General features: G+C 40.8%; 1 protein-coding gene across 1 annotated transcript; it reads right to left on the bottom strand.

The window, feature by feature from the left end:
- Positions 1-43,156: 43,156 nt before the first annotated feature.
- Positions 43,157-62,920, bottom strand: Gemin8 (gem nuclear organelle associated protein 8). The gene is made up of 4 exons (XM_055613349.1): positions 62,796-62,920; positions 54,698-54,737; positions 52,458-52,911; positions 43,157-43,648 (listed from the first exon to the last, which is right to left on the bottom strand). The coding sequence occupies exons 2-4, from the start codon at positions 54,698-54,700 to the stop codon at positions 43,392-43,394; spliced, it is 714 nt and encodes a 237-aa protein (XP_055469324.1). The 5' UTR covers positions 54,701-54,737; positions 62,796-62,920; the 3' UTR covers positions 43,157-43,391.
- Positions 62,921-72,089: the final 9,169 nt, after the last annotated feature.

The following is a 72,089-nucleotide window of genomic DNA, read 5'->3' as shown; positions in this document are numbered from 1 at the left end:
CAGGGGTCCATCCTGGGATGGGTATCTGGCTGGGTTGTGACTTAGAGAATGGGGTAAAGGGTTACATCCTGTGGCTAGCTCTTACAGAGTCTGTCCAAGGTTAGAAGTGAGAAGGACTAAGGCCCATAGAAATGAACAGCAGCCTGGGGGCTCTGGATTTCAGAGTGGACTAAAAACAGATCCTGCCTTTAAAACATAGGCCATTTCATGATGCTTCCGTGAGTCATAGCAATTGGCAAGCACTTTTTAATGTGGTTTGTATTGAACATCTCAGTCTGGCAGTTTGGGCTATCGCTGTCTTCATGGCTAGGGTCTTTCATGGGATAGTCCATATTTTTGCACCACAGCCAAGTGAATTTATATCACAGTTCAGAGCAATACATCAGGAACTGACAGCAAATGCCCAAGACCCTGGCTAACCCGACAGAGACTGTAGCTAATCTGACAGTGTCTGCTTGCATTTGCAGACACAATTTTAAAAGGAACCATTCATACAGTTAGAAAGGTATTTAACTAACCTGTTCTAGTTTCATTTCTGTCGCTTTGATAAAATACAATGACAAAAAGCAACTTAGGAAAGAAAAAAAAGGTATTTGGTTTACAGTTACATACCATCACTGCAGAGAAGTCAAAGCAGGAACTTAAAGCATCTCATCTACAGGCAAGAGCCGAGAAGGAATAAATGTATAAGTTTTTACTTGCTCACTCTTAGCTGGCTTGCTTCTCTTTTATACTGCTCAGGATTCCCTTAAGGAATGGGGCCACTCAGAGTGGGCTAAATCTTCACACATTGTTTACCAATCAAGACAATTCTCCACAGACATTCCCACAGGACAATCGGATCTAGATAATTCCCCATTCTTTTCCTAGTATTCTAAGCTGTGTCAAGTAAACAGTTAAAGTTAACCAGAACACAGAAAAGTAATCTCTCTTACTCTTTCTATATCTTTCTATGGCCTAAAATTTGGTATATTGATGCAAAACAAAAACAAAACACAGCTGTCACCTCAAAGGACATAAAACAGTTTATTCTAGAACAAAGTATGTGTGATCTTGGTCAGCGAACAGATTCAGGTTACCTCAAATACCATAGTTGTATGAAGTTTTTAGAGTAAAAAAAAAAGTCTTAGGACACTTTTCAAAAAGATACTTAATTTTTATTACATTTAGTTTGTGTGTGCACCCGTACTATGATGTGGCTTATGCCAGTCAGAGAACAATTCGCAGAAATTGTTCTCTCCTTCTGCCATGTACACCCTGGAGAATAAACCCAGGTGGTCTGGGTTGGTAGCAAGTGCCTTTCCGTCACCTCACTGGCATCAAGATCCTTATAAAATACATTAATGTGAACTTTAGGTAGTCAGTTTACTACAGCAAAGTGGGAGAAAGCTCTGCTACAGGCCTCAGATGTCATCTGGTGACATTCTTGGCTGTAGGGTCAATGGGAGCTAGGGATCTGTTTGTACATTCCAAGAGGATTTTACCTTAAGAGGCACGAGGATGTTAGATCAGGAACGTGGATAGGCTATTAAGGAGCCTAAAGAGATCCCAAGAGAACTTAGCTCTGCATTTGCAGTATTGCAAGTGCTTCAGAATCTTTTTTTTTTCTTTTTAGTTACATTTTGTTAACTCTGTGTCCCAGCTGTATCCCGCTCCCTCATTCCCTCCCCAACCCCACACTCCCTCCCTGGTCTCCTCCCTGCCCATTTCCAAGTCCCCTGATAGGGGAGGACCTCCTCCCCTTTCATCTGACCCTGTTTTATCAGGTATCTTTAGGGCTGGCTGCTTTTAAGTTCTACTCAGTCGATCAGCCTTTGTTGAAGGTTCAGAGTAGGGTTCATCTTGTTTAAGGAAGCTTTAGTTCACAATGTAGATTAACATTCTTGGAAAAAAAAATGTTTCAAGGAAGTAGAAGCTTCCTTGACTATTATAAAGTCAAAGTTATCTTTTGCAAAATTTCAGGAATGTTTTAAAAATATCTCTGGATCTTGGGTTGTCCTATGGCAAGCATTTTCTGATTGTCCAAATTTGGTCTTCAGATAAAGGGCTCTGAATAGTATATCCATACCTTCTTGGTTAAGATAGAATTCTCTCTTGTCTCAGGCTGGAAACATTTTAGAAGTATGCTTTTCTGGTTCCTTTTTGTCGTTTCTCAAGGTAAAAACTCATATATAACATATATAACATATATAACATATATAACATAGTATTAGACTGCCTTCCCAAGGGTCTTTCTACATAGCCCTGGCTGTCCTGCAACTTATGTAGATCAGACTGGCCTCAAAATTACAGAGATCTGCCTGTGTCTGTCACACAAGTGTTGGGATTAAAGTTATGTGCTACACCTGGCCAGAATTAAATGTTTTAAAGTGGACCCCAGGGATGCATAGCATATTCACACTATGGTAGAAACATCAACACTAGCTCTGGTGAATTTTCACCATTCTAACGGCCAACCACAGACTAGTTAAGCTGTTGTCCCCCCATTTTCTTTCCTCCCTCATGCCATAACCACTACGAACCTACTTTCTATTCCTATAGATTGTCCTGTTATAGATGTTTTATATCAATGGTCTCTGTATTTGGCTTCTTTTGCTTAATATCACACTGTAGCATGTGCCAGTACTCTATTCTACTTCTATTTATACAATATTTTCCATTGTATAAATGTCACACATTTTCCTGACCCATTCATCTTTCAGACATCTGTCTTTTGGCTACTGTGAATAACACTCCTCGCAAACATCAGTCTGCAAAGATCTGTTAAAGTCTCCGATTTCAATTCTTTTCAGCCTGTTGGAATAGCTGGGTCATTTGGCAAGTTCACAATGCCTGAGAAAACAGCAGCGCCATTTGACATTCTCATGGTCAGTGCAGAGGTTCTAATGTCCTCATCTCCTCACCAATACATGTTATATTTTCTGTCATTTTCATCACAGCCATCATGGTGGGGATGCAGTCATATTCCTAGTACTCTGCATTTTTTAGTTCTCCTTGCCATGCCCAGACCAACCCTAATCTCCTACTGCCTGTCCCATTTTTTCCTGCCCCAGCCTTATAGCTCTACAGTTACCTTTCAGTGCAGGACCTCTGTGCATGTTACTGCTACCTCCTCTGTGTCTGGCTAGGTCTTCCTCAGCGTCTAGCTCTGAGCTTGGGCACATCACACCTGCCTCCTAAATCCTGTCTGACCTGTCAACTGGCACAGTTGCATTTCATTGTCCCAAATACCTCTCCTTCCAAACCCTGCCAGGGTTCCAATTTTACTTGGGATTAGGTGACTAATGTATGTTGTTCTCCATCAGACTGTAACTGTGGTGGGAACACACTGGACCTCTCTCTCTCAGTTCAGGCACAGGTGGGGCTCAGTTGATAGAGTACTTGATTAGCATGTATGAAGCTCTGGGTTTGATCTCTTATGGCATTGACCAGGCACAGTGGCATATCCTGGTAATTCAAGCACTAGGGAGTTGGGGAACAGGAGAAACAGAATTTCAAATCAGTCTTGGGTATATAGTAAGGTGGAGGCCAGCCTGGGCTGTATGAAACCTCTCACAAAAGAAAAATAAGTTCTCTAAATTCAACCCTGATTTCCTTCTTCTCTAGGACTCTGCTCCTGTGATAACAAGCACTTTGTTTGTTTGCTTGTTTTTGTTTAACAGGTCATTTGAGCTGATCCCCTTAGGTTGTAGTCACTATCATTGTCTTAGCAAAACCTCAGAAAAGTCACCCACACTTGGATACACTTTTCTCACCTTCCTATCTCAGGAACCCTGGCCAGTAAGCCTAGTGCCCACACCCTGACACTGAAATGTGTCAAGGACACAAATAACTGCCAGGAGAAAGAGAGGATGTTTGCACTGCATCCCTTTCTGGAAGCAACTTCTTATCGGAGTCTCTGAGAACGGGGGCATCTCTGTTTACTTCGGTTTCACTGGATACAATTTCTGCTTTTCTTCTTCTTTTTTTCTTTTTTTAGCTGCTGCCTAAACTTTGATTCTCTGTCTTCCTTCCCCCACTTTCTTTCATCTTTCTGTGCTGTGGACAGAACCCTGGTGTCTCTAGAATTAAATCAAAAGCTCTAGCACTGAATTATACCCCCTTTAATAACTAGTCATTTAGTTCATGTAGTGTGTGTGTGTGTGTGTGTGTGTGTGTGTGTGTGTGTATGTGTGTCTGTGTGTGTTTGCACACATGTGTGGAGGTCAGAGGACAACATTTTGGTTTTTTGAGGCAAGGCCTCACTGTGTAGCTTTAGCTATCTTGGAACTCACTATGTAGAGCAGGCTGGCCTTGAACTCAAGAGATCTGCCTCCTGATGCTGGGATTAAAGGAATGTACCACCTCCCCTGTTTTAGATGTCAGATTTTGAGAATTGGTTCTCTCTTACCCTACGAATAAGTAGCTTTATCCAATTGAGTGTTTCACTGATCCTTACCTGTTGTTGTTGTTGGTCTTGTGTTGTTTGTGGAAGGTGGTGTGTGTGTGTGTGTGTGTGTGTGTGTGTGTGTGTGTGTGTATCTGCCAGCCTGTAGAGCAGATTTTTGGATGAAAGGGATCAAACTTGAATCATCTTCCCAGCCCCTCATTTTCTTACTTTCCTGTCAATTTTACTCAGTAGACAATATACTTCCTTGCTAGTTTTGAGCATACCACCGAGTCTTTGTTCACTGAACAAGTAATCTTCATTTGAATTGATGCAATTTTGAACATGTTTTGTTTTGTTTTGTTGCAAGGGATTGAACTTGGGGCCTCACGAATGCTAGGCACATGCTCTACCAATGAGCTACACCTCCAGCCTAAAAGAAAGTTGTTAAAAATTCTTGTTTGTGTAAAAAAATATCTTAATGTCTTGTTTACATAGTTCTTTGTTGTCTTGATTCTCTGATAGCACATATCCACTGTTCCTTCTATTGTTCATGGTTGTCTTTCTTTTGGGTTGACCTCAAGTCATTGACTAGCCTTCTTTGGGCCCTGTTGTTTGCAGGCACCTGGATAGTCCTTAATTGTGTAACACACATCTCTCTATGTTGTCCACAGAAAAAGAACAACTTTTGTTGTGGAAAAAGGCCAATCTAGTCTCTGTTTAGCACACACAGAGTAGTTCGAGGCTTCTGCAGCTGTTCAGCTGGGAAAGGCACCTGTTGGCAGGGTGATTTTCAAAATGCAAGTGAGCAAGGTCCATTTAAAACCCCAGAAAGAGGAACAGATATAACAATGCCACAGTTTATGGCGTAATCCCATGTCTGGCAGTAGTCCCCTGGTGAAGGAGCTGGTTCTCACACCATGCTGTGACCAAGGTCAAAGAGCTGATCTAGCAAGGCTATCTGATATGGTTTCTCCTCTCTGACATTGCTCATTGCTCTACTTCTCCACCTCCTGAAGGCCAGACAGAAAGTCAAGTAGCATCCTTACTCATTCTGGAAGCTTGATCCAGGAAAGCAATATTGAGGGTGGGCAAAAAGATGCTATGAATACTTCATAACCCTGCATTGGGTGGAACCATGTCGTTCTCTTAAAATATGCTCATCTCTACCAAATATTTGTATGTATATGCATTCTACTCATTGACCAAGAGTGCCCCATGGGGCTCAGCAAATGTGAAGCATATTAAGAGAACTTAGTAGAAGAGTATGTTTAGTTTCAGCATGGAGCAGTGCTTTAACCATGGAATGAACTCTCATAGATGACTGCTTGACTGGAGTCACAAGAACTTCTCTACACTTTCCTTTCCCACATACCAGTATCAGCATATCAGTGGTAGGGCGCTTGCCTAGCATGCATAAGGCCTTGGGTTCAATGCCTAGCCCCTTCCCTCACTGAAAGCAGGCAACACTGAGTAGGCCACTTTCAGTTTTCTTTCCAAAATCTTACCTGTAATCCCTTTGAACCTATTTCATTCTCTTTTTTTAAAATTATATATTGCTGGAGGTAAGCAGCATATGCTTTTAACCCCAGCACCCAGGAGGAAGAGGCAGGTGGAGTTCTGTCATTTTCAGGCTAGCCTAATCTACAACATAGAAGTCCAGGTCAGTTGGGGCTATGTAGTGAGACACTGTGCCAAAAATAAATTTTAGTTAGTGCATGCATGCATGTGTGTATGTGTGTTAACATGATGGAGTCAGTTCTCTCTTCTGATCTTTATGTAGATTCCATGATGGAACTCAAATTGCCAGTCTTATGCAGCAAGCACCATAACCAGCTGAGTCATCTCACTTGCCCTGCATCCTCATTCTTGATTGTCAAAGAATACCATTGGCACATGCTTTCTCGCTCACTAAGTGTTTGAAGATGCAGAGTCAGATGAAGGCTTGCATCAAAACTTATTTTTGCTGTTGCCAGTATGGTATTTTCAGTTAATGTGTTTCCTTTATTGGAAATGTAGACTTTTGCTTCAATCCATATCTTGGTGACTATTTTGTTCCTGGTTGATGATACTTTATAGTGGTATCTCATGGCATCTTTGGGGCATTCCAGATTTTTTGCTAGAAGAAAGAATCAGACAGAAATACATGGAGAGTAGCAATCAAGGTGGAAGAACTATCAAGAAAGAGTATACCATTCTGGGGCTGGAGTCAGGTTTTTGGTTAAGAGCAGTTGCTGTTCTTACAGCAGAGAACCTGGGTTCAGTTCTCAGCATTCACTCTGGTCATCTTCCAACTACCTGTAACTCCAGTTCCAGGGGATCCAATGCCTTCTTTTTGGTATCTGCAGACAAGTAAAGTACACACAGATTAAGAAGTGAGTGCTTGTATATTAGAATGTAAGTAGCCTGACTCTAGATTGCTTAGCAACCTGAGGTGTCATCATGTGCTGCCTGGGGATAAAAAGTCCCCATCTCTCTCCTCCTCTTCCCTCTGACTTGGTTTCTCTTCCCTTTCCTGCTCTCTTTGACTTTCTCTCTGTTAGTCCCCACAATCCTCCTCTTTCTCTCTTCTCCTACACACACACTCTCTCTCTCTCTGTCTGTCTCTCCACCTCTGTACAGTAAATCTCTTCATACCATATCTGTTGAGTGCATGGTATTTTAACATATATTATTATAATGTGAGTGCACAGACATACACACACACAAATAGAAGTAAATACAGTCTGAGAGCTGGAGAGATGGCTCAAAAAAGGTTCAGAGTGTGTATTTCTCTTCTAGAGGCCCCAAGTTTGGTGCTCAGAACCCATGTTAGGCATCTCACAACTGCTTGAAACTCCAGTTCCAGGGAATCTGACCCCATAGGCAGCCACAGGCACATATATCCAAAATTAAAATAACATTCTGGAAGCCAAAGAGATAGTTTAGCAGTTAAGTGTACATGGTGGCTCTGTAACTCCCATTCTAGGAGATCCAGTGGGAACAAGGCATGCACAAACTGCATATACATATGTAAAGGCAAAAAATCATACACATAAAAATACGTATTTTTATTTCATTTTTTTTTGAGATTACTGTGTATGTAATAAAAATTAAATACTTCTTTTTAAAGAAAAGAAAGTACATTATGCCAAGGAGGAAGTTTTGAATATCAATGGAAAATGCTGTATGAAAACTTTCCTCACATAGTGTGGGCTTTTTAAGGTCACTTGCTTAGCACCGTGTGCTCCCATAAGTGTTCTTCTACATATAACGTCACGTGTCATTACGTCTCATTAGCAACTGAAACCTCCATCCAAGGGGCTTATTTTAAGATAATAAGCCATAGGTCAGCTTCAGACAGACCCTTCGGGGTGCCTTGATTTCTGTGCCAGTGACTTTAACCACCTTTTTCTGCTGGGGTGGGTGTGTTCCATCTTTTCTTTTTGCCAATAGATTTTTGTCCTATGCCACTTTTCCAGCTTTGTGTAAAGCCTTCCAGATTCCAGTTTCCAATCTGCTCTCCTGTTAAACTGTTGCTCAAAGGGTTGGTAGTGATGGTGACTGCAAAGTCTACCAGAGATGTGGTAATGACTGACAAGCTTGTAATCTGAACTCAGATGAAAGGAATAAGAAGTTGTCCTGATCAGTTTGAGCTGCTTTAACAAACACCATAGTTTGGGGGTGGGGAAGGCTTACAGACAACTGAAATTTAGTTCTTACAGTCCTGGGGTCCAGGAAGTTCACAATAAAGGCAGCAGGAGTTGCTTGGTGGGGGCTGCTTTCTGGTTCTCAGACAGCCATCTCCGAATTCCTGTCTTCATGTGGTAGAAGAGACTAAATGGTCACTATGGAACTCTTGTTATAAGGGTACTTTTTAGCTTCCAGGACTATTGGCCTGGGGATCTCAGCATACGGATTTGGGGACACAAATGTTCAAGTTATAGCAGACCTGCTCATTTTTAACTGACCCTAAAGATGGTTGAGTTCTTCATGTCCTCCTCTTTGTTGTTGTGAGGCTCTAATTGAATGGTTATTTAGTGAAAGAAAGAATGAATGTATAAGAAGACATACCCAGCATCAGGCCCAATTATCAGAGCCTGAGTCTCTCCACCTTGGTATCTTGAAGGGTTGGGCTGACCATATAAAGAATTACTACTGTGCATTTTTTTCTTTCTTTCTAACATTCAGTTTAACTCAGTCCCCCTTTTCAGAATGGTAGCTACCTTCATTTTGTTCTTTCTTTCCATATAGTTATTTATTTTTATTATTTGCTCCTTGTCAAAGGGAAAGGAAAGTAATCTTTCTGTCATCAAATCTGCTCCCAATCATATTTCTAGTCATGTTTTGTCTCTCTGCCTCATCATAGGTTTCAAAATACCCTTTGTGTTTTGTGGGTCACAAATAAAAGTATAGCACACACAAAGACAAAACATTAGTGTGCCAGTCAGCCAACATAGTGTCCTATAAAAAAAAAAGGTAATTGCAATTCATAATCCTAACAACCCTCGTACTTGTTTTGATTCCTTAAAATGGAATTGAATTTGAGATAAAGAATCAAAATCCTTTATTCAAATTGTATTGAAGTAGCTTTCTGTCACCAAACAGGTCACATTTGGGGAGCGATTTCCCAATATGTAAAATGAGTAATAATTGCTTTAGAATAATCATAATTACACCCCCAAAAGGGAATTTTATCTCAGTTAATTTTTCCCCCTTTGTACTGTTGAATGTCTGATTCTGAAGCAATTATGAAGCACAGTGTTCTTTTTTTGCCACTGAATGGCACGTCTATTATCCTGCCTGTGTCCTGTGTTTCCCTGCAGCCTCACTTGCATTTGAAAACAGTGGTTTTGTGATTTAAGCTTATCGTACAAAATGCCAATGCTCATCGACCTTTGAGCGTGTACATCTCTGTGCCATTGCAAAGGGCCATGAAAAAAAATATGTAGGCATAGCAGCTATGAGGCATTTTGTTTGCACTGTGCTAGGGGGCTCTGCGTGGGTGGCATGAGCAGACTGAGTTCTTATAAAACCCTGCTCTTCTCTGGAAAAGTGGCCCCCTGACAGGGGCTTCTGAGGGCAGGCTTTCTGAGCCTCTTTGCAGGTGGGGAACTGGGGGCTGCCTTCCTGAAATGTGTGTCCCTTACCTTGCTGCTGGGGCAACTGTTTATGTATCAAATCACATCAAGAAGGAAGGGTGATGAGGTGATGGTACTCTGTTGGCCCCTGCACAATCCACTCAGCAAGGAAGGTGCTCATGCATTCAGCAAAGAAGCATGATTTGTGGGTATGTACAGTGAAGTTCAAAGCCTGACTTGGCCCATGGCTTACAAGATGCTGAAATAGGCCTGTCCAGGTATGGACATGGAGGATACTGAGGTGGGGCTAGGCGATCCCACCATTTTGCTTTGAAAAAGAAGTCACCAGCTAGCTGCTCAGAACCCATTCTGGCGCTACCCTCTTTGCGGTACTTTGCATGACCTGAACCTATCTCAGCAAGTGTTGTCTTTCATAGAATGGAAGAGGAACCATACTTCTCCTAAAAGGATGGTAAGAACATGAGTATATAATATACTTAGATATATATTTGTGCTGCAGGTCACATCTCTTAACACCGTATGTCCCCATTTTGAGTAGTTAAGGTCATCCCGAGAAGGCCCGATGAGATAGAGTACTACATACCTCATCTTCCTCCTTAGCCACAGCTTCTTCCAAAGGCAGTGTGTGTGTGTGTGTGTGTGTGTGTGTGTGTGTGTGTGTGTGTGTGTTTAGGCTAGAGGACACCTTCCGGAAGTCAGTTGACTTCTTCCACCATGGAGATTCCAGGGAACCAACTTAGGGTGTCAGGCTTGGCGGCAACCTCCCCTACCTACTGAGCCTTTTCTCTGCCCTCTTTTGTTTCCATGTTAATGGGTAGAAGAGTAGGATAAATTTCAAGTACATGTATAGATACAAATATCAATACCTCTTCCTTTTGGTAGCATTGAACTGTGCTTTTCTTGGGTTTCTCATTTATGAAGCTTTTTATCACAAGACAAAGCATTTGACCTCTAGAATGTGTTCTAAGCCTAGTATTCATATCTTGTCTCCAGAGCTTTGTCTCTGTACGTTTTCAGACCCTCTCTAGCACTTCACCACTCACCAGGTGACACATGTGGATACAGGGGATGCCAGGGTGGGGGATGAGGGTCATGGCATAGCCAACTCATTTTGGCAGGAGCCACCAGCTGCTGTGAAGCCATTCTCCCACTCCCACAGTGTCCTTGGCTGGGACTCCCAGCAGTTGTTCCCCTTGCTGTTCTCATGCCTTACTCATCATCACTGACTGTTCTCAATCTGTCTTTTGCTGATTTCCTTTTTCTTACTCCTCTTCTCCTTAGTTTTTAGCTTCCTTGTCTAATTCCCACCAGTCAACTGGTAGCGCGCACACACACACACACACACACACACACACACACACACACACACACACAATCTCAGTCTCTCTCTGTTTGTGTGTGTGTGTGTCTATTTACTGATATATTTAGAGACAGGATCTCATGTAGCCCAGGCTGACCTCTAACTTACTATATACATAAATGACCCTGAACTTCTGATCCTCTTTCTTCTGCCTCCCAAGTCCTGGATTCTAGGCATGCACCACTATACCCAGTTCATGTGGTGCTTGGGATACAACCCAGGACCTTGTGCATGCTAGGCAGGCACTTTGTCAACACCAGGGCTTCTGGTATTGAGAGAAGTAAAACTACACCAGTCTCTTGGCCAAATAGTGTCTTGTACCACATCCTAGGAGGAACTTGCATACCCTAGACTCCACTGGCAGTATTTCTCATCCAGCTGGGGGTGTCAAGGGTACTAGAGAAACACAGAGTGTCCTTTCTTCCTTAAGGACTGACTCTCAACCAAAGCCAGATCTTTGATTAGGCTCCAGACAAAGACTTATATCATGAACAGGAAGAAGCATATTTAGTTAGTTTATTAAGATGAGGGAGAGGTGTAGCTCATTTGGTAGAGTGGCTGGTTACTATGCTTGAAGACCTACATTTGATCCCAGAATTGTTTAAAGTGAGCATGTTGGCACATGCCAATTATCACAACACCGTGGAAGTAGAGTCAGAAGAATCAATACTTCAAGGTTATTCTCAGATACATCAAGAATTCAAGACAAGACATCACTGACACATTGTTTATGAAGGTATAGGTGTAAATCAGGAACTTGTTTTTCTCCAAGCATAAAATCCTGACGTTTTTCATCTCAAGTTCATGACACAATAATAATGTGTTTCCCTTGCCTCCTGGACTACTCAACCCAGTTCCATACTAAAAAAAACCAAAAACCAAAAAACAAAACAAAACAAAAAACCACTAACTCCAAGGTAGGCTTTGTGTTATTGCTGGAAGTGATGCCTGTCTTCTAGCACTGTGTGCTCTGATATCAGCATGGCCTCCTGAAAAAGCAGACTATGGAATGTTCCCCATGACCATTTGTACCAGCAAGAATGCTTCACGGGGCCAGGCATGGTTCCTTACATCTGTAATCCTAGCACTTGGGGGCTGGAGGTGAGGTTCAGCAATTCAAGATCATCCTTAGCTATATAGAGAGTTTGAGATAGACCTGGGCTACATAAGACTGAAAGTAGAAAGAGAAAAGAGTGATTTCTAAATCAGTTATACTAATTATCATTATTTTGATGCATTGCATAAGGAAGAAACAAAGGTGATTTCTGAACCTTTGTTTTACATACACATCCAAAATGATACAAATATTTAAGATCTTTGTTTTTTCCTTTTGTTTAACTGGTTTCTGGTACCAAGTAGCTCTGCAATAAATTTTCAAGTGCTTTCAAAATTAGCTCTGAAAGAACTGGTCTAGAGCAATTAGTGGTTACTTCCAATTGTTCTCTAGCACAAATGAATGTAGAGAGGTTCTGCCAGGGAGAGCAGGACATGGGATCTGGCTGGACAACTTTCTGGTCACTTTAGAACCCCTTCCTGCCAAGTACTTCCCTGGTACTTTAAAAGGAATCTGGCCACACTCTCACAGAATGAGGTGATCCTTTAGAAGATATGGTTACATCCACCTTTTCCTTGTTGTCTGGGACTTCACCCAAGTGAGACATTGAGGTTAGAATATTCTTTGGGACTCATTCAAAGTTCTGGAGTTCCAGGTAAAAAGCAGCTAGCTTTTTAACACTGTCAGGGAGGCAGAACCCCCAAACAGGAGCCTCAGTTTCATCTAAGCTGAGTTCTAAGATTGATGGTCACCCATCACGCTAGACTCAGGGCCAGTGTAATTGGAGTGAGAGCCAGAGGCTGGGGATTATGGCTTCATTGAAATTGTTTCTCCAGTTTGTGGGTGTCCTCAAAGCCAGTGATTCCTACCAGGTACCCACAATACCTAGACTTCAAATTATACACAAATACGAGTACACACGCATGCACACGTGTGCACACACTCACTCATGTACAAGCACAAGAAAGACAAAGACAGAGATATAGAGAGACAGACAGAGAGACATCTTTAGGGATGATTCTGAAAAAAAAAGAGTTGCTCTATGCAAAGATTTAGAAAAAAAAAACCTACAATATTTTTAGGGTTTTTCCTTATGGTCACTGTATGGCAAGATATTCCAAGGTGGAGAATACCTCTGTTTTTCTTCCCTGTAAGGGAAGAGTGAGGAGAGATGTCCTTTTAAAATTTTTTATTATTTTTTTTTGAGATTATAACATAATTACATCATTTCCCCTTTCCCTTTCCTCCCTCTAAGCCCTCCATATACCCCTCTTGGCTCACTTTCAACTTCATAACCTGTTTTTAGATTAATTATCATTACATGCTGTAATATATACTTATACATATATTTATATTCCTAAATATAACCTGTTTGGCCTATATATGTACACTTGTATGTATGTTTTCAAGGCTGACCATTTAATATTAGATAACCAATTGTTGTGCTATTTCCTGGGGAAGACTATTCTCCCATTCTCAGCATTCCTTAGTTGCCTACAGTTAATTGTGTAGGGTTTAATCACTTTCCTTTTAAACAAAATCTCAGCATCATAGTTCTCCACTCAGGCAAAATCACCGAGAATCAGTGTTTTGTTTGGAAGAAAAAAAAAAAAAAAGAAAAGAAAGAAAAGAAATGTTGTGAGTTTTGTTTTAAAGATAACCCATTAGACTGGAGAGATGGTTCAGTGCTCAAGAGCACATGCTGGAAGTGAAAAGATAGCTCACCAGTTAAGGGTACTAACTGTTTTTCCAGAGGACCTGAATTTAGTTCTTAGCACCCACATGGTGGCTTACAACCATCTGTAACTCTAGTTCCAGTGAATCTTATGCCCTCTTCTGGCCTCGGTGAGCAGAAGTCCTGAATGTGGTACACAGACATACATGCAGGCAAATTACATATCCACATAAAAAATAAAATAAAATAAATTTTAAAATAGAACATGAGTGCTGCTCTTCCAGAGGAGTCAAGTTTGGGTCCTAGCACCCACAGCTGGTAGCTCACAATTTCCTGTAACTCCAGCTCCAGGGCATCCAATGCTCTCTTCTGCTCTCCTGGAATACATATGCCATACATTCACCCAGATACACACACACACACACACACACACACACACACACACACACACACACAGTGATATATATTTAAAAGAAACCTCACTATACTGACTGCTTTTATAGATTTGCCTATACTGAATATTTCATTTAAATAGATTCATTACAAATTTGGACCTCTGCCCACACTCCTATAAATAACCAATACCCATGTTCCTATAAGCAATACTAATGAAACTCATTCACACATACATATGCACACACAGAAATATACATGGAAGTAGAAAGGGATAGGGTATCTGTGGTAACTGGAGGGGAACAGATGAGGGGAACCAGTGGAGTGTATGATCAGACTACATTATATATGTATGAAAATATTGTGAGACTCATTATTACATAATTACATCATTCCACTTGAGTGAAACTGAATTCCATCACATTTGAGAGTTCATCTTCTCTTTTCTGAACCCCCCTGGCCTCCCAACCTAAACACAGAAAGCCAGAGATGGAGGAATGAAAATAAAAAGAAGCAATAAATCATTCTCATGAGTGGATCATCTTGAAACTAACAATGTAAAATCCCCAGTGAGAGAAAGAGTCTGCCATCTGATTGAGGTCTTAGTGGAAAAAGAGAAGAAATACACAATATTCAGGAAATGAACCCTATATTAACAGAAAATAAAAATATTCTTCAAATGTTGAGCAAACAGTCCTTTGGAAAAACCCTGCTGATTCTTTCACTAACAATATGTTTATGTATGTTTATTTAACATGACAGCTGAAGCAACCATGGTGATGTATGCCTATGCCTATAATCCCAGCACTAGCAGCAGGAGAATTCCTGTGAGTGTAGGCCAGCCTACATTATCTCATAAGCTCCAAGCTAATCTGGGCTACAGTGTGAGACCCTGTCTCAAAGGAACAAAAATGATATTTGAGCTTCTGAAGAGAAATGGGAAACTCTCCTCCAAAGGCCTGTGTCCTATTTATTGGAGCCATTTTGGGATAAAGAGCGGATGCATTTAGGGATGACAAGATGGTACAGCAAGTAAAGGTGCTTGCCTTGCGAGCCTGATGACTGGGATCCCGGGAACCTATAGTGGATACTTTCCCAAAAGTTGTCCTCTGAGCTCCTCATCTGTGCCTGGGCACACACATGTAATACAACTACTACATGAAGAATGGGTGGAATCAGAAACTACCTCACTTGCACACATCCCTACCGTCAAGTCCTCAAGCTCCAGCAGGTTCCACCCTCTCTTCTGCACATCTTCCACAGCCTCTCCTACAGCTCCTTCAGCCCACATAGGGTCTTTTGTTCTCCACGGCATCTTGCCTCTACCATTCAGACATGAACTATATTCTCCACTTCCTGAAAGAGTTTCTTTAGAAACCTATTGTCTCCTCTGTCTCCCTGCAAGGTCAGAGGTTGGCCACTCATTTTCTATGAGAAAGATCTTCAGGACTGAGTCTGGCTAGGATCTCTGAGAAGAGGAACTGCTGTCCTGTGGGCTCTCCTGATTACATTGCATTGTATTTTGTCACAGTTCTTAGGGCTATTGGCAGAAGTGGGGAACAGCAGGCTGGGGGCTGCAGCTTCTGTCACTACACTATTTGGCTCTTCCTCATCTCTTTTTCCTTCCTGTGCCTCTGCTTTCTATTTCTGCCCCTTTTTCCTCTTAAAGATTTCTATGCTTTCCACTAAAATAAGAGGAAAAGATGGTGGTCGCAGAGCTAAAACAAAGCAGTCCTAAATTTTATGTACATACATACATACATAAAACTTTCTCATTCTTTATATTCTTGGGTGGGGGTAGAGGGAGTTAGGGCAGGGCAGATCAAACCAGGCTTTGTGATTGCTAAGCTCACAATTCCCACTGAGCTATCCTCAAGTCCCTCATTTATTTCATTTAAAAATATTTGGTGGAATGACTTTTGGACATTTGGATTCAGACAGAAGTTTAGATGCTGGGAAGGCTTTGAAATAGCTTGTAGAGGAAGCTAGGGGTGTAGCTCAGTTGCCAGAGGCTTGCCTAGCATGCTTATGAAGCCTCAATCCAGCTCCACTGCTACATAAATAAAGTGTGATGATTACACATGTGATTTCAACACTTAGGAAGGGTAGGCAGAATATCAGCAGATCGAGGTCGTCCTCAACCTCATAGCAAGTCTGAAGTCAGCTTACATGAGACGCTGTCTCGGGGTGTGTATGTGTATGTGTATGTGTATGTGTATGTGTATGTGTATGTGTATGTGTATGTGTATATGTGTGTGTGTGTGTGTGTTTATGTGTATATATGCAAACAAGCAGGCTGGTTGAGAGAAGTGTTGAAGGTAGTATAACTGAGAATGGTCAAGGCTTGAGCTTGAAGGCCTGGACTTCCTGTCCAGAGATGTGGGTAGGATTTTGATGCAGATAAAAGCTTGTGCCCCAAGGAAGAATTGTTATTACAGCTAGTGATGTCTATAAATCTGTGTACTGTAGGATTCAATAGGCTGTACAGCTAGAATTCAGTTCAGACTCAGACAGAAAGAAAACTCAGCACTACTCTGTCTCATGGGATTCTAAAAGTCCATGGCAGAGCTTCTAAATCCCCACAGCTTCCTACCCTGGAGAATGGCTTGCTTTATTTCTGGTTGATGATTAAATCTAAAATCTGATGATATCAGGAGCTAGCTAGCTGGTGACACGTCAAACCGAGAAAAGAGTGTTGCATGTCAAGAGGCCTCTCTTGGGGCTCTGGTGCCCCCTCCCCTGACTAGCTACTTTGAATTAGGTTGTCCTGGAATTAGAATTAAAAGACTTGTTATCTGTAGGCAGAATAGCATGTTCCAGCATTAGTAAGAAATGTAGCTAGTTCATTAGATTGCCATTAAGTGTGTCTGTGAGAATAAGCTGGTGTTGAGTAGGGCAGGAAGGCAAACATCTGGCCCTGAGCAGTTTCCATTAACTTTCTTCGAGGATCTTCTAGCAGATGTCCTAAGACTAACTTCTTCCATTTTTATGAGCATCAGAAATAGCACTCAAATTTTTAAAAAAAAAATCACATACGTTCCTTTTGTGTTGGGGGAAGGTGGTGTCTGGCAGTTACTGTGAGGGTGTGGAGGTCAGAAAACAACTTGTGGGAGTCTAGGTTCCAACTCAGGTGGTCAAGTTGAGCAGCATGTGCCCTTACCCACTGAGCCATGGGGTAGGCCAGCACTCCTTTTAATAAAAAAAAAAAACACATAAAAATTGGTTACATGAAACAGCAGCAGCAGCAACAACAAACCATAGTAATGGGAGGAAATGGAACCAAGGCACTGAGATAAAAAGCATGTTACAATTTTGCTATTTTGTGAAAAGTGTCCCTGTCCTGTCTGCCTGGATTTTCGCTTCTTTCATCTTCATGATAGTTGAAATCCTGACTGGAACAATCAAATTCAAGTGGAGTACCAGTTGAATCTGCTCCTGGGAGAACACAATTCTTTGAGAAAATGGTCCAGCTCAGCCCCTCTAGCACTTATGTCCATCAGAATCCTGCATGCAGGCTGGTTGCTAAGGAGACGATTAGTTTAGGGATCCTGGGATGGAACCCAGCTAGGTAGTTGCCAGAAAGCCTGTAGCTCTTGTAGTCTTTTATGACCTTTTGGTTCATAAATACACACCAGGAATACACTCTCCCTCTTTGAAGTGACATGTTACCAGAAACGTACCAGTGTCATTACAATTCTGTCTCCTATGCCTTTTTGGTTCACAATGTACACTGGAAAGAGTGCCAACGGCCAAAACCTCAAGGTCTGTGAGTATTGAGGTTAACCATTTCTGAAGCTGGCAAAAGGCAATCACAGGCTTCTGTGGTTTACTGAAATATTAAGGCTCTTGGGAGCAGTTTTCCTATGTACACTGAATATCTGCTTGGTGATCATCTTTCTGAAAGAGGCAACAAGGAAGAGGTCCATGGGAAAGATAAACCCAGTCTGCGGAGAACTCTCCATCAGAGCCTCAGTACCATTTACTCCATTTATGCAAGGCTAGCTTCTATAAAGGTCCTTTGGGGTCACAGATATTGTGATACAATGTAGTATATTCTCTACCCAAGCATCACAGTCCCTAAAGAGTCTGCGACTTAAAAAAAAAAAAAAAAAAAAAAAAAAAGCAGAAAGCAGAAAAAAAGGGGGGGGGGAGCGCCTGGTTTAAAGAATCTTCGCCTACTTCCTGGCCACATGGCATTCACCATGGGGGAGTCAGATGGAATCCCGCCCTGGCTATGCCTTATTCCAAGTGTGAAATTTCACGAAGGTTTGTCAAAGTCCCATATGCCAATGTTTTCTCCAGGCTTCTCCCATGGCCTCTCTTCCATAAAGCCACCCACGTAACACAAGCCAAAGTAGAAGGCCAACTCCATTACCTCATCCTTTTTGTAGGCCACAATTTCTCTACTGCTATGGTCTGGGCTTTAAAGATAGCAGCTTACTGCAATTTAGACCATCAGACTTTGGGTTTGTGCTGCATGGAAGAAGAGCAGAGTGCAAAGTCTCAGAGCAATTTATTGGGTAAATATGAAAAAAGCAAGAAAGTGAGGGCGTTTGAGAGGGAGAGTGCATGAGCAAGTAAGACATTTTACGTACATGTCCCAGAAGACCATTGTGGTTTAATTAGAAGATCAGTCATCACCAGCCTAGACACTTCAGAGCATTGTTTCTCAGTCCTGGCTGCATATAAATTCCCCGGGGGAACATTTAAAATGTACACACATCCTAGCCTGATCAATTACACTGGAATCTCTGGGGGCAGTTCACAGGCAACCATATTTATTAGAGAGTATGCTGCTATCTAAAATCACCAGATGCCCCAGAACCATCAAATTAGGTTTCCAGTAGCGAATTTTGGAAGGCCACAACTTAAAAAAAAAACATCTTCTGCTTTTCTATTTAAACACAAGACCTCACCACAATCAGCAGCTAGTGTTGGGCCTCAGTAACCTCAAGTTGTTATTATACTCTTTATATTTGTAGTTACCAAGGGAATACTAGATATCAGGTTGCGTAAAAGCAGTTAGTAGATAAAAATGTATCTATGTAGATAGACTGGCTTAAAATTGTTCTGGAAGTGATATAGAGAATGGCTTTATTTCTTCTTGGTATTTGTTACCTGCTGTGACGCAAGACTTGGAAAATGCAACACACACACACCACAGTCTTGAGTCTCAGGCTGACCTTGAAATTGATAAGTAGCTGAGGATGAGCTGAACTTCTGATTATCCTGCTTCCATCTCCCAAGTGCTGGGTCTACAGGCATGTTACCACTACCACTGTTTTTCTGCAGTGTTAGGGATGGGACCTAGGACTTTGTATACGCTGGGCAAGCACTCTGTCACTCTATGAACCAAGATACACTCCCAATACCATTGTGCATTTCTTTATTCAGAGAACACATTTGAAAGCCTGTGCTAGAAACCAACACTGGTCCAAAGGAGGAGACATCATGATAGGCTGGTAGAGTCTGGCTAGTCTGCCAGGAAAAAGAATATTGTAGCACTCACAGGACAGCGTTGGAATGAGGTGTGATGGATGGTGTTAGAGTCTCTGGAGTTAGAGAAAATTTAAAAGAGATGACTTGCTAAGATCAGAGACAGGAGGATTGGCTATACTGGCAAGCCAGGAGGGATAGAAACACAATATGGAGGACAGGGGGCTCAGAGGTGATAAAGAAATTCTTGTTAGAGCCCTTCTCATCCTATCTATCATAACTGAGATATGACACAAAGAAGGAGGGAAGGAGCCTGGTTTGTCTTGCCAGGGGCTGTAGACAGTTTCTCCAGGAGGCATATGAACTACAACCACTGTGCTTGAGGAAATACCAGTCTAACTAAAGGCTCAGACACTATGGAATACTTTTCCCCTTCTGAGTAGATTCTCCCAGAAGTAGATTGTTGAATCTGCTACAACTGAATATAAGACCAACCCATTGCAGAGGCATTCAAGGCCCCCTTTATGTATAAGTATCCAAAGCTAAAACCCTGAGACTTCAAAGCAGTCATAACATCCAAGACCACTTTGTCACTTATTAGCATGTATGTGATCTTCATCAAAACTCTGTGAGGTAGACCAGATAGATCATATCAGGCCAGGAGTAATATTCCTACTTTACTTGACACAAAGGATCAAGTGACTGACTGACATGGAGTTACAAAGCAACACATTGTTTCAGAACTCACATCTTTTGATTTCTTATCTTGTCCTCATTTTGTACAATTCTTTCCATTCTGGCCAAATACCAATTTGTCCCAAATGTTTCCATGGCATACCATTTAACAAGAAGAGACGGCTAGTCCTGAAATGACTCATTGGAGGAGAAGGTATGAAAAGTTAATTCCTAGTCTCCAGCTTAGTATCTTAGCAACCACATATATTTAGTCATGACTCCTTCCATGCCTACAAAGCACACTTGCTTTCATATGATCTGCAAGCTGCATCACAATTTAACTGAAGCTTTTCTCTAAAGGCTCTAATGACTCTTTCATACGCAAAATCTTCGTTTTCACTCTCTGCTGTGCATATGATGTGAGAAATTCTAACACTGTCTTAGTATAAAAAGATACCTACACCCTTTTTAAAAAAAGATGATGATGCTAATCAAGAGCTTTTTTCCCCTTTAAGGTTGTATATGACTTTCATAAACCTGGGGAATTTATGTAGGTATAACCTTTTGGAGAGCAATTTTGTAGTGACTATCAAAAGCCTAAAACAAGTTCTCTATTTGACTTGCTAATTCCATCTCTGCATTCTGTCCTCAGGCAAATGAATCTGAAAAACAAACTAAAATTTATGCATAAAACCTTCACCAAAGCATTATTTATAAACATCAAAGCATTATTTACAACAGCAAAAAAGTGCAAACAATTTTCAAGAATAAGAATTTAGTGGGATGGTTGAGTTGAAATTTATATAGTCACAAGGTAGATTCAATATATAGAGTAGGGGAGATGACTTAGTACGTAAAGTGCTTGTTGGGCAAGCACGAGGACCTGAGTTCTAACCTCTATAACTGAAGTAAAAGGCTAGATCTGGTTGTGATTGTCTGTAAATCCCAGCATTTGAACTCACTGTGAGATGGGAATCAGAGGCAGGAGAATCCCCTGCAGTCAACAGGCCAGCTAGCCTGGCCTTCACAGGAACAAGCAAGAGACTCCATCTCAAGCAAGGAGAAAGGCAAGGACCAACATCCAATGGCTTTTATTTGTTTAAACACAGGGTCTTACTTTGTCATTTAAAAAAAAAAAAACAACTTTTTAACTCTTGTGAGTTTCACATTATGCACCCCAGTCTTGCTCATCTCCCTGTCCCCTCATAGCCACCGTTTGCACTTGCAACCCCCCCCAACAAACACACAAACACACACACACACACACACACACACACACACACACACACTACAAAAAGCATAGAAAACATCTTATTTTGGAAGCTGTAGTATGTCACAGTGTGTCTCACAGAATATCCTACTCTCCAAACATTTTCACTTGCAAATGTTCATTGCAATGAGTCACTGGTCTGGTTTTAGATCTCTGGATTCTGTGACACTGTCAATATTGGATCCTCATTGGAACTCTTCCCAGTTATCCTGTTGTTGCCCTTTGTCACGGTGATCCTGCAGCTTTGGGACAGCAGTATCAGCCCTTTCACATGTCCCAGCCACTTGCAGATGATAAAGATTTTGGGATGGGACAATTCAGAGCCCTGGATCTGGGCCTGGGCAGTAGCTGAACTGATCAGCATGCTGGCTTTCCCTTTTCCACACCACCAGGGTGAGCTCACCAGTACTGCTCCAGCTAGGCTACCCAATGCTGCTATCAGTAGGAGGGTAGCTGTCCTGCTCTCAAGCCCTTGGAGTTGGTCATCCACACTGCACCCATGCTTCCAAAGCCAGCTCCACTGTGCTGCTCAGTCAAGGTATGGGGCCCACTCTCCCAAGTACTGCAGCCTGTGAGGGACTGGCTCTCCTGTGCCTGCATGACCAGTGTCAGCTCCACTGTGTTGACCAGGGGAGATGCAGGGACCACTCTCTTGAGTACTACAGCCATTGGAGGGGGCAAGGTTATCTCTCCTGTTCTCCTGCCCCCAGGGCCAGCTCTCCTGACTACTGCAGGTGGTAAAGGGGGGAAGAGAGAGGGTATCACCCCCACACCCATGCTACCTCACGGCCAGATGAGTGGTGGAGCCAGCTCTCCTACACTCTCACCCTTGAAGCTGGCTCACCTGTGCTTGTGCCACCAGGTTCAGCTCTTCTGTGCTGTTCAGGTGAAGTGCAGGGCCTGGTCTCTTGAATGCTGCAGCTGGTGAGGGACAGGGCTAAGTCTCCTGAGCTCATGACTGTGGGCAGCTTTCCTGACTGTGGGAGGTGTGTGGAGGGCATCACCTCTGTGCCTGTGCCACCCCATGGCAGTTGAGTGGCAGGGTCAGATCTTTCACACTCATGCCCTCATGGCTAGCTCACCCATATCCCTGCCACCAAGGGCAGCCCCACTGTGTTTCCTGGGCAAGATGCAGGGTCCACTCTCCCGTAGTGCTGCCACTGGTAAGAGATGGGGCCAGCTGTCCAGAGCCCCACATCCACTGAGGGGCAGGGCCGGTCATGCTTAGACCCTGGACATCCCCATTATTCTAGCAGCTGCCCCAAGGACATCTCCATGTTTTCTAGTTGTAATATGAGCCATGGGCATCAAAACTGACCATGTTGCTGAGTAGCCACAGACTCAAACATGGCCCTCTAGGCAGCTTGGGCTGTGACCTCACCATAGCCCCACATGGTGAGACTTGCTACTCACAACAGGCTACTCTTCTCCACCCTAGACTCTGTAGTTCCATCTCTCTTCATAAAGCTCAAGCTGCTTCTCTTCTCTTTCTATCCCATCTGATCATCAAATACTCGCACATTGTTTCCACTCTGGCCACGCGGCTGGCAGGCCCCCTGGGTGACATCCTCCATCTGTGCTACCTGGTGTGCTAGCAAGACAGTATCTATGGATGTCCTGTGCTATGCACTGGAGGGCAGGTCTGTGAGTAGCATGGCAGTCTGCAGGTTTCTCTCTCTGTCTTCTGCCTCCTGCACTGAACTATCTAGACTTGATTTCATTTGATTTTTATGAGTCCTAGTCATAAGGCAGCTTTGGCCATTATGTCAAGCATCAAACTAGGATGAACAAAGGACTGCCATCTGCTCTTCCCCTGACTGAACAACACCACCAACAAGGTATCTCTTTGCCCATTGCCAGGGTAGGGTTTCTAACTATGTCATTTTGGCTGGCCTTAAACTCTCTATGTAGACCAGGTTGAACTTGAAATCACAGAACTATGCCTGCTTCTGTCTCTCACATGCTAAGATTAAAAGCATATACCCAAACCCCTGGATCTTTTGTTTGTTTTTGAGACAGGGTTTCTCTGTATAGCCTTGGCTGTCCTGGATTCATTTTGTAGACCAGGCTGGTCTTGAACTCTGAGAGATCTATCTGCCTCTGCCTCTCCAAGTGCTGGGATCTTTTTGAGACAGAGTCTCACCTGGTTGAGCTGGCACACACTTGCCATCCCAGCACTCAGCATTTATTATTATAATTATTATGATTATTATAATTTTTATTGGGTGTGCCAAAGTACATGTGAAAGAGGTGAAAGGGTAAAGTTCTTCTACTTTATTACTGTGAGTTCGATGCCAGCCTGGTCTACAAAGTGAGTCTAGGACAGCCAAGGATACACAGGGAAACCCTGTCTTGCAAAATCAAAACCAAACCAAACAAAAACAAAACAAAAAACCAAACAGGTATTGAATGCTCGTTGCTAGGCACATGCACATTTATCCATTGAATCAACTCATCATCCCCCTAAGGCACTTTTGTTTTTTAGCAGCAAAATGAGGGGTGTGTGTGAGTGTGTGTGTATGCTTGCTTATTCATTTTTGTATTTTTTAAAACTGGATGAAGAGAGGTCATTTTTGCTTAGTGGGTAAAGGCACACCCATAACTACACACTAAGCTTTCTGTCTAAGGATGTACATTGATAGAATTGTTTGCAGTAGAAAATCCCAGCTGTGGGATGGAGGGATGGCTCAGTGGGTACAGGTACTTCTTGTCAAGACTCATGCAAGACCTGAGTTCAAACCCTAGGACCCAGATGCTGAGAGGAGACTCTGATGTCCACATACATGCTGTGACCTATGTGCCCCTAACATAAAATAAAGGGCTGTTGAATAACAAGAAAGAAAGAAAGAAAGAAAGAAAGAAAGAAAAGAAACACACAAAGAAAAAAGAAACAAAAAAGAAAAAAGAGAACGAAAGACAAGAAAAACCAGATTTCTAGCCATTGCCTAGTGGTAGAATCCTGACCTAGCATGCATGAGGCCCGGCATCTTAAGGTTCAGCTTGACAAATCAAACAAAACCAGAATTGTCCAGTAATAAGAAAATGCCGTTTAATAAAACTGTTGTGCATCCATACAATGCAATACCCTACAGCTATTTGATGTGACCTATAATAACTTATCTGTACTCATGTAGTAGCTGATAAGATACAGTGAGTACAAGCAGCCCAGCAATATACTTTCATTTGTGATTAAGTGGATGTCAATACATATTACTGTACATTGATGAAGATATTATTGTGAAACCATACGGACTTTTTAGAAAGACTTATAATGCTACCACTGGGTGATAGGCCTTGGGCCCACGTTTGAGCAGGGAAAATTTTACCTCTCATTTAATAGTCATTTTATAGTTCTCAGTTGTTTCTATGAGTCACATGTGTTATCTTTATTATGGCAGTCCAAATCCAGATTAAACAGCACCCCAAAATGATGTTAGGACTATGTTTCAATTATGAAGGTATCTTATTTACTAGATTTACTAGTCATTTTCCCTTCCTGAAGAAAAAAAAAAAAAGCTTTGTAGAGATTTGAAGCTAAACTCAGAATTTAAAAAATGAAGAACTGACTGAAGTACAGGGTGCTCACATGAGCTTATCATCATCTCCTAATGAAATGACATCACTGCTTCCCAATTAAAACACACGAAGGTGATTAGCCCTTAAGACACTATAGTCTGAGGGGGCTGGGTTAGCATTAAGAATGTACTCCTTGGTTATCACATGACCTAAGGCATGTGACTCTCCATAAGAAAAATACTAAATAAGGGTGGTTCAAAAGTGACAGAAGGTTTTGTTGTTGTTGTTGTTATTGTTGTTGCTCCTGTTTTTCCTCCATCACAAAAGATAATTCAAGAGATGGGGCTCCAGAACTGCTATGGTGGCTTCAGCTCCATGTTTACCAGTGACACAAACCCTTGTACCTTTCTTCTTCATCTTCTTGGAAAATGCTTCCATTATCAAGATGCCTCATGATTCAAGATGGCATCTGGAGCACCAGAGATTATACCAGAATACCAAAATATTAAGCAGGTATAAGGAAGAAAGTATGAAGTTTTTATTGATTAAACTTGCTTTAAGTGGCCCAAGAAGTTTTGCACAATAGTTTCACTTGGATTTTGCTAACAAAATACTAATGCCATGACCATGATTAGCTGCAAGGGAGGCAAGGAAAAGTAGTTTTACAGCTGATCACGTTGTTAGTATGAATAACCCCAATGTTCTGATACTGAGAAAGAGAGAAGAGCTTACAGGATGAACACAACCCCCAGAACACACACAAACACATCCCCCAGAAACAGAATGTCCATTTGAACGTGTGTGTGTGTGTGTGTGTGTGCGTGTGCTTTTTGACACAAGATTTCATGTAGCCAAGATTGGCTTCAAAATTAATGTGTAGCTGAGAATGTCCTTGATCTTTTGACCCTCTTGCCTCTACTTCCAGAGTGCTGGATTTAAAGGCATGTATCACTACAACTGGTTTATGTGGTGCTGGGAAGTGTAACCCAGGGCTTAGTGAATGAGTCACATCCTCAATACTTCTGGGTTTCTGCCTGTTTCAATTCATTTTGCTGTATCTTTTAATTGGAGTCAGACAAACTTCTTGCCATTCTTTTTGGTGATCTTGAGCTTCATCAGATGTCAGAGGAAAGCCATGATTCTGTGGAAGACATGGCAACTACCACACCGGCAATGTGGAACAAAAAGCCAAGAGTGTCTTTAGAATATCTTCATTTCTTTCTTAGGTTTTTAACATAACATCTCTCTCTCTCTCTCTCTCTCTCTCTCTCTCTCTCACACACACACACACACACACACACACAGAGAGAGAGAGAGAGAGAGAGAGAGAGAGAGAGAGAGAAAGAGGGTCTATTAATGCCTAGTTTGTGGAATGATACATTTTCAATGTTTCTGTGAAAATGGCATATATTAATGATACACAATAATGAGTTTCATCATGACATATTCATACATATACATAATATATTTTAATTTCATTTATTTACCCCATTGTCCTCTTTTGTCCCCTCTCAATTTCCTTATCCCTCTTGCTTAGAATACTATTTTATGGTTATATTTACTCAGTATATTTTGTTTCCTTACAAGAAACAAGACCAAATATAAAATATCGTGCCATAGTTCTACTTTTCCAACTAGGACAAAAAAAGCACGTTTTTCACCATGGAAATATGACATAAAAGAACTATGTGCTGACAAATGTGCATGATGGATTAATATTCTTTTCATAATTTGGGCAACAAGGGTCTTTTGTGACCTAGAGAGACACAGTATCTTCTAAGACAGAAATGACATATGTGCATGTCTACCATAAAAAGAATCATGTGCAGGGAGTGCCACATACCCCAGGGAAAGTGGAAGGGAGTGACAGAAGAGAGAGCAGCAATGCCTTTTATGGCTTCCTTTCAGAAACTTGCTTCTTATGCCCTTTGCATTTCACTCCTGCATAATGAGGTTCATGCATAATGAGATTCTCTGCTACTTGTGTTGTTTCTATTTGGCAACCAGTTCTATTTCTACTGTACTTCAAAGGAAAAAAAAAGACCCTTGAAATAGCGTAGGAAATGGTCCTAAGCAAATATAGAAAGGAAATTAACTACTTGTAGAGAAATGAAAAGTTGGAAAGAGCAAGTTACTATAATTGTGGCACAGGTGGGCAGGAGATGTGAGTTGGGAGTCAGTGATGGGCACAGTCTGCCGTGGTTTCAGCTTCCCTTCATCTTTTTTCTTTCAATCTCTCTCTCTGGGTTCATGTGGATAAACATGGGTATGTATGTGCCACAGTACATGTGTGAAGGTCAGAGGGCAATCTTGGATGTTAGTCCTTGCCTTCCATCTTTGTTGGAGACAGGGTCTCTTGTCTACTATGGTGTATACCAGGCTCACTGGCCTGTGAGCTTCTAGGTATTCTCTTGCCCCTGCCCTCAAATCTTATCATAGGAGCAGTGGGATTAAACATGTGTGCTAACATGTCTAGTTTTATGTGACTCTGAACTCAGGTCTTTATGCAGGAAGTGCTTTGTCTACTGAGCCATCTTTTACATTTTGTTTTGAGACAGGATCGGCTTACAAAGGCCCTCTTAGTGTTGAGTTCATGATCCTTCCAGACTGATACCCAACTCACTTCCCTTCATTTTTAATAGATCTTCACAATTTTCGTAGGTTTTTTTTTTTTTTCACAATTGTTGACAGCTGATCAAAATTGATTAGGGACAGCTGCAGGTAACAGACTCCAGACTCCAAATCATAGTAGCTCAAGGAAATGAAATTTCCTCTCATGAAAAAAGTCAGGACAGAGTGACTCAGAATCGATAAGGCTCTTATGCTACTTTCAGTCCTGAGGACACAGACTCCTTTCATTTCATTGCTCAAGGGTTCTCAGGACAATATTGGTTGAAAATCATGGTCTGGAGTCGAACCACTATATAAGAATTTGGGGCAACAGAAGAAAGAGATGAAGAACAAAACTTCAGTGTACATGTGCTGTTTTCTTTCAAAGATGCCTGGCAACAGCTATGGTAGCTTTTTGTCTCATTGGCTAGGACATGGCCACAACAAGGTAAAATGAGAAATGCAGTCTGTCCCTGTAGCCAGTTTAAAAAACAAAACAAAACTGTTTTTCACTGATTGATTCTTAGCCTTCTAGTTAAGATCAAATGTGACATCTACTCCAGTGGAAGAAGAATTTTATATAATAGGGACCATCAAGTCAGAAGGTACTCACTGTGCCTTCTACATGTTGGTCATGGGGCAAAGTGACTATGTAGACTGAAATATCTGAAAGCTACACAGACCTTCCTCCTTTAAATGGATTATTTCAGGTGTTTGTTATGGTGATGGAAAGCTAACAGATACAAACTCGGTTATATAAATTCTTGGTTGGGTCTGGAGAGATGGCTCTGTAGTTAAGAGCACTGGTTGCTCTTTCAGAGAACTGGGGTTCATTCCCGGCACCCACATGATAGCTTATAACTGTCTGTAACTCCAGTTTCCAGAGCTTTCTTCTGTCCTCTGTGGGCACCAGTCACACATGATGCACACACACACAGAAATACACACCTTTTTAAAAAAGAAACTCTTGGATGAATGTAGTTACTATATTCTGGGTAAGAGCAGGTTGAGATTTCAAGTTCAAGTACCAAAGGAAAGGTACTCTAACACAGGACGGAGAAGTTATTAATAGCCTGTTCAGCAGGACCATTGAGAAAGATTTTAAATATTCAAACAGTCTATTTTTTTCCTTTTTTATTATTATCATTTATTACAATTTATTTGATTTGTATCCTGTGGTCCCTCCCTCATCTCCTCCCAATCCAACCCTCCCTCCCTCTTCTCCCACCATGACCCTTCCCTCATTCACTGAGAGGGGAGGTCCTCCTCCCCTTTGATTTGACCCTAGCCTATCAGGTCTCATAAGGACTGGTTGCATTGTCTTCCTCTGTGGCCTGGCAAAACTGGAACCCACAGGGGGAGGTGATCAGAGAGCCTGTCACTGATTTCATTCCAGAGACAGTCCCTGCTCCCCTTCCTAGGGACCCTATTTGGAGACTGAGTCTATAGGCTACTGTACTCTATAGGCCGGGTTTTAGGTTGTCTCCATACATTGTCCTTGGTTGAGGTATCATTCTCTGCAGTGCCCCGGGCTCAGTTTTTGTTTTGTTTTGGTTCTGTTGGTCTCCTTTTGGAGCTCCTGTGCCCTCCAGGTCTTTCTATCTCCCCCTTCTTTAATAAGATTCCCTGCACTCTACCCAAAGTTTGGCCATGAGTCTCAGCCTCTGCTTCGATACCTCGATCAGTAGTCTTTCAGAGGCCACCTGTGGTAGGCTCCTGTCCTGTTCCCTGTCTTCTTCTGCTTCCAATTTCTATTGCATTTGTCCTTCTGAATGAGGATTGAGCATCCTCCCTAGGGTCTTCCTTGTTGTTGTTGTTTTTTTTTTTTTAGCTTCTTTAGGTGTACAAATTTTAGTATATTTATCCTATATTATATGGCTAATATCCACTTATGAGTGAGTATATACCATGTGTGTCTTTCTGCTTCTGGGTTACTTCACTCAGGATGATCTTTTCTAGTCCCCACCATTTGCCTGCAAATTTCATGATTTCCTTGTTTTTAATTGCTGAGTAGTGTTCTATTGTGTAAATGTACCACAATTTCTGTATCCATTCCTCCATTGAGGGACATCTGGGTTGTTTCCAGATTCTGGCTATTATGAATAAAGCTGCTATGGTATAGTGGAGCAAATGTCCTTGCTGTATACTTGAGCATATTTTGGATATATGCCTAGGAGTGATATAGCTGGATCTTGAGAAAGCACTATTCCTGATTGTCTGAGAAATCATCAGATTGATTCTCAGAGTGGTTGTACAAGTTTACATTTTCACCAGCAATGGAGGAGGCTTCCCCTTTCTCCACATCCTCTCTAGAAGAGCCTACATATCTAAAGAAGTAATATAAAAAATTTTTTTTCTTGCTTTTTTGTTGTTCTTACCCTTTTTGATTTATTTTTTAGTTGTGTGTCTGTGTGTAGGCTTGAGTTTGATGTTGAGTGTCTTCTTCAGTCACTCTACACCTTAGTTTTTGAGATAAGCTCTCACACTGAACCTGGAGTTCAAATCTAGACTCACAGACCGGCAAAGCCTCAGTGAATTTCTTGTCCCTACTTCCCCAGGGCTGGTATTATACATTTGTACTGTGCCTTATCCAATGTTCTATGGCTCTGAAGAGACACTATTACCATGGCAACCCTTATAAAGGGTAACATTTCATTGCGGCTGGCTTATAGTTTCAGAGGTTTAGTTTATTATTGCCATGGCAGGGAGCATAGCAGCATATGGGCCAACATGGTGCTGGAGAAGGAGCTGAGAGTTCTACATCTTCCTGCAGGTAGCAGGAAGATAGAAAGACACTGGGCCTGGCTTGAACATTTGAAACCCCAATGCTCACCCCCAGTGACACACTTTCTCCAACAAGGCTATACTGACTTTAACAAATCCACACCACCCAATTTCTGTCAAGTAGTGCCACTCCCTAATTGACCAAGGATTCAAATATGAGCCTACGGGGGCTATTCTTATTCAGACCAGCACATGCTCCTTTGCTAAGCTTTTCTACATGAGTTCTGGGGGATCAAATTCAGGTCTTCCTGCTTCCATGGCTGAGTCATCTTCCTTTTTTTTTTTTTTTTTTAAGTTTTCTGAGACATGGTCTCTTGCAGCCTTAAACTTGTGATGTCAGAAGTTAGTCTTTAACTTCTAACCCTCCTGCCTCCATCTCCCTATGCTGGAATTAGAGGCACATGTCACCAACATCTGTTTAATTTTTAATAATTTTAATAGTAGATTTATTTACATATAATCTGCATATTACATAACTCACCTAAGTAAGGTGTAACATTTGATGTTTTCAGCACAGTGATAGGTAGGATTGTACAACTATCAGTACAGCTTTTTTCCATGGAGCTGTTGGGGGATCCAACCCAGGGCCTCATAGGTACTAATTATGATATCTACTACTGGCTTGCAACTCTCATCACCACAACTGATTCTAGAACATTTCCATCACTTCATAAGGGAACTTTTAAACTCAGGGTGATGGCTTAAAACTGAAGTTTCACCACTTGGCAGGAAGATTACCTAGAAGCCAAAATTGGTTATAAACTGAGACCCTGTCATAGACAAACCCACCTACTTACTCATTCACTAATAATATCACACTTATTAACGCTTGTTTCACCCTTTCCTTTGATTCTTCCAGCCTTTGTTATGATGACCATTTTACATTCTGTCTCTGTGGATTTGTTATTCTGGAAATTTTTGTATGCTAGGTGGAATTGAAGAAAATTCAGATACTATATGTGTGGCCATATATTTAACCATCTTCATGAACAGAATCACATCTAGTAAACAGACGAGAGTGTCATATTTGGTATTAAATGGCACAATCACAAAACCAGGCCAATATCCTGTCACACAGAAGCAAACAGGATTTGACTACTTATTCCCTTAGTATAATATAATAGTATTTGAAAATTCACGCTTATGTGCTAAAACCATATTCTTGGCTCATAGCATTCATTTCTAAAGAGATATTGTTCGTGGTGTTTCTTTCATGCTTTGGCCTTTCTGACAAGTCCCAAATTTAAGCCCTTCCATTTTCTCTGCTCTCATAATTGAGGGAAGGGTTCAAATATACACAGAATAGAGTAAAACAGATGCACATCCTGTCTTTTAAAGTTCAGAAGCCTCAGCAAGATGGCTCAGTGGTCAAAAGTGCTTGCTGCCAGGACCAACAACTTGAGTTCAATCCCTGAGTCCCACATGGTGGAGTGAAAGAATGGAATTCTGAAGGTTGTCCTCTAGTCTTCACACAATACAAATATGCACACACGCATGCATACACACACCACATATAACAATAGATAAATCAATAAGAGGTAATATAAAAAAATACAGTTCAGAAGCCTGGACTTGTTGTGTAGTGTTTTTAGCTGGCCTGTTGGGTGACAATATTAAAAACTAGTGTGCATTGGGGCTGTGTCCCCTAGGAGGGAGAAGTACCTTGCTCTCATTTGCTTTCCTTTATGAGTACTAGCAGCTGAACTGTCATTAGCTGGAGCCCAGGGATATGAGGTGAGATAACTGAGTTCTAACCAGGTTTTCACAAAAACTCTAATCCTAGACCCCAGATGGGCTCACAGAAGTCAATTACATATCTACTGTCTTAAAGAAAGCTGCCTAAGCCCAGTGTGGAGGCACACACCTTTAATACAAGTACTAGGGAGGCAGAGGCAGGTAAGTCTCTGTGAGTTTGAGGTCAGTCTGGTATACATAATGAGTTTCAGAACAGTGAGAGCTGCATAGAGAGATATTGTCTCAAGCAAGCGAGCAAGCAAGCAAGCAAGCAAGCAAGCAAAGACATCTTGATTTTTATTACATTTATAGAAGTTTAGTTTGTGTGTGCACACTGCTGCAGATCAGAAAGCAACTCGTGGGAGTCATTTTTTTCCTTTTACCATGTTGAGTCCCAAGAATTGAATTCAAGTCATTAGGCTTGGCAGGAAGTGCCTTAACTATCTGAGCCATCCCGCTGGTCTTTGCTGCTGCTCCTGATGCTGCTTTAATGATTTTGGTTTTACCACTTTCAAATTCTCTGTGTATGTTCATCTATTTGTGGGCATGTATAAGTGAATGCAGGTGCCTTACAAGGGCAGAGGTATGAGATGTCCAGGGGGGTGGAGTTATAGGTGGTTATCAGCTGCCTAACATGGGTGCTGGGAAACAAACACAGGTCTTCAGGAAGTGTGGCACATGCTCTTAATGGTTGAGCCATCCTCTTGTTCATCCTCCTGGCTGTAAATCAGTACTATCCAAAAGAACTGTGGCTGGTGATGGGTGTGCTCTCCACTAAGCTGTTAAACATCTGAAATAGTTTGAGTGTGACTCAGAAACTGCATTCAATGATACATGTGGCTACTGGCTATCACACTGGACAGTGGAGATGTTTCCATCACTGAAGAAGGTTCTTCCAGAGAATGCTGCTCCTCTAGAAACCAGCCCTAAGCTATGTAACCTGTAACTGATTTGAAAGCTACTGGAGTGGGAAAACAAGCAGCTAGAAAAGGGAGCTCTGAGAAGTCTGCACATGGGCAGCTGGAACCCTGTCAGCCCCAGGAGTTTTGGGAACCAAGCCAGCAGAGTGCACATCTTAGGATCAGCTTGGCCCAAATGTCATGGAGTTGGCATATTTCTCCACTACTTTCCCCTTGTGTGTTTCCTGTGGACATTTTGGGCACTTCACTTGTCTAGAACAAGAGAACACACTGTGGCCCTAAAGGTTCTCAGTCACAGAACAGAGCAGTCAGTTCTGTCAGGGCCTCAGTACTAGTAACCATGGGGTCTGCTCTCTCCTGCTCCTGAGCCCTTAGCTCAACCTTGTTTCATATATACCTTCAGAGAAGTTGTCTCATATGCATTTTTAGATTTCATTTAGACAAATGACATTATTCCACACATATTCTACTACATTGCTTTTTCTACTTAATTGTATATCTCAGAAATATTCCATTGGAGTCATTGCTTCAATTTTCTCTTCTTGGATGTCTTTATTTCAAACAAATTCAGGCTGAAAAAGAAAGAAAAAACCTTCAGGGGCTTGGCTGAAAGGATGCAAAGAGCCCCATATTTAGCTTATAGGTTTCAAATGCAAGCTGTTGTTGAGACTGCAGTTTTCTTTAAGTCATTTCAGGATGGTGATTTTCCTGTTTAAAAAAAAAAAAAACAAAAACAACCAAACAACCCAGGAGGTTGCTTGGTGATAAACTCAGGCAATGTGTGAGCTGATTAGATAATGGAGTAGGAAATCAATGCATTAACCTCCCAGGATGACTGCTGCAGCAGAAGAAAGCAGACTCCTTGGCAAGGTAGCTTTCAGCATGGGTATCCAAGTTGTGTTTTCAGGTCACAACCCTGCCAGCCAACTATGTTACTTTTGATGCCTCGTGAACATCATCTAGGTTCCTAGTTCTTTTTTCTTCTCCCTACCTCCAGTCATAGATCCTAGGTTAGTCTAGAAATCCCTATGTATCCCCTTGAACTTCTGAGTCTATACCTTCACCTTCCAGTTGCTGGCATCATAAGTATTTACCACCATGCTCAGCTAAGTAAGAATACATTACACACACTCCTCTTACCTTTCACGTTTTCCTTGACTGGAGAGGATGGTAATAGCTGTTGAGACCACAGTGTGCCCTGCTCTAAGTTACTCAATATTGTATAAAACTGGGTTTTCAGGCTGTGCCTTACCTTGAGAGAAACCATTGTACAAGCAGCTTTTGACTCCATGTGAGGATTGAAAATGACTCTGCACTGCAGGGGACACCTATAAAACACCACCCGCCCCACACCGCCCACAACACACAGGTTGACAAATAATTTTCTCCTAAAAGTAGAAAATGTGCCATCCTATAATTTATCAAAGTACACTGGAACTATAAGAAGTCATGGGCATATTAAAATCACATCAGGATCCAAGAACTTATTTGACACACCAGACTGAAGAAATGTTGCAATACTGTCACCTGGACACTATAAAGAGGAAGACACCAAACACTGATGGCAGTGACCCCACAGACATGACATATTACCACCTGGTGTGTGTATACGTGTGTAATTAAGATTCAAATAAAATGGCCAGTGTTAAGGAAAGTAGGACGACTTGGCTATTGCTGTCAACACTATCAGCATACCTTGGAAATTTGTTGATTTATTGTTATTTAATAATTCTGACATTGTGGAAAATACAATCTGGTTAACTTATGTTTTTCATATAGCATGCTCATGACTATGCATTTGCATTCCTTCTCAATGAGTTTGCAAGAATAATTATATTCAGGTCTATGTAAGCCAGGCAAGTATATGAGTCACACATGTCTGTTCTAGATAACAGGGAGTAGAGGACACTACAGGTAAGAGAATAAGTTACATATACTTCTACCTTTCCTCCTTTTCAGCACTTAGACACAAATAGAGAGGGTGTCTATGAATTACTTGCAGTCTGTCTGCATTAGTTGATATCCTATAAGTTATGTCCTATGAGTAGAATGGCTGGCTCTGGTGTGACTTTTTATTTAACATGAGGCCTCTTCAAAAACTACTCCACGATCCTTCCATGCAGCAGTCATGAGCACCTATGTTGCTTTGTGGGAATCACATGAAAACCCCACAGTTTTAGTTCTTTGTGCCCTCACTCACAGCCTGATGGAGGTCACCAGCCCGGACTTCACATCATCTAGTTCTGGTGTTTCTGGGACCCAAGGAAGGGGACAGACAGGAAGATTGTGTTCAGGCTTATAATGACTTCTATTTGTATCTCGTTGACCAAAGAAAATCATGTGACTCATCTACTCCAAAGCACAGTATGGCAGCTTGGAAAAGGACTAGAAGTCAGTTCACAGCACTAAGGAGGTACCAGCTGTTTCTTCCCTCCCCATAGTTAGTAGCTGCTGTCCACTGAGCCTCCTACTCGGTTTCAGGGCACTCTTAATAATGAGTTCAGTTGGAGCTCTTGGTTTCCATTCTTTCTTTTCAAAATGGATGTTTTTTCAATGGGGGTGGGGTAGGTAGGAATAAAGCTGGGTCTGTGGTTTTGTATTCTCTAGAAGTTAATGTCACACAATTGGAAAGATATTCGTGTGTGCAATTTAAGAGTCAAATGGTCAGGCATAGGATGTAGTTCAGTTGGCAGAGGGTATGACTAGCACACATGAAGCTCTGGAGTCCAGTTCCATCCTCAGCATCTGTAATCCCAGTACTTGAGAGGCAGAGGTAGGAGGATCAGAAGTTGAAAGTCATTCTTAGCTGTATAGTGAATTCAAGACCAATGTGGGGTACTTGGACTCTTGCTCTTTCCATTTCTCCACAGAGGTTAAGAAGTTGGTAAAGACTTGTGATTTTACATGTTTTTTAATTATTAAAAAAAATATTCAGGGACACACACACACACACACACACACACACACACACACACACACACCATGTCTCGAAAAACCAAACCAAACAAATAAAATTGTGTTTATGCCTTGGTACACATGTGGTAGTCAGAGGAAAACTTTCAGGAATTGCTTTTGCTGTTCCACCTGGTTGAGGCATGGTCTCTCTCGTTTCTGTTGTACTTCGTATTCCAGGCTAGCTGGCCCACTAAGTTTTTTGTGATTCTCCTGTTTCTCCCTCCCATGTTGGTATAGAAGTGGGACTACACGCCATATATCCAGCTTTTCACATGGGTTCCAGGCATGGATAGAGCTTGGGTCCTTGTTTCTATGAAGCTAGTGCCTTTACCTGTTGAGCTATCTTAATTTGGTTTTTAAAGTATGTTTTATTTTTGACACATAATGCTTGTAAGCGTTTATGGGATATAGTGTGATAGTTCAGCACATGTGTAAATATGTACTGACTAATTTGGGTTAATTAGTCTTTCTATGTTCCCAAATATGTATCATTTTGTACGAGCTGGAAGTCTTCATACTTCTCTAGTTATTTTGAACTGTATCATAAACCTTTATGAGTCATAGTCAACCTATTGTGTTATAAAACACTAGAACTAATTTTTCTTTACTACCCATTACCTAGCCTCTCTAAGTGACATTTGGGTATGGTAGAGGTGTGTAGGGAGTGATTTATATGGATTCCTAGAGGGTCTATTAGTTAACTTTTCTCACAAGTGGGACCAAAATATCTGCATCTGAGGTAAGCAACTTAAGGAAGAAAAGGGTTATCTTGGATCATGGCTTTAAAGGGTCACAGTCCATCACATAGGAAAGGCATGGCAGAGAAGCAACATGGTGGCAGGAAGGTATACCAGAGCTCCTCACATGGTAGTTAGCCTAGGAAGCTGAGAGCTTGGGCTGGAGCCAGAAAATACGTATAGCTTTCAAGTGCACCCCAAACTGAGCTACCTCCAGTAGGTTGGTCTCAGTTCCCACATGTACCACAACACTTTAAAAGAGCATCACCACCTAGGGACCAGAGGTTCAAACATACGAGCCAATAGGTGACAGTTTACATTGAAACCAAACCAGAGAGTTGTGTGCAGAAGAGATTATAAGAAAGCAAGGGTGGGTAGGCAGCTATTGAATGAGTCCTAATTTGAAACAGATGGTGGTATTTGGGTAATATGGAGGTCTGAATCACAAAGGCCCCACAGGCTCAATGTTTGAATGCTTGGTACCCAGTTAGGGAATGATTAGGAGGTGGAGCCTTGTTGGAGGAGGTATGCCACTCAGTTTAGGCTTTGAGGTTTGAAAAGCTCACATCAGGCCCAATCTTGCTCTCTCTCTCTCTCCCTGCAGTTGTGGATCAGATGCGAACTCAGTCACATATCCAGAACCATGCTAGTCTACCTGTCACCTTGCTCCCCACCATGATGATTGTGGACTAGCACTCTGAAACTGTAAGCAAGCCCCCAGTTAAATGCTTCCTTTTATAAAAGTCTTTGGTCATGGTGTCTCATGACAACAATAAACAGTAGCTAAGGCAGACAAGGAGGCAGGGATGTGAGGTGAGACGTTGGCAGAGCCAGCAGGATTTTTGATGGATTGGTTGACAGATTGAAAGGGTTGAGTGGCTGAACAAGTAGAAAGATGGAGTTGTCACTTCTGCTCCATCTTTCACATCTTCTGTCCCCTCTTTCACTGCCCCTTTCACAGCTCAGGTCCCATTGATTCTAATTGTTGTAACTGCCATCAAACAGATCTTTGTGGGAAATGGGTTTGCTCAGTTCAGGTCTCCGTAAAGACTTCACAGTTGCTCACATAGTGTAATATGGAAAACCTGCTCTAGTTCAAATACTACTTGTATCCTTTGAATTCAATTAGAAATTAATCATTGATATGAGGAATTAAGAGATACTGGAAACTTAATGATATTTAGGGCCCTGTTCTTATGAACGGATTAGTTCATGTAAGTACACCCTAAACCCTAGTTTATTTAGCTCTCAAGTACATTCACTTCATTCCACCACATGGTTCCATCACTGCCTCAGGACTCTGTTAGCAAAAGTATTACAATTCTTAGTTCCTGGCAAACATCAACACTCAGTGGATTTGTCTAGTTTGAACATTTCATATCAATATGCATGTGTGTGTGTGTTTTAATTTACACAGTGTTTTGAGGTTTCTGTTCCATATCCTTCCAACAGTGGGTCTTCTTAAGTTACACCACCGGCTCTCTTTCCTTTTAGCCTTTGTAGCCATCTTAAATAGACTCACAGTTGGTGGCTCAGACTTCTCTTTCAGGTTTTCAGTAAGTGCATCTAACCACTCTACAGCTCTAGGCAGTGGAGACAGAGACTCAAGTCTCTCAAGACAAGAGCTGGAGCTCACTCAAATATTTCCCTCCATCTACAGATAGAAAGCTTAGCAGAGAGGCAAGAGCTCGGAGACCCAAAACTCAGATCGATTTTCACTCCTGATGTGGCCTCCTTTGCTGGCAATGGGCAACTTCTTTTGAGTCCATTTCTCTTTCTGGGCAATGAGGAATTGACTTTCAGAGGTGTGGTGGGACTAAATCATGTAGCGTACATGAAGTGCTCAGCACAGCATCACCAATTGATCACATATTTCCCATCGCAGTTTCCTGTTGCTGCTCTGATAGATTACCACAAATGAAATGGCTCAAGCCACAGATAGACCATCTAACACTTCTTGAGTCTGACAGGGCTAAAATCAAGGCATAAGAAAATTTCTTCTAGAGGCCGAAAATTTCTTCTAGAGGCTTTTGGGGAAAATCTCTCTCTCTCTCTCTCTCTCTCTCTCTGTGTGTGTGTGTGTGTGTGTGTGAGTGTGTGTGTTTTGACATCCAGTTTCTGGAGTCTGCAGGTGGCTGTTCTTCACTCTTTCCAGTCATGCCTTTGACTTCTGCTGTTTCCTTTTCCCACTTCAACCCAGTAGCCTTCCTACTTAAAAATATCCTTGTGATGATGCAGCGTATGTGGAGGGTACAGAATCATCTCTCCCTTCATTGTATTAAGTCCCCCACTGGCATGTAAAGGAAGTGGACAAGTACCTAAGACTAGGAAGTACTACCACACCATTGCTGAGATCTGTGTTAATGACCTATACCTGGGCTTTTCCCTTGAGTGCCTAGGGCTAGTTCTCTCTAGCTCTATCTACTTCCTTTTATAATCCTCCTTTTTTTTTTTTTTAAGACAGGATCTCTCTAAATAGTCCTAACTATTCTGGAACTCACTAATATAGAGTAGGTTGGCCTGGAACTCAGGGACCCCTAGTCTTTGCCTCCTGATTAAATGATTGTGCCATCAGCCCCAGCTTTCCTGCTCCTCAGGACAATAGAATTTAAGGTTTTGCCAGAGCAACTAAGTGGCTTTTAGCACCTTGGACCTTCTTCACTTGGAACTAAAGTCCTAAAGCCCATCTTTACACAGAGACTTTTGGCTCTCTGTTCCAGGCCATAAAAATCTATATAATCTCAGGGTTGAAAATTAGTCTGGATCTAAGGGGGATGAAGGCAAGAGCATCTGGAGTTCAAGGTCATCTTCTGATCCACAGCAAGTATTAAGTCTGAGAGCTACATGACACCCACCCACAAAACTCCAAAAAATTAAATATAATTGTTTTTTAACCAGGCTGTGCTGACTAATTTTATGTTAACAAAAGCTTCAGAAGAGCGGGCTTCGACTGAGAAAATGCTTGTGTAAGATTGTGCTATAGTCAAGTCTTCAGGACATTTTCTTAATTAGTGATTGATGTGGGAGGGCCCAGCCCATGGGATGGTGGTTCTGGGTTCTTTAAGAAAGGAGGCTGGTGCAGGGACTTTCTCTAGCATGAACTCAGTGGAAGGCTCTCTTATTACCTCACCCTGGGTGGTGCAGCCTTGCCAGACCACAGAGGAAGACAATGCAGCCAGTCCTGATGAGACCTGATAGGCTAGGATCAAACAGAAGGGGAGAAGGACCTCTCCTATCAGTGTACTAGGGGAAGGGTATAGCAGAATAAGAGGGAGGGAGGGTGGGATTAGGAGGAGATGATGGAGAGGGCCACAAGTCAGAATACAATGTAATAAATGATAATTTAAAAAAGGACTCAAAAAAAGAAAGAAGGAAGGAAGGAAGGAAGGAAGGAAGGAAGGAAGGAAGGAAGGAAGGAAGGAAGGAAAAGAAAGGAAGAAAGGAAGAAAGAAATCCAAGAAAGAAAGAAAGAAAGAAAGAAAGGAAGAAAGAAAGAAAGAAAGAAAGAAAGAAAGAAAGAAAGAAAGAAGGAAAGAAAGAAGGAAAGAAAGAAATCCCAGAACTCCGGAGGCAGAGGCAACTGGATCTCTGTGAGTTTGTAGAACAAGCAGGGCTGTCTTACAAGCAAAACCCAAGAAAGCAGGCTGAGAAAGTCATGGGGAGCAAACCAGTAAGCAGCATTCTTCATGACCTCTGCATCAGCTACTACCCACAGTTACCCACCTATGTGATTTCCTCACCTAACTTCCTTCAGTGATGGACTATATAAGCCAAATCCTTTCTTTCTCAACTTGCTTTTGGTCATGGTGTTTCATCACAGCAATAGCAGGTAGATGGTCCTATACTCCTTGATGTGAATTCCTGCCTCTCTATTGCCTGTCCATAAATTGCCTATATGAAAGGTTTAGAATGTTATTCTAATTATCATGGTTCTGATTAGCAGTGGAATAATCCATAATAGCCTTGTAAATACTCTACCTGCATCCACATCGTGGTAAGATTTATTGCTTTTGTTTTTGTTCTTTGAGACAAAGGTTTCACACTTACTGTGTAGCTGAGGATGACCTTGAACTCTTTGATCCTCCTGCCCTTACCTCCTGGGGTTACAGGTGCACACACATTACACACCCTGTTTATGGGATGTTGGAACATACAGAACCTAGGGCTTAATGCATGCCAGTCAAGCAGTCTCACAACTGAGCTGCATTAGCCCTGTGGTATAAGCACAGTGTACTGGTCTCTGCACCAAATGGTAGAAAACATCTCCAAGAGAATGCTATTTCTAATGCTTGGTTTTTTGTCTTCATGACATGGAGCTGTTAAATCCGATGGTGTTTCCTGCATAAGATCATCCCTTGATCTTCTGAAGCAACTCTTGGTAGGCTCTCAGTTTGGAAGCTTGTGGCTAACAGAAACAAACATGCACCTAAAGCTGTCAGCATCAAAATGAAGTCCTTATGTCAGCCTCTACACAGCAACTGCTTTTTCAACTTTAACATCACTCTGGTTATTAGTTACTATGATAGAGGATATTGTTTCAAAATATCTGACTTAATCCTTCCCAACCTTTTTGAAAATGGGCATAGTTTACTATGGACAAATATTCCCACTGCCCTGCCCTAAGCTCCTTCTTCTGCTTTTACAGATGCCTCTAGCAGTGTACAGACACACTATTAATAAACACAGTACATATGTTTTGTGTCCCTGCCTAGAATGCAAGTTCCCCAAGGGGAAGGGACTATAGTTAAGCTAATTGGAAGGGCTACTCAATATATTCAATAATATTTATTTTCTGAGAACTGGACAAGCAATGGCTATACTCTATCACCAATTATCCTAGGTATAAATTACATGTGAACATTAGGTATCTAGAAACTAGAGTGGACAGGAAGACTTTTTCATATGTGGATGTTTTATATCCTGGACCTCGTCTTGACATTTTATAGCTTTTTAAAAAGAGGGAATGTGGTAGCTCAGTAATCAATTGGTTTCCCATAGTAAGGGGAATAGAAACTATTTCTGACAGGAACTCAATGGCAGGCTCTTTGACATCCCCACCCACAAGGGAGAAGAGGACTTTGCAGCCAGTCCGGAAGATACCTGATAAACCAGGGTCAGATGAAAGGGGAGGTCTTCCCCAATCAGTGTACTTGGAAAGGGGCAGGGAGGAGATGAATGAGGGAGGGTGGGATTGGGAGGGAATGAGGGAACGGGATACAGCTGGGATACAGAGGTAATAAAATGTAACTAATAATAAAAAATAAAAAAGAGGGAATGTGTAATATACACATTGAGTATTTACTGTGTGGTCAGCACCATGTACTTCATAGGTACTGCTCAATGGTCTTCATAACAGCATGGAAGGGAAATTGTTACCACTCCTTTCAAAGAGAAGCAGGAGAGAGGAAGGTCAACTGTCTACAGTAACAAAGCCAGCAGCAGTGGGATGACATGGTAGCATCTCTGAAGCAGGTATTGAAAACTACTCTCAGCTAAGCATCTGCTGCTAAGACAGGCTTTGGCTTGCCTGTGTCTGAGTCACATTAATTTTTATTATTTAGGCATTGAGTATCTAAGAAAAAAGAGAAAGACCAAACATGGAAAATATCAGGCATGCATCAACAAGTGAATTCTGATTTTTGTCTTCAGCACCGAGGCACAAAATGCAATGCCAGCAATAAAATGAGAACTTGGAACAACCAAACACCCGGGGATGCTGAAAGGAATGTGTCTCAGGGCAGGGGCTGGATGGAAGCTAAATATGTTCCTAGGGAGAACCCATCAATACAAAATCCTTTCACCAACCTTTGATGGATGTGCTAATCTTCTCAGGTCAACACAGGCTCACCCTGGCAATGCACTATAATAACTTATTTAAAAAGGAGCTGGCTTCTATAAAAGGACTGCTACATCAATGTTCACATTTTCCTTCTCGCAAATGTATTTGCTTATCAAATCGGCATTTACTATATGCAGTAAGAGCTCAACCGTACATTTTGACAACAAAAGAGACTATAAAAGTGACCAGGTTTGGGAATTACTGTTCTTTGCTATCAATTCTGTTTGAAAATCCAAGTTCTGGACAGAAAATGAGATAACAATTTTTTTTTTTTTTTTACAAATAAAGTATTGGAACACAATCACATCTATTTGTTTACTCAGCATCTATGGCTGTTTTTATGCTATAAACACAGGGTTAAACAGTATGACACAGACAACATGGCCTGCCAAGCCCAAATTATTTACTTTCAGCTCCTTATTGAGCATGCAGGCTGACAACTAGCTGAGTGACAAGTGACACTTGTCTTATTATATACTTGTATCATTTTCAAAAGGAGCCCAGTGTGGGGTGTAAACCTGTAAGCCAGCATTTGGAAGGTGAAAGCAGGTGAATTTAGGAGTTTGTGGCTACCTTGGGCTATATGAGAACTGGTATCAAAGGAAAAAAAAAGGATGACATGTGGCTTAAAACTTTTATGACATTTAGGAAGGTTTAAAGAAAGAAATTAAAAATTCAAAACACTTGGCAGTGTCTCTAGACATTAATTTTGGTGAACTGGACTCTGTTACAAAGAAAACCAAGAGCCAGTGCAATAAACATTTTTATTACTTTATGTCAACTGAACATTCCTTATGTTGGTAAGAGTATACCTTCTGCTGACAGAATTTTGAGTGGCTGAAAGATTGTATCCACTATGTTGATACATAGGCCTCTTCCTCTGCCAAAAAAAAAAAAAAAAAAAAAAAAATGTCCACAAGACATGAAGAGGAAGAGGCTAGGAACTATGTTCAGGAGACATTCCTTAGGGTCCTTGTGGCTAGGACTCAGAACTTCAGAGGGATGACAGGCCAGTACCTAGGCTGTTTCCTGTCACAGAACTTGTTAAAGCTCAGCTGCACAGCAGCCTCCATGGCCATGATCTTGGAAGTACTTTTCCCATACAACTGCTTCATCTCAGCAAGTCGCCGCTCCCCAGGCCTTTCAGATGGGGGTTCCACTGATCGGTGGTGGTTGTAGTAAAGGCCATGGTCGGCATATACATAGTCATCCAGGCTCTCAGCTTCCCGCTGCTGCTGTTTCCCTGGAATAGACATGAACATGACCATGAAATATATGCACATTATCTCAAGATCCAGCTATACAACTCCTAGGCATAAATCCAAAAGATGCTCAAGTATACAACAAGAACATTTGCTCAACCATGTTTGTAGTAGCTTTATTTGTAATAGCCAGAAGCTGGAAACAACCCAGGTATTCTTCAACTGAGGAATGGATACAGAAACTGTGGTACATTTACACAATGGAATACCTCTCAGCAACTACAAATAAGGAAATCATAAAATTTGCAGGAAAATGGTGGGAAGTAGAAAAGATGATCCAGAGTGAGGTATCCCAGAATCAGGAAGACACACACGGTATATACTCTAAGTGGATATTAGACATACAATATAGGATAATCATACTAAAATCTGTACACCTAAGGAAGATAATCAAGAAGGAGGGCCCTGGGTAAGATGCTCAATCCTCATTCAGAAAGGTAAAGGGGACGGACATTGGAAGAGGGAGAAAATAGGTAACAGGACAGGAGCCTACCACAGAGGGCCTCTGAAAGACTCTTCTCAGCATTGTATCAAAGCAGATTCTGCGACAAACAGCCAAACTCTGGTCAGAGTGCAGGGAACCTTATGGAAGAAGGGGAGATAAAAAGACCTAGAGGGGACAGGAGATCCAAAGGAGAAAAACTGAACCAAAAAATCTGAACACAAGGGTCTTTTCTGAGAGTGATACTCCAACCAAGGACCATTCATGGAGATAACCTAGAACCTGTGCACAGATGTACAGATGAGCCCATGGCAGCTCAGTGTTCAAGTGGGTTCCCTAGTAATAGGAACAGAGACTGTCTCTGACAACATCTCATTGGCTGGCTCTTTGATCACTTCCCCCTGAGGGGGGAACAGCTTTACCAGGCCACAGAGGAAGACAATGAAGCCAGTCCTGATGAGACCTGATAGACTAGGGTCAAATGGAAGGGAAGGAGGGCCTCCCCTATCAGTGGACTGAGGGAGGGACATGGGAGGAGAAGAAGGAGGGAGGGTGGAGGTGGGCAGGGACTACAGTTTCGATAGAAAGTGAATAAACTGTAATTAATAAAAAATAAATAAAATTTATGCACATGAGGGAGAGGAACTGGTGAATGGTGCTACTACTTTTGCCACACCTCACATGCTCCCTAAGGTCCTTCTGTTGCCCTTTCCAGTGGTAAATTGGGACCCTGTTAGGGCAGCTAAGGTGATCTTCAGATCCTGAGGCATGACCTGCAGATTCTCATTATCTTTTAGTAGTCAGTGTTGCAGAATATTTCATCCCATTGTGATCCCCAAGATTGTGTAAAAACCTGTCTTTTGTCAAGGTGTGGTTAAGCCCTAGCACATACCTTTAATGCAAGAACTTCCTTTTATTGTAAACAGGTGATTATGGTGTGGTTCTGCCCTAGCACACCTTTAATTCTAGAGTTTTCTGTATACAGGATTTAATAAAGTTAACCCTAGGACAGGAGGTGGAACAAGAAATCACCTGACAGGGATTAAACTCACTGATGCAGCTAGTCTGGTTAGCCAGCTTCCTCCTTGGACCTTGTCTCTGTTTCTCAAATGCTGGGATTACAGGTGGACTGCCACATAGCTGACATTTTTGTCAGCACTGTGGGGGAGGGGTTTCCAAATGCTGGTCCTTTTATGACAAGTGCTTTATACAGGGCCATCTACTAAAGCCCCAAGTAGCATTTCTTACTAGCACAAATGAGGTATGTATATGAGGTGGGCCCTCTTCATCTGACTCATAGCCTCCCTGCTACATAAGAAATCTGGTTTTTTTGGGTGTGGGGCTTCACTTACCAGTTCACAGTTTAGTTTAGTTCAGGTGAACCCTGAAAGTCTAGTCATTCAGTAAATTCCTGTAAAATAAGCATTTATTTAATTTGTTTCTCCCTTCTCTACTTTTGTTTAAATCATAGCAAGTCCCAGTACTGTACTTCTTATTCCTATGTAAATAGCCACATAAAAATGTCAACAATGCAATGCTGTAGAAGGTAAAGTGAAGTGAGATCACACAGATCTTGTAAGTGACTCTGTCAAGAGAGAAATTGATAGCAGAAAGTACACTATCTGTAGCCACTATTGTTTCCAAGAGGAATGCCTCGAGATAAGGAGTCAAGACGGCTGTAGGAGAATAAAACAATGGTATAAATCATTCTTTCCTTGTTGGGCTGCTCTGTTAGTCTCTGGAAGGGAAGATAGCAGCGAGCTAGTCAAGTGTAAAGGAAGACATTTATACAGCTATTCACACTCACCCTTGTAAATCCTGTTTTTTTATGACTAACACCTTGGAGTTGGCGAGAAGGAGTTTTACAAACTTGAAACTATTATTAAATATACATTATATATGTGCCTAATGGCACATGTCTTTAATGGTAGTATCCAGAAGGCAGAAGTAAGTAGATAGCTGTGAGTTCAAAACCAGGCTGGTGTACATCATGAGTTCAAGACAGCCAGAACTACATAGGGAGACCCAGGGGAATGCATGCTGCTATTGCAGAGGACCCAAATTTCATCCTCAGCACCCCTGTTGGGCAGCTCACAACTACCTGTAACTGGAGCTACAAAGGGTATGATGCCCTCTGGCCTCTGAGAATACGTCCCAATACCACATCTGGCATCCACTCACACAGACACAGTCATATACATATAGGTAGATGTGACTAACAGAAAAGTATTTGGCCAAGAGAATTTACTTGCTACCTACCAATCAAAACAATACTTAGGTTCCATTCCAGATTCAAAACAGAGCTGAAGAGGCTGAACAGGATATCCTTACCATTGGAACATCCAAATGAGAGCTTACTTGGAAGAAGAGGTTTTTTTTTTTTTTTTCCCACAAAGTTAAAATATAATGCTGAGATTATAACAGATTAGAGCAGACCCAAAATCTAATGTGAACGATCTTATTTGAACAGAAAAGGACACAGAGACACACAGAGAAAGCCACATACAGACAGAGGCTGTAACAAAGCTACAAGTGAAGAGATGCTGGGAGATACCAGAAGCTGCAGGAAGCAAGGCTGTAGTTCACAACCATTTGGGGGTTGATTGACCCTTTCATAGGGGTCACCTAAGACCATCAGAAAACACAGATATTTACATTAGGATTCATAACAGTAGCAAAATTACAGTTATGAAGTGGCAATGAAGTAATTTCATGGTTGGAGGTCACCACAACACAAGGAACTCTGTTAAAGGCCTGTAGCATTAGGAAGGTTGAGAAGCACTGCTTTAGAACTTTTGTAGAAAGGCAGCCCTGTGGTTACATTAATTTTGGATGTGAAAAGATGAGCCTCTGCTGTTTGACCATGCATTTCCTGCAATTTGCTACAGCAACCCTACAAAACAATTACAAGGATTAATATGCATGTATTAATATGCAAACACACCTCACCTCCAATAGTAATATGTTTTAAAGGAAAACCTTCACTGGACTCGTTTCAGTTTAGAGCACATGGTTTTGACTCAGTCTATGCATCTACAAGATGTTACCAAGAGACTGGAGAGATGGCTCAGTGGTTAAGAGTTTGGGCAGCTCTAGCAGAAGATCCAGGTTAGGTTCCCAGCACCCATGGCAGGGGACCTAACAGCTGCCTGTAATTCCACGTTCCCCGGGATCCATAGCTTCTGGCCTCCACTTATATAACCTCTGCCATAATTAAACATGGTTTTAAAAAAGAGGTGTTACTAATGTAGAATTATAGTCCATAATGGGAAAGAAAATAATCACAGGAAGCTACTTGGACTTTAGGGAGATTTTACACAGCAGGAAAACACTCATTAAATATTTCACAGATAATTAGCTCAAAGGCAATACAGTTTGAGAGACAAAGCACTACAATAATGAGTATTAAAGAATGTTATTTCCCCTCATTTTTCTAGGATTAGCATGTCTTTCTGATGAGATTTTCTGCTATGTTGCCAAAGTTAATGATGATAGCATAACTATGGGACAGCACAAAGTTGAATAAATCAAGAAGGCTTCCTTTCTGGCTCATCAGCAACAGACTCAAAACACAAGTGCTTGCCGAGCAGTCATTTGATTGGTCTCCTTATTCTGTTTCTTCATTCCACGTCAGATGTAACCCTGAAGTTACATTTTAGCTTTGACAATCACCATTATTAGCTTTTACAGGGAAAGTGCATTTACTCACCCCTTCCACTTTTGTATGACCTTCATCTCAATGGTTGTTTTTTTTTTTTTTTTTTTTTTTTTTTTTTTCTGAACATCTGTGCTAGATGAGATGAATCCATAGTGCAATGGTGCAGAGTCAGTGTGATTTTCTACTTTAATCACATTATCTAAACCAAAACAGCTCAGCAAATACTGGACTGTAAGCATTGTTATATGCTCTAGGCTTTCTAGAGGACAAAATGAAGGAGAAAGAGGGGGTTTTCAGTATACTAACTGACGGGTCAGTCACTATGGACACACAGTAGAAATCCTCTGAATGGGGTACACAAGACATAATGGAGCTCATGTTTCCCATGAGATGAACAAACACACCTGGACTCGTCAGTAAAAACACAGCAGTCTAAGCAACAAGAGGACTTACTTTTTTTCCTCACTCAAAATGGATGGTCCTGCTCAAAGTCCAGAGCACGCTCCATTTCTCCCCAGCTACCTGGTAACAACTCTCCTTCCACTGCCTTGGACCCTGGCTCTACCCCTTGTTTGGATCAGTAGCTGTGGGCTGTATACCACAGACACTCTTCTATACATCATTTTAAGCAGGATTTTATTTGGACTTCATTTAAGAATATCACATTCTCTGTGAACATGTCCTTGTTTTGGGCCAACATCTATCTTTGAATCACATCTAATAAAGAGCTGACTGGCTCAACAGCAAAACAAGGGCGGGAGGGTTTGTTTTGGAGGGCCCTTTTCCTGTGGGAAATGGTAACTTCATTCATGCTCCTTCTAAGCATCATGGAATTTCAACTGATGGCCACTTATAATGAAAATTTACCCTTCTGAATGCTAAACATTTTTCCTAATAATTGAAACTACAGCTTACCTTTAAAATGTTACAACTGTCTATTTTCTCAAAAGCACAGTTATAACTAACATCTTGAGGAAGTTATATTGGGAGGAAATGATAACATATCACATAATGGAAAGCATCAGTGCTTTCAAGGCACAAAAACATTTTTTTTTTCTTTTTGCTATACTGAGGCTAAAACCCAGGACCAGGTACATGCTAGTAATGACCTTACCACTGAGCAACAGCCGTATCTTCAGTACTTATGTCTGTGCTCAAGTACCTTCAGAGACCTGAAGTTGGTGCCAGGTGTTTCCCTTGATTACTCCCTACCACACTTATTTGTTTTCCTGTATGCTTATTTATTACTAAGTTGTCTCCTTTGAGTGTTCCCTACCTTATTTATTTGTTTCTTTATTATTTATGTTACTAAGGCACCTGGAGCTACCCAAAAGTTCGGTCTAGAAAGTCAGCTTGCCCTGGGGATCAACACTTCACCTCCCAAGTACTGAAATTACAAGTGGATGCCATGCCTAGCCAGCTTTTGTGTTGGTGCCAGGGATCTGAACCCTGGTCTTCATGTTTGTGAGATAAGCACTTTATCCAGTAGACCAGCTCCCTAATACCCTCCAGGATTCGTTATTCCATGTTAAGTTCTGTGCTTTCAGCATATAAAAATGTTAATCAACGGGAAGAGCAGAGATCACAGACAAGGACATGCTTGAGGTCCAGGCTGAAGAATTATATTAAAAAACTCACTGATGATGATAGACTGTTTAAGTGCCATATTCCTGTGGATCAATTGCTTCTGAAATATTAAGTTTAAAAATTCCGATTTGCCTTTCCTTGCCAATAATATTTTACAAAATACTGAGTTCTCTAACCCATGCTGTAACCCATAGCATTACAATTATATGTAAACACACTCTAACACCTTACCTCTTCATTTGTGGTTCATGTCTAAATTAGACTGATTACTGCTATGAATGAATTTTGAGAAATCCTCAGTTTATTTCTGAGGATCAAGAAAAAAAAAAGTACTCCATGGGGCTCATGGGATGGCTTGGTAAGTAGGAGCATTTGTCATCAAGCCTCAGGACCAGAGTTCAATTTCTGTGGTAGAGAGGAGAAAACCAACTCCAGCAAGTATATGGTCTGACCAGTACCTCCAATAATAAATAAATATAATAAGAAAGAAATTTACTTTATGCAAAACAGTAAGTATTATTTTCATACAGTTGCTTAGATTTACTTTCTTTTTTTTCAACATTTTCTTAATTTTTATTTTTTATATTAATTACAGTTTATTTACTTTGTATCCTAGCTGTAGGCCCCTCCCTCATCTTCTCCTAAGTCCCTCTCCCAGTCCAATGAAACAGGAGGTCCTCCTCCCCTTCCATCTGACCCTAGTCTATCAGGTCTCATCAAGACTGGCTTCATTGTCTTCCTTTGTGGACTGGTAAGGCGGCTCCCCCCTCAGAGGGAGGTGATCAAAGAGACAGCCACTGGGTTCATGTCAGAGACAGTCCCTGTTCCTATTATTGGGGAACTCTCTTGGACACTGAGCTGCCATGGGCCACTTCTGTGCAGGGGTTTTAGGTCATCTCCATGCATGGTCCCTGTTTGGAATATCAGTCTCAGAAAAGACTCCTGGGCCCAGATTTCTTGGTTCTGTTGCTCTCCTTGTGAAACAACCCAGATGTCCCTCAGTTAAGGAATGGATACAGAAATTGTGGTACATTTACACAATTGAATACTACTCAGCAATTAAAAACAAAGAAATCATAAAATCTGAAGGCAAACGGTGGGATCTAGAAAAGATCATCCTGAGTGAGGTATCCCAGAAGCAGAAAGACACACAGGGTATATACTCACTTATAAGTGGATATTATACATATAATATAGGATAATCATAGTAAGATCCGTACACCTAAGGAAGCTAATCAAGGAGGAGGACCCTGGGTAAGATACTCAATCTTCAGTCAGAAAGGCAAACGAGATGGACATCTGAAGAGGGAGAAAACAGGGAACAGGACAGGAGCCTACCACAGAGGGCCTCTGAAAGGCTCCACCCAGCAGTGTATCAAAGCAGATGCTGAGGCTCATAACCAAACTTTGGGCAGAGTGCAGGGAATCTTTCGAAAGAAGGGGGAGATACAAAGACCTGGAGGGATATACTTTCTTTTTAATTATTGTTTTTTTATTTTTATTTTTATTTTATGTGAATGGGTATTTTGCCTGTGTGTGCACCATGTGTATGCCTCCTGGCCCTAAAAGTCAGAAGACGCATTGGATCTCCCGGAACTGGAATTACAGTGCTTGTGAACTGCCATGTGAATGCTAGGAATGGAACCTGGGTCCTCTACAAGTGCAACAAGTGATCTTAACCAGTGAGCCATTTCTCTAGTCCCTGGATATACTCTGTAATATGCACCAAAGAAATCAACAGTTTAATCAGAAAAAAGTTGGTAAAACTAACAGAACAAGGGACTGGAGTGATGGCTCAGAGGTTAAGAGCACAGGCTGTTTTTCCAAAGGTCCTGAGTTCAATTCCCAGAAACCACATGGCAGCTCAAAACCATCTATAGTAAGATCTGCTGCGTAGGCAGAATGTTGTATGAATAATAATAAATAAATCTTAAAAAAAAAAAACTAACAGAACAAATGGTTTAGCGAAGAGTCACAGGCAGATAATAAAGGAAATAATACTTCATCCAAAGCCTGCGCTTAATTCCTGGCATCTACTTGGGATCAATAAATGCTAATCTGTTGTTAAGAGGGCACAGATTTTTAAAATGGAAATGAAACGATCTTATTTTGTAGCTTCTATGTTTCTGTTTATTTGAAAACTGCAGGTAAGAAGCTTGCTATAGTGGTGTATATCTTTACTCCTAATACTCAAGAGGCTGAGGAAGGAGGATCATAAGTTCCAGGTGAGCCTGGGCCACACAGAAGGCTATCTCAGAAATCCAACCAATTAACCAACCAAATAAAAATTCTATATAAAACACATGAGACCCCCGCCGAAAGGCATATTGAGGCTGAATATTGGTTATAATCAGAAAATAACTATTTGTAAAATTTCAAGGACACTTATAAACAGTCTGGTGCACACTGGCAATTTTAAATAGAAACATTCCTGCTTTTGGACTTACTGTGCTCTAAGACATTGATTGCAATCCTCTGACCTGTAGTATGGACCAAACAGAAAAGCTGTGCATGTGAGGCATTTTCTTATTCTGTTTAGGTTCACACTGACTCTGTAATGCAGAGAGCTATACCAAACCAGCTCTGAGCTGTGTCTCAGAGAAGTGCTCAGAGTAAAGCATTTGGGAAAAATCATAGTGTCAGGGAGTAGCATGGCACAGAGAAAGATGTACAGTAGAGTGCAGTCTGGAGGAGTTGAATCCCAATAGCAAATGAATAGTTATGTAATTAACCTCCATAAGCTTCACTTTTCTCATTTGTAAAATGAGTTTCATGCCTCAAAGGACTGCTGCCTGGAGAAGGCATACAGGCAGGCACACATACACATTCCATCTGGTTGAATGTCTGATGCTCAAAAATGGTAGCTGTATTATTAAGAACTCAAAGGAACAGTTTGCTTTAATAAAACAACTACAAAACAACTCTGAGGTCCAATGTGACTAAGGTAACAACATCACTACAGTATTTCTGTGTTTAGAACCCGATTTAGATTAGTACCTGTACCTAAACCAAAAGTTATAAAATAACTTGGTATGTTAGAGGAGAAAAGAGATGCAAATATCAGGGCAGTGAAAGGAGTGAAAGGTAAAGGGTCTGAACTTACGCCGCTCTTCTCTGTGCCTCTCGGTCACTGCAAAGTATTGGCGGAGCTCCTCAGTGATTACCATATTGCTCAGGTCGTATTCTACTTCATTATCTGAATCTGACTCCAGCTCTTGCACTTTACACAGCGCTTTATTCCCTCTTCGGGACTTGGTCCTGTTCCTGTTATGCCGACGATGCCCACGGCTTTTGCGATATGAAACATTACAGGGAGACCACTGCCAGGCTGTGTACCGGCCTGGATAGAACCAAGGGCACCCAGCCACATAAGTAAGAGAGCTCCAGGGAAAAAATCCGTAAGGAGAAAACCATGGAGAATTAAAACAAAAATCTACGGCCTTTTTGTAGGCCTTCTGATAGCTTCGCATCCAAATCACGGCATGATGATAATGCTGCCAGTATCTTGCATACATTGGGTGAGAATACCAAGATGTAGTGGCTTTCCTTTTTGACGCCTATGGAATAGACATGTTAGATAGACATCAAATGGTTCATCCTCTAGAGAATCTTCAAATGTTTAACCAACTAACCAACAACTTTTACTGAGTGCTCTCAGTTACTTTTTTGTTGCTGTGATAAAATACCAGGAGCAAAAAAACAGGCTACAGAAGAAAGAGTTAAAGAGGGCTTACACTTCTGGAATGTTAAAAAGTCCATGATTGGCCAGGAAGAATGGCAGCAAGCAGCAGGCACAGTAGCCTGAGCAGAAAGCTGAGAGATCACACCTTTAACCATAAACATGAAACAGAGAGAGTGAACTGGAAGTGGGGCAAGCCTACACATTCTCAAAGCCCAATCCAGGTGATGTACTTCCAACAGCAAGGTTACAGTTTTCCATAACCTCCCCAACACTGCCATCAATGGGGATCAAGTGTTCAAGTACATGAGCCTATAGGCAGCATTTCTCATTCAGACCACTGCATTACTTTTGACATGGATGCTACTAAGTTAAAAAAAAAAAAAAAAAAAAAGAAAGTGTAAAATAGGTGTGTCCACACAACAGAGGGCAAGCATAACATATTTCCGGAGTATCTGTATTTCAGGTCCCCAAAGTACACTAGCTGAAGTTTACAGAGGCTTATATAATGTGATTATTAGTGTTGACAATTCCACAGGATCTAGAATCATCTGGGAGGGAGATCTCTGGGACCATGTGTGGGAGAATTATCTTGATTACGTTAACTGAATCAGAAAGACCTTTCCAGTCAGTTGCACCATTCCCTGGTGAGGGTCCTAGACTATATAAATGGAGCCAAAGAATGCATTCATCACCCCATGTTCCTGATTGCATATGTGGTTACTGCCATGATGAACTGTATTTTTGAACCATGACTGATTTTTTCTGCTTTAAATTGCTTTTGTTTGAGTATTTTATCACAACAGAAAGAGAAACCAAGACATTGAGGACAGAGGCAAATGAAGATTGTTTTTTTTAATGCCTTCATTTTATTCACAGTATTTATTTCTAGTAAGAATTCATTTTAGATTTTTTTTATTAGTATATGTAATAACAGTTTTATGGTGAAGTCATCATACTTGTACACGATGTATTTTGATTATATTTACCCCTGAGTACCCTGTTTCATCCTCTCCCACTCTTAATGCTGTTCTTCCCAACTAGACCCTCTTGTACTTTACTGGTACTGTTTTTTTTTGTTAAGACAAGGAAAGATAAAAGTTCTGACATCTTGTCATCTTGTTCATCTGTAATAGCTCCAAGTTAGAAATGCCCTGCCCATTCTAATGACTATGCTAGCATTTGTTTCCTTTTCTTGTTTTCTCCTAATCTACTGGCTTAGTGCACTCCTCAATGTCTGAGACATATGTTTACTATTGTAAGATATGGTGCTTTACTTTTAGTTGTCTGACAGACAGGATGAGTGTCCCTTATTAGAAATGCTGGGGCCAGAAGTGTTTCAGATTTTAGTGGCTTTTGGAATATCTGCATATATTTTTTTCACTGAAAATCCGTAATCTGTACTATTTTGAAATATGAAATATAGAGTGTATTATGCAACACTTTTGGACTGAGTATTTTGGATTTGTGATATTCAAACTTTTTTTTTCTTTGCTCAGCATCATGAAATATGATATTTTTGGAGGGGGGGGGAAACAGTACTAGGGATTAAACATGGAGTACAGCACATGCTAGGCAAGTGCTCTACTTTGACCTACATCCTCATCCTAAATGTCAATACAGACAAACATTAAAAAGTTTATAAGAAAAATAGGTACTCTTACCATTGATGCCGTTTTCTCACTGACAAAGTCCAAATGAGTACTGAAAGACAAACACAGTATAAACATTTGATCAGCAGGGCCACAGCACAGTCACAGCTATTTCATGGTCTTCAAAATAATTGTGAAGTGGCTACCCCTCCCCAACATCATGCCTCATCTTCATGTAACAAGAACCTGTAACCTAGGTTGTGACTTTGTGGTGTGGGGAAGAACAACCTCCTTAGGTATGATTGAGTCAAAGGACTCTGCCTGATTCTGTATTCAACTACTTGTTTACTAAAAGAAGTCTATGAGAATAACCACATAATCTAGCAGTAGGTATATACAAAAAATTGTACAAGGCATGGCCTCCAAGCTTACAATATTACTTTATTAGTACTTTCTTTCTGTTTTGTTTTCCAAGACAGGGATTCACTGTGTAGCTTTGGCTGTTCTGGAACTCACTAGGTAGACCAGGCTGGCCTAGAACTCACAGAGATCCACCTGCTTCTGTGCTGGGATTGAAGGTGTGCACCATCACCGTTGGCCTACTTTACTACTTTTAAGCTTAGGCTAATATCTATTTAAAATAACCTTAGCTTCTTTTTTTTTCTTTTTGACCATTTGTTTATTAGTTATTATGTATGTGGGTATGCTGTGTGTGCCATGGCATGTGTATATGGAAGTCACACGTGAATGAGTCACTTCTCCTTTTTCCTGTGGGCTCTGGGTTTGACTCAGGTTGTCAGGCGTAGTGGGAGGCATTTTTACCCATGAAGCCAACTTTCCAGCCCAATCTTGGGTTCTCTTGAGGCTTGAGGAGATTGTATCTTTTCAACTGACTGAAAAGACTATATCTTTCAAATGGCTTTAAGTTTGGGACTTAAAGAAACCTCTTCAAACAAGACGTTATTACAGTCTTGGCTTTAGTTTCATATGATAATCTTTCCCTAATTAGTCTGCTAAGCTTTGCTTGCACATCTTTTACAAACCAGTTAAAATAAATGTTAGGGTAGGTAAGATGGCTCAGCAGGCAGAAGTGCTTGCTACACTGGACCCCACAGTGCAAAGAAAGATTCCCAAAAGTTTTCCTCTGACCTTGGCCTTTGCACACACATATCCACACTAATAATAAATTAAAAGTGAATTTCTTCTCCTTGTTTAGTTTCTAAAACGCTTGGCAACACCAGAATGTACTTTTAAAAAAAGTTATATCAAGTGTGGTCGTACATAACTGTAATTCCAGCACTTGGGAGGCTGAAGCATGAGGATCACCATGCCTCAAGGTCAAGGTCAAGGGCAGTCTGGGCTACAGAGATCTTAACCACAAACAAAAAGTTAACAAAAATAGTACCTTAAAATGCATGCAAATTTAAGATTGTATGACTCAAAAACACACAAAAAATGTGAATCTTAAAGTTTTCAAAATTTTAGAAAGCAGATACTGAAGAAGCCCTATTTATCTTACTTAACTAGAGGATAGAATCCAAAATAACCTCAAACTCTTAAAAATAAAGCTGACATATTTTGTGTGTCAAAGTGACTAATTCCATTTCTTTTAGATTTATCTTAAAGAAAAGCAATCATATTGAAATGTAACAATCTTTCAAATAGGGCATTGCTAAGAGCGTTGACATGACATTCAGCAAACTTCTCCTAAACACAGGAATACACATGCACAGTGGAAGGAAACCAGGAGAAAGTTATCAAATGCAGTGAGTGTGTAAGCTGAACTGATTTCACTTTTCAACTCTAATTTAAAGGTTTAAAGCAGGGTCCATTTTTTGGAAACGCAGCTAATAGCTAATGCTCTTTATAGGCTACTGAGGAAATAGAAAATAGTAATGGGTGTGTTAGTACCCAACAAAATAAAGGGCAAATGCAATTATGGTACAAATCAGTGCATACTTTTAAGTGTTAAGCTGTAAGGGGGAGGCTGTTAGTGGCTAATTCACGAAAGCTTAGTTTCATATTTATATCACTGAAACCTGAAGACTTTTCAGTGCCTGCAGCACAAGGTGACGTTAACCTGAATTCCATGTGCTCACATTAATCAAATTTGTTTTTTAGGTTAACAAATAGCATAAGCATTAAAGGAAAACAGTCCAAGAGTCATCATGTGTCTCTGGGAAATGAAGAGGTTTGCATCCTAGTTGGGTGTGGCAGTGCATGCCTGTGATCCCAGTTCTCAGGAGTCTGAAGCAGGAGAATGGTAAGTTTGAGGCCAACATGGGAGATAGCAGCCAGTTCCAGACCAGCCTGAGCTATATAGTGAGATCCTGTTTCAAAACAAAACAAAACATAAAACAAGCAAATCAAAGCACACCAAACCAAAGAGCGTGGAATCTAGACTTCATTCTATGCCTTACAAATTACAGAAGTGGGTCAAGTCTGATAAACTCAAATTTAATAAACCCTGCTGTGAATGAATGTTTATTAGAAGCCAAATCTTGTTTTGGCTTATAACTGGAAAAATTATTCAATCTGACCTTAAAGGTACTAGCATATGCCGAAAATCTATAAGACAGCAGACGTTGTTCTGCTCAGCTAGACATTTAGGCACTGTAAGGAAAGAAGGTAGTAACCCTTAAAGAGGTTCAATGTAATTAGTAACATTTTCCTGGCAGCTCAAATGTCAATGGCTGTGATTAAAAGGGACTTCAAAGGAGTTCTACTTTACACTTAGGTTGCTTATGATTTGGGTTCAACAATTAGGTAGCAGGTTGCAGTGATATTATGTAGCAGGGACGACCCAGTGATCACTCTAAGCATTTCTGCACACCAGAAGCCAGTGAAAACCAGTCATTAAAGAAAGCAGATTTCAGCTTTCCAACGGGAAGAGGTTCACCTCCAGCCTGGTGTGTCCCACCACCAAGAAGATAACATGGGTAAACTGATCAAATTCCTTGTGAGCCAGGCCTAGGTTCTTGTGCAAACTAAGCAAGCACTCTATAGAGTTCTAGACCCCACCCAGATACCAGGCACTTCGAAGACCTAGGTCATAAAGAAAAGATGCAGTTTTGTTTGGTTCTGAATACCAAGCAGAAGAGAAATTCAATTAGTTTTGGCCACTGGAATACTTATAATCAAATTGCTGCCATTCTTCAGCAAGTACAGTGTCATTGGGGCTGGATATAAGAAATGCACACTTCACCCTTGGCTTTATTTTTTTCTTCTTGAATTCTTAGATCATATTTATTCTTTTACACTTTAGGATCCCTAAAATCCTATAGATATTCAAAATTATAATTTTGAAGAGTTAAGATTTGCATTTATAAATTAATCTCTCAAACTCAAATAAGACAAAGTATAGAGAAACATGTCCAAAGGAATAGCAATTTTCATAGAACTTTATAATTATCAGTTCAGTACTTCTGGTATTACCTTTCATATTTTATGCCAGCAATTTTCAGTAAAGGCCCAGATAGGAAATATTTCAGGGTTGTTGGCCACACACAATTATTTTCTACATAATGTTAATAATGTTCATCTTTGCTTTAAATAGAAACACATAACACCTCCCTTTAAAACATATCAACTCAATTCCTAGCTTCCTGTAGATCACAGTTCTAGGTTAATATGATAATACCTTGTGTGTTCTATCCATAATACATTGAGCATCTCAAATATCTACTTGGAAGCCAGTGGAGAAATCATATAATTCTTACATATTTCACAAATTATCAGGCTTTAAGACTAGCAAAAACAAAAAAGAAATTATGATCAGCTCTAATCTTGGTAAGTGATTACTAAGTTTCCATTAGTAAGTAAGGAAATTGGAACATTTATTAAAGCTCTTCATAGACATTTAAAGACTTAATTAAAAGCACCAACAAGAGCTGGAGAGATGGCTCAGGGGTTAAGAGCACTGGTTGTTCTTGAAGAGGTCGGGCTCAACTCCTAGAACCCACAGAATGCTCACAACCATCTTTAAATCCACTTCCAGGGAATCTGTTGCATCTTTTGGCTTTCTTGGGTACTGTACGTTTATACACATGAAAGCAAAACATTCAAATATACAAAAACTTTTTAGAAAAGCATTACCAAAAAAGACTTGCAATATAGTACCAATCAAAAGCATGGGTAGGTCCATGATTTCTGCTGTAGATTACTAACTTCCTATTAGTAGACAAGGACATGAAGAAGCAGGCATGGCGGTTTTCAGTAGCTATATGCACACGGAGTACACAAGCTCCTTTGCAAAGGGAATCTGCTCCTAAAAACAGCTCCTGTCAGAATGGGTCTGGTAACATTATTAAGCTGGTTAAGGATTTAGGAAGAACATTTGGCATCCCTGGCAAAGCCAACACAACAATACTCCTAGGAATTACAACAGTACTCTCATCTCAAGGAGAGAAATCATATGGGGGCAGCAGGTGTTAAGGTCTTCCATTTTATCTTTCACTTCCCTCTACCCAACAGTCTCTTATTTCTTTCTGGAAAAAAAAAGCCTTCAGGGACTGAACAAGCTTTCTTCTGAAGGGTTGATAGAACTGAGAGAAAAGTGATTGGCAATGTCAGGGAAGGCCGGATCCACAGCTCTGCAAACTGGGCAGCCCTCCACAGGGAACACAACGGCAACAGGGTCACCACCCAGCTGAGCTCTGGGGAATACAGAGACCATTCATTGTCTGTCCTCACCCACCAAAGGGAGGAAAAAAAAAAAAAACCACAACAGCATTGAGGTCATTCACTAAACACTGCTGAGGCTTACAGACAAGACAGAGCCTCCCAGTCTTGAATGATATATTTTCCCATACAGCCTTTCTAAGGCAAAAAAGAAAATGGAAAAAAAAGGACATTTGTCCTTGTTCTGAAAGACATGTTTTTTAAATGCACAACTATACATGAAGAACAGCAGTTAGGAGTTTTGTCATTTTTCCACAGATAAAATGTGACCATTTCCATTAAATCACTTAAAAAACTACCTATGATAATGCTCCATTGAAAGGCAATGGCATTATATGTAATCTTCACATTGTATATTTACATACTATTTTTTTCTTGAATATTTATATTCTTTTTTTTAAATTTAATTTAATGTTTATTATTAGTTACATTTTCTTAACTCTGTATCCCGCTGTATACCCCTTCCTTATTCCCTTCCAATCCGACCCTCCCTCCCTCATCTCCTCCCTGCCCTTTTCCAAGTCTACTGATTGGGGAGGACCTCCTCCCCTTTTTTCTGACCCTGTTCTGTATTCTTATAAATAAAGGATGTAGGATATGTCATGGCAACCAGAAAGTAAAATTAAACCACAAACTCCTCTATAATGTGTACTCTATTATATGAATTTCCTTTCTTCTTTATCTTCCTTTTGTACAATTTTGAAAATTAAATACATGAAAGCTCATTTGCAAAGGAAGATATTAAAAATAAATTATTACATTAGTCTTTGTATCTACAGCCTGGAAGGTCAACTTTTTTTCTGTTGAGGTCCCCACTGATTTGACTCCGAACCAGACTGACAGTTTGGGGTTGTAATTAAGACCCTCACAACACACTGCTTGTTAAAAAGAAGAAAGACCAAAAGAAGTGAATGAAGGCACCATGAGTAACAGAAATTAATTCTATGTGATTGCAAGAAATCTTCCTGAACATGCAATGCCAACCGCAGCAGAGATGCATTTCAATCATACAAAAACCAATAGCTCAATGAGGAAAAAAAATGATGAAATGGGAATTTCTGACAGTCTCTTTCTTACCCTCCTACTTTGGCTGTCTCCATGCCACCCTAGCTGGTTGAGCATATCAGGCTTGACATCCTCATGGATTTGTTTTTCTTATGGCTTTGTATGGTCGCTACTTAGTAATTTAGACATTAAACATGGCACAAGTCCAAATGGCCTAATTACATCCATAGGAGGAGTCAAAGCTCTATTTTAAAAACAAGAACATTTGTTTATTACATGTATGTGTCAGGTTTGATGACAAGTGCCTTTACCCATTGAGCCACCTTGCCAATTCCCCAAATTCCATCTTTAGCTGGACACAGGGCCTGCTTACAAGCACACATTTCACTGTGCTTCCTTCTCTAACAGCCACTTTTAAAGCTGAAGATGGAGGGAGACTAGTAAATACTACTTAATTCTTTTTCACTCTCTCAAGCTCAGGCTCAAGTTTATGCTTTATTTGGGTGTTGTAGTAAATGTTGTCACAAGGAAGGCATGGGGTAGGGGAGAAGACTAACCAGGTATAGTTAACAATTCTTGCCCTTCCCCCATTCAAATCATATTCCACCCACAGAAAGGCATTGTTTACTTTATCAGCAAGGGTGATAAAGATTTGTGAATGGCTTTATTTGCAAGCCCACCGAATCCCTTATGTGGCTAGCATCAATCAGCAATGAACTATGAGGCCGGGGAAAAGGACTCAGAAACATCACAGAATTATCAACAGAGAATGATGATGATAACCCAGTTCAAAAGAAGAAACAGATAGTGTTCATTTCATCTCAGGTATGTCTTTTGTACAACACATCCTAGTGTGACCATAAAAGAGTAAGGTCAGAATATAGCACACACTCAAAATTGTTGGCATAGTAGCAAAAATCTTGAGTAGTTTAAGCAGTTAAGGCTACTTTTATATTTCCAGAGACTTATTTCAAATTTCTTTCTATGAACATATTCTTAATAATTTCTTTTATTTTTTTAATACTATACTTGCTCTGGGCAATGAATTGGAAGGATAGATCCTACAATTTATTCCTTTTAGAGTTCCTATTTTTCTTCCACCAGAGAAAGTAACAGGTTTCATCTCCTGCCTTTGGAGGCTACTGCATTGTTGAGATTGTCTGTTGTATCCTGATAATATTCTCTCCTACCTAAAATTATTAAGGGGTAGTAACTAAAAACAAAAAACTAAAAAAGCTCCAAATGTCTAAATATATTAATATATTTTCAATTCATTTGTCCTTAATCAAAGTTCTAGTTTGTATTCACTTGTCCTAGTGTTTTATGGGTGGATTTCTTAACATAAAGAAGTAATTCCGAGAGTTCTATAGTGTGTTTGTGAACTCTCTTATCTATACTCCATCCAGCCATGTTTAATTTCCTGCCATCCTTCTTATCTCAACTTCTCCTTAAACGTTGGATTTTAAAAAATACAAAATAATCTTTTGCCAGATGTAAATGGGTTTTAGAATGAAAATGTCTCTCTGCAAGTTTATATACTTTCCCAGCTCAGCAGTCAATAGAGGGAATTATATACTTTAAGGTGAACTCAGCTTTGTTAACTTTACCCAAAGCATATGTACATAGTTTCTCTTCACAGTATCACCCTAAAGAGATTGTTATTCTGACAAATTATGCTAGCATAAATTGGGCTTTTAAATTCATAGGAGTAGTGAAAATAAATAACCCTAGAAGCTTTATGTTATTAACTTTTAGTCTAAAGATTTCAAGAATGTTTGGGCTTTTGGTTGAAACAAAACAAAACAAACAAAACCACCCCAACCAAACAAAATCAGTAACAACAGTTGAGTCCAGAGCCTAGCCTGTGCAACAAGTTTCTAACAATCAGTTCAGGGAAAGTGGTTCAGAACACAAGGCTCTCTGGTTACCCACAGCAACTATTAAATGTTCTCCAGATAATTTCCACTAAGACTCCTGACACAAAGTTGCAAGGGTGCTGAAACAAAACTAATTTATTTTATTGTTCGTATCTTAAGACATCTCTCCAAGGATGTGTCCTGAGCTAGGGGTGTTTAGGTAAAATCACAGTTCATCTATAGACCTGCAACACGGTGAACCACAGCACGTTTGAATTACACCATGGATTTAAAAAAAAGTTCCCGTCTTTGAACCTCATTTCTAAAGATTTGGACTCTGATAGTCTGAGGTGGGGGCCCGGGCATTAGTATCGTTAGCAGACATACAGGGACTAGGAAGCACTGAGCGGTTGACAGCATAAATTGGAACTAGTCTTCTCTAACAATTTGTTAGGGTTTGGGACTCTCACGGGTCTCTGCAGCCACCTCGTGCTGCCGAGTGACGGTAATTAAAGCCACAACGTGACAGCCAAGAGAGTACTCTATGATTCTGTGGTAATTAGGCCTAGGGCTGCCAAGCTACTGTACCCTTATTCCCCCAAAAACAACCTATCAGTCCCCGAAGTCACCTTGTGGGCACGCAGCTTTCAGATCTCGGGCGGTGGGCAACAATGGGCCTACTTCTCGTTGTGGGGGCGGGGGAACGGAGGAGGGCAGGGACACAAAGGGAATGTCGCCTGGGCAACGAGAATGGCGCTTCCGGTATGGGTTTAGAAAGACGGAAGTCCTGCCTGTGACGCTGTCATAATGGTTGCATAAATAGAGGGCGGTGCGGGGAGGGAATTCGCTTGTGGGGGCGGTCCCAGCGGAAAGCTGAGTGCCTATTGGGTACCGGGGCGGGGCCAGAGCCGAAGCGGGACAGTTAGTTTCCATTTTTGTTGTTTTCTTCAGTTTTTAATTTCTTCCTAGTTTCTTGACTAAAATGGAGGCTGGAAAATTGCTTTAAAAATATAGATTCACCATCTGAGTGGGCAAGCAGCCTTACTAGTTCACAGAGGAAGACAAGGCAGCCAGTGCTGATGAGACCTGATAGGCTAGGGTCAGATGGAAGGGGAGGAGGTCCTCCCCTATCAGTGGACTTGGGGGAGGGGCATAAGGGAAGAAGAGGGAGGGGAGGAAGGAGGAGGCTACAGCTGGGATACAAAGTGAATAAATTGTAATTAATAAAAATGAAACAAAACAGATTCACTCAGAGCTGTGTATTTAACTGCCTCAGTCTGGCAATTATCAACCTTAACTTGTACCTAGCATGATACACTTCACTATTATAGATGCTACTTCAGATAAAAAAAAATGCGTTACTAACTTTGTCATCATAATCTTCAGCAGTATATGCCTTTCTAGAGTCGCAGCAGAGTCCTTAATAACTAAATATGAACTGCTAGAAATCTAAGTGGGCTTATTTGGCAAAATGTGGCATATTGTTTATTTATTCCATGCAAAATCATATTTGGACCAGATGCTTACTGCATGCTTATTCCAAAGAATGAAAATTGGAAACAATTTAAATGCCAAACAAAAGGCTAAGACAATTAGGCAATGTCAGTAGTGGAACATTATTACCTTGTTACTCCTGTAATGAGGACAAATCAAAGTAGTATAAAAGAATATTTGACAAACATATACTAGATGCCTACTGTGTGCTTTGTATCCTCTAGGCACATGTGGCTTTGAGATATTGGAACATGATTTTTCATGTGCTTAAATAAATTCCATAGTATATTTTAAAGGGTTAATATTGAAAAAAATATGTAAGAGATCTATTCGTTGCTGTTTGAGACAGCCTCATTTTTGGCTAATTCGAATTCACAGAGATCCCCCTGACTCTTGTGTTACAGGCATGTATCATGAAGCCTGCCTTAACTATCTCAAATTTAAGCTGTCTTCTACCCAGCAGTGATATAGCTCAATTGATAGAATGCTTGCCTTGCATGAACGATCCCCTGGATTATACCTCTAGCACATCTCAAAACTGGGCTTGATGGAGTACCTGTAATCACAGAATTCTGGGGATGGAGGCAAGGTTGTCTTCATAGTGAATTGCAGGCCATTGTGGGATACATGAAGCTGTTTCAGGAAAAAAAATCCTTGCCCTAAGGAAAGAGAATTTATCTTAAATAAGAGTAAAATCAATTTCATCTTTATATTTTTACTTTATTCATCTGTCCAATAGAACATGAAAGTATATATATAGCATCAATTAAAAGAGAGAATTTGCAGATACTAGGGGAGGTTGGATTATTACTTGTGTTATACCGCCACCTGATGGCAATTTATAGTTTGACAATTCCTCATCTAGGATTTTCTTGTTTCCTTCTTTCTATCCTTCCTTCCTTCCTTCCTTCCTTCCTTCCTTCCTTCCTTCCTTCCTTCCTTCCTCCCTCCTTCCCTTTCTCTCTCTCTCTTTCTTTCTTTCTTTCTTTCTTTCTTTCTCTCTCTCTCTCTTTCTTTCTTTCTTTCTTTCTTTCTTTCTTTCTTTCTTTCTTTCTCTTTCTGTCTCTCTCTCCCTCCTTTTTTTCTTTCTTTTTTCTTTCTCTTTCTCCCTCCCTTCCTCCCTCCCTCCCTCCTTCCCTCCCACTCTCTCTCTTCTTTCTTTCTTTTTGTGTTCTGGTTTAAACTTCAGATTATGCAAAACTCTAAGGGTCATCTATAATGAGGAACTTGAAAGCACTGGTTCTCACGCTTAAGAGTATTGGCATTTGGGGTTCTGTAAGTTACACTTGTGGGGGCTTCCATATGCATTGTGGGGTATTGAGAAACATCACTGGTGTCCCTGGCGCCCCTCATTTGTAGAAAACAGAAATCTTGCCAAATGTTCTCTGTGGCTCAGGGTTGCTCCTGGTATGAACCACTCCTTTAAGCAAGTCATATACCAATTTTCTGTTTTTACAGTCTGTATAGTTGAGTAATATTAAAGCAGTGGTTCTCAACCTGTTGGTCGCGACTACCTTGACAACCCTTTATCTCCCCAAATATTTACATTGTGATTTACAAAATTAGCAAAATTACAGTTATGAAGTGGCAACGAAAATAGTTTTATGGTTGAGGGTCACCACAACATGAGAAACTGTATTAAAGGGTTGCAGCATCAGGGATGTAGCCACTGGAAGTGGCTGGTATGGTAAGGGTAGCAAGACAGTAGACACACACAAAAAAATAAGGTTCCACTTATAAATGTCCTGCTATAGCAAGATGTGCCCTCCTTTTCACAGTGTGTGAATCCCACCCCTTCTCATCCCAGCAGTGGGAGGAAAGATATGTGGAACTGAGAGACAATGTGAGAAGATGTAGGATTGAGTCCTACATGCTAAGGATGTTACAATACAGAGGAAATAGAACTGAAAAAAACCCTATGCTGTGCTCCCCACTCTCCACAAATGGGATGTACAAGTGTGGATTTTCCTCAATGGTGGCATACGGACATATTGAACACTGTAGTAATTTGTAGTCAGGGCTGTACAGCACACTATAAGCTGCTTAGCAGCATCCCTGCTGTCTATCCTTTTGATTTTAGTAGCAACACCCCCACTGCAACACTGACACATACCCTAGTGTCTGGGTATCAGACATCCCCCAGTTAAAAACTGCTAAAGTAGCAAAAAGGCTTGAGAGTCAATGGGAGCCTAACAATAGGCTTGGTGGACTTTATGTCAGTCTCAGGAGCCCGAACAGCTCCTCTGAGCTGTAGGAAGTAGGGCAGAGGTGGTAGGGAATTATTCTCAGACATGGATCAGTCTTTGGATCCAAGCCTCTAGAAAGGGGTGTTAGTCGGGGTTCTCTATGGAATGAATCTCTCTCTCTCTCTCTCTCTCTCTCTCTCTCTCTCTCTCTCTATATATATATATATATATATATATATATATGTATATTTATATATTTCATATATATTCCATCTATATATAAAGAGAATTTATGGGAAGGACTTATAGGCTGAAGTCCGACTAATCCAACAATGGAAACGAATAGAAAGTCCAAGATTCTAATAGTTCCTCTCAGTCCTATGAGGCTGGGTGTCTCAGCTGCTCTTCTGCATAAGCTGGAATCCTGACGAAGTAGATTCCAATGCCAGTGAAGGAATGGATGTTCTTTGCGAGCATGGGAAGAACAAACCCTTCCTTCTTACATCCTCCTTAAATAACCTTCTAGCACAAGGTGTGATACAGATTAAAGGTGTGCCTCAAGATCTGGATTAAAGGTGTGTGTTATCCCACCAGATCAAAAGCCTGAGTTTTCTGGTCTCAAGGTCAAGAGAGAACAGTTTCACCCTCCATTTCTGTCCGGATATAGTCAAGTTGACAACCAAAAATAGCCATCACAGGTTTGATGTTGAAAGCAGTGACTCTTTGCTACTGGAGCCTTTTGAGAAGGACAATTTAGTGTTTGAAACCAACATGGGTACTTTACAATTGTTAACTTAGCTCTTACTGTCTGCCACTCAATGATACGATCCCTCAGCACTGGACCCATCTTATTTGGTTGCACATTATTCAAATCTAGTATGCTATGTGGGAATAAGTTGTGCTAAAATGAAATAGTAGAATAAAATGGGACAGTACTTGTGATGGTTATTGGGATTAACAAACTTAAGTTCTATGATCAAAAGTTCAGTGTTTCATTTTACTGAGATGAGGGGAACCCTTAAGAGACTAACTCATGTTCATATTTTATTTTAATGTGAGTTATTTTTAAAGAAATAATGAATATAATTTACTATCAAATGACCCTGAGAAATGACCTGAATCTTCTGTACATGAGAGGATTAGTAATCTGAAAAGAGTGTTAAAAGATTTGGAGCGGGAGAGAACCAACTAATTTCTGATATGAATCTCAGAATTATATTTTCATTCATTAATTAATTAGTTTTTTTTTTTAAGTTTCACTAACTAGTTCAGGCTGTCCTGGAACTCACTCTGTAGACCATGCTGGTCTCAAACTCACAAAGATCTGTCTCCCTCTGCCTTTTAAGTGCTGATTCTAAAGGCATATGCTACTATACCTGGCTATGTATTTTATTTTTATTGATATTTTATCAATATTTAGCTAATATTTTATCAGTTCTTTGAGAATTTCATATAGTGAATTTTTAATTAAATTTTTATTTTTTCTATTAATTGCAGTTTATTCACTTTGTATCCCAGCTGTCACCCTCTCCATCATTCCCTCCCAATCTCACCCTCACTCTCTCATCTTGTCCCATGCCCCTCTCCAAGTCCACTGATAGGGGAGGTCCTCCTTGTCTTCCATCTGACCTAAGCTTATCATGTCTCAACAGGACTGGCTGCATTGTCTTCCTCTGTGGCCTAGCAACACTGATCCCTTTTAAGGGGGAGGTGATCAAAGAGCCAGCCATTGAGCTCATGTCCACTTACTAGGGAACCCATTTGGATACTGAGGTAACATGGGCACATCTGAGCAGGGGTTCTAGGTTATAGCCATGAATGATCCTTGGTTGGAGTATCAGTCCAGAAAACACCTTTCTGCCCAGATTTTTTCGTTCTGTTGTTCTCCTTGTGGAACTCCTATCCCCTCCAGGTCTTACTATCTCCCCCTTCTTTCATAAGATTCGCTGCACTCTGCCCAAAGTTTGGTTATGAGTCTCAGCAGCTGCTTTGATACACAGAGGCTCTCTGTGGTAGGCTTCTATTCTGTTTCCTATTTTCTCCTTCTTCCACTATCCATCCCGTTTGTCTTTCTGAGTGAGGATTGATCATCTTACCAAGAGTCCTCCTTCTTGCTTAGCTTCTTTAGGTGTACAGATTTTAGTATGTTTGTCCTTTATTATATGTCTAATATCCACTTAGAGGTGAATATATACCATGTGTGTCTTTCTGCTTCTGGGATACCTCACTCAGGTTGATCTTTTCTAGATCCCACCATTTGCCTGCAAATTACATGATTTCCTTGTTTTTAATTGCTGAGCAGTATTCCATTGTGTAAATGTACCACAATTTCTGTATCCATTTCTTTGTTGAGGGACATCTGGGTTGTTTCCAGGTTCTGGATATTACAAATAAAGCTGCTACGAACATGGTTGAATAAATGTCCTTGTGTACTTGAGCGTCTTTTGGATATATGCCTAGGAGTGGTATAGTTGGATCTTGAGGAAGCACTATTCCTAATTGTCTGAGAAAGTGTCAGGTTGATTTCCAAAGTGGTTGTACAAGTTTACAATCCTATCAGCAATGGAATAGGGTTCCCTTTTCTCCACATCCTCTCCAGCATGTGTTGTCACTTGAGTTTTTGATCTTAGCCATTCTGATGGGTGTAAGTTGAAGTCTCAGAGTCATTTTGATTTGTATTTCCCTGATGACTAAGGACTTTGGGCATTTCTTTAAGTGTTTCTCTGCTATTATATATTCCTCTACAGAGAATTCTCTGTTTAGCTCTGTACCCCATTTTTAATTGGATTACTTGATTTATTGCTTTTCAACTTCTTTAGTTCTTTATATCTTTTGGATATTAGCTCTTTGTCAGATATAGGGTTGGTGAAGATCCTTTTCCAGTCTGTAGGCTGTTATTTTGATGACAGTGTACTTTTCTTTACAGAAGCTTTAAGTTTCATGAGATCCCATCTATTGATTGTTGCTCTTAGAGCCTGTGCTGTTGGTGTTCTGTTCAGGAAGTTCTTTCTTCTGCCAATGAGTTCTAGGCTCTTCCCCACTTTTTCTTTTAATTGATTCAGTGTTTCTGGTTTTATGTTGAGGTTTTTGATCCCCTTGGACTTTAGTTTTGTTCAGGGTGATAAATATGGATTTATTTTAATTTTCTACATGTAGACATCCAGTTAGACCAGTACCATTTGTTGAAGATGTCTTTTTTTTTTTTTTTTTTTTTTTTTTACCATTGTATGTTTTTGTCTTCTTTGTAAACACTCAGGTATCCGTAGGTGTGTGGGTTTATTTCTGGGCATTCTATTCTATTCTCTTGATCTACCATGCTGTTTCTATGCTAGTACCATCAGTTTTTATTACTATGAAAGATCCCCGGAGAGACCCCCTCCCAAAGAACAACGAGTCCATTCGGATGCAAACAGCAAGAGGCTTTTATTTTGATTCACGAGTACTTGGGGCAGCAAGGTCACTCGGGAGGACCTTGCGCGCCTCCTTGGGGAAAAACTGGGGTTTTTATAGGGTTTTAGAGCAGAAGCACTGGTACAGAAGCGAGAAGGCATGGTTACAGGGGGCTGATTGGTACGTTTACACGAGACCACAATTTGCGTCAAAGTTTGGCAGGGGCACCAAGATTCCAGGAACTGGGTGGTCAAGGGGGCTATGATGACCCCTTGACGTGGCCCGCCACCTGTTATTTTGTTTTTCCCTATCTTAACTGAAACAGTCTCACAGATATCCATGAGGGTGATTAATACAAACTGTTTTTAGTATGACTGGGGCAGCCTGACCACAGATATCCCAAGTGGGTGACACAGCTAGGATTTCTCAGTAATTTTCCAGTTTCTCATCTGGCCTTCAGAGTTTTATAAAACAGTGGTGTCTCACAAAATGGCATTAGCTATGTTTAACTTACGGTGAGGCTGGAGTCTTTCAACTATTGCTCTGTAGTACAGCTTGAGGTCAGGTATGGAGATACCTCCAGATGTTGTACAGGATCGTTTTGACAATTCTGTTTTTTTTTTTTTTCCATATGAAGTTGAGATTTTTCTTTGAAGGTTTGTAAAGAATTGTGTTGGTATTTTAATGGGAACTGCATTGAATCTGTAGATTGCTTTTGGCAGGATGGTAATTTTCACTATGTTAATCCTACTGATCCATTAGCAAGGGAGATTTTTCCATCTTCTGATATCTTCTTCAATTTCTTTCTTCAGAGACTTGATTTTTTTTTTTTTGAACAGGTCTTTCACTTGCTTGGTTAGAGTCACAACAAGGTACTTTATGATATTAGTGGCTATTGTGAAGGGTGTTGTTTCCCTAATTTCTTTCTCGGCCCTTTTGTCTTTGGTATACAGGATGGCTTCTGATTTTTTGAGTTAATTTTGTATCCAGCCACTTTGCTGAAGGTGTTTATCAGCTGAAGGAGTTCTCTGGTTGAATTTTTGGGGTCGCTCATGTATACTATCATATCATCTGAAAATAGTGATACCTTGACTTCTTTTCATATTTGTATCCCCTTGATCTCGTTTAATTGTCTTATTGCTCTAGCTAGCACTTCAAGTACTATGTTGAAGAGATATGGCGAGAGTGAGCAGCTTTGCCTTGTCCCTAATTTCAGTGGGATTGATTTAAGTTTCTCTCAATTTAATGTGATGTTGGCTGTAGGGTGTTGTATATTGTCTTTACAATGTTTAGTTATGTGCCTTGTATCCCTAATCTCTCCAAGAAAATGTGCATGTTCTTTGCCAATTTGAAACAGTTTTATTTAAGAAATTGCGTTTTTTCTTAGGATACATTGCTTATAAAGTGCAATGTCATTTTCTCTCCTTGTGCACATGAAAATTGTATGCACATGTCAACTTGGCATAAGCTAGAGTCATTTAGGATGAGATTAACTCAATTAAAAATGTTCCCACCTGATTGCCTTATGAGCAACCCTGTAGTGCATAGTCTTGATTGATTATTGATAAGGGAGAGCCCAGCTTTCTGTGGGTGATGGTACTTTGGGCTAGTGGTGGTGGGTGCTATACGAAAGCAGGCTGAGCAAGCCATGTTGTGAAGCCAGTAAGTGGCACTCTTCCATGGCCTCTTCATCAGCTCCTACCTCCAGGTTCTTGGCCTGATGGAATTCCTGCCCTGACTTCCCTCAGCAATGGAGTGTGACCTGAGAGTTGTAGGCTGAAATAAATCTTTTCTTCCCCTAGTTGATTACAGTCATGGTATTTCATCAACAGCAATAGAAACCTAACTGAGCAAAATATTTCCCATTTTTATACAGCAGAGGGCATAGTTGTACATGGTTATGCATAGAGAAACACTGTTCTTGTTGTAAAGTTGAAACAAGTGTCTTAATTTGTCTTTCTCTGTGGTGACATATGTCACAGGTAAATGAGCCTAACTATACATCTAAATTCAGTAGTGGATTGTTTCAAGGTGATACTACATTAATACATTTTCAACTCTATTTTTTTTTCATGTTGTTATTTCATCTTCAACAACATCAGAATTGAGTTCAATTATTTTCTTGTAGTTAATTTCTTCTGGCAATGTTGAGCCTCACAACATTCAAGGCTCTTGTAAAAACAGTTTTCCTCCATACTATTGCTTTCTGTTCACACAAGACACTTTATTACAACACAGGTAAAGCCCATCTCCATGTACTACACAATGTCTAAGATGCCTTAAAGATTAATAAAGATCAATAGCATAGCTCCCCTTCCTCAATGTTACACTTTTCTTGGTATGACTATTATACTGTTAGTAGGAGATCGGTGATGGCTTCTAGGCCCTCTTTTCAGGTGAGAGCTGCTTGTTTACAAGGCATGGGTGCCTACTCCTCAGATATGTGGCCTGTCATCTGTGGCACAGGCCAGAGAAACTGAAGTAACATCAGCCATTGTGATGTAAGCATAGGAGATCAGATCCTCTAGTTTTCCTCTTCAAAGACTTGAGCAGAATGAATTTCTGTCTTCTCCATGCAAAGACTTTTTTCATTTAAATTTTCATTTTTTCTCCATAATGCTTTCATTGTATTTTCCGTTTGAAACTCCTTCCCTCAGCTCCCCCAGTCCCACCCTCCCTCTGGCTACCCTCCTCTCCTCTTCCTCCTAGTCCACTGAAAGGAGGAGTTCTTCTCTGCCATCTGCCCATAGCTTGTTAAGTCTCATCAGGACTGTCTGGGTCCTCTTCCTCTGTGGCCCAGCAAGGCCACATCATCAGGGGCAAGTGATCAAAGAGCAGTCAGTGGAGATCATG

The sequence above is a fragment of the Psammomys obesus genome, unplaced genomic scaffold (assembly GCF_907164565.1).
Source record: "Psammomys obesus unplaced genomic scaffold, mPsaObe1.curated_primary_1811, whole genome shotgun sequence".
Lineage (NCBI taxonomy): Eukaryota > Metazoa > Chordata > Mammalia > Rodentia > Muridae > Psammomys > Psammomys obesus.
This window is presented reverse-complemented; position numbering and strand designations above follow the sequence as displayed.

What these genes read in the sequence shown, in the direction of transcription:
- Gemin8 (XM_055613349.1), bottom strand. An exon ending in GAGGCACAGAGAAGAGCGGC is followed by an intron (nt 43,649 to 52,457) that starts GTAAGTTCAGAC and finishes TGTCTATTCCAG; the next exon opens with GGAAACAGCAGCAGCGGGAA.